This window comes from Phragmites australis, chromosome 2 (assembly GCF_958298935.1).
Source record: "Phragmites australis chromosome 2, lpPhrAust1.1, whole genome shotgun sequence".
NCBI classification, from domain to species: domain Eukaryota; kingdom Viridiplantae; phylum Streptophyta; class Magnoliopsida; order Poales; family Poaceae; genus Phragmites; species Phragmites australis.
Genome location: NC_084922.1, coordinates 37343531 through 37415229, shown reverse-complemented (window position 1 = coordinate 37415229; position 71699 = coordinate 37343531). Strand labels below are relative to the sequence as shown.

The window sequence follows — 71699 nt, the reverse complement described above, 5'->3', positions numbered from 1 at the left end:
GCTGTCCAACGCCATTGTGAGGAGGAAGATTGGGCTGGTATACGTGTTCTATGGGCCACACGGTACTGGCAAGACATCGTGCGCACGTGTCTTCGCCAAGGCGCTCAACTGCCACTCCCCTGAGCACCCGAGGCCCTGCGACTCGTGCACGTCGTGCATCGCACACAATCTTGGCAAGAGCAGGAGTCTTACGGAGATTGGTCCCGTTGGCAACATTGACATGGATCGCATTGCGGATGTCCTCGATAATGTGATGCTTTCACCGGCACTATCACACTACAGGGTATTTATATTTGATGACTGTGATACATTGCCAGCCAACACTTGGAGTATCATCTCAAAAGTTGTGGAACGGGCACCACGCCGTGTTGTGTTTATCCTCGTCAGTCCCAACCTTGAACTTCCAAACATCATCCTGTCGAGATGCCAGAAGTTCTTTTTCCCTAAGCTGAGGGAGTGCGACATCATCAACACTCTACAGTGGATTTGCACCAGCGGAAGTCTAGACGTCGATAGGGATGCACTGAAGCTAATTGCATCCCGTTCTTATGGATCTTTGAGGGATGCAGAGATGACTCTTGATCAGCTTAGTTTGCTGGGGCAGAGGATTTCTTTGTCTCTTGTCCAAGAACTGGTAAGATATCTTGCAAGCATCATAATTGTCATTATTTTACCAAATTAGTAGATAGCGTCTCTGTGTGGATATCTGCTTGGATTAATAGAAATTACTAGAGTATTTTATGGCCAGCATCTTGGTAGCTTTGTGATTCTGAAATGTGTCATGAAATTTAATCGATTATAGTAGTGTGCAAATGCAACTTTCCGATATAATCATGTTAGTGGCTATTGCCTCATTGATGCATTGTTTCTTCTTTGCTGAACTTAGGAAGTAATCAATTTAAGTCCTTGTCAGGGATCATAAATTTGTTGTTGCTCCATGCTCTTTATTTTAGTTCTACTCCACTGTAAGAATAAAACGTTAGTTGCTTGTTCATTTCTCAGGTTGGTCTGGTGTCTGATGATAAATTGGTTGATTTGCTTGATTTGGCGTTGTCTGCCGACACTGTAAACACAGTGAGGACACTAAGAGACATTACTGAAACCGGAGTTGAGCCTTTAGCGCTGATGTCTCAACTTGCCACGATAATTACTGACATTCTTGCTGGTTCCTATACATTTACACAAGAAAGACTACAACGAAAGTTCTTCAAGCGTCCTACTCGTAAGCAATTGTTTTTTAATCATTGGATAGTCCAACCATCATCTCTGTTCTCTTATGGTAAAGATTTTACATCCACGCAATTTACTGTTGTGCATACTAATTTCAGTATCAAAAGACGACATGGAAAAACTACGTCAAGCCTTGAAAACACTATCTGAAGCTGAAAAGCAGCTGAGGGTCTCTAATGACAAGTCAACCTGGCTTACAGCTGCTCTGCTTCAGCTTGCACCTGATAAACAATATGTGTTGCCAAGGTCATCGACAAGCACGAGTTTTAACCATGGTGCGGTAGTTGCTTCCTTTCCTGATAGGGATATAACAAGGCACTCAACTCCTAAGCATGATGCTAACATGGCAGGCACTTCATATGGTGTAAGGATACCTGTTGACCACACAGAAAATAGCCATGTGTTGTTAACCAGTGCTGTCAGAGCAGAGCCGTCTAAACATTGCAAAACGGAAAGTGAAATGATCTGGCAAGCTGTGCTTGAGAGTATTCAGTCAGACACATTGAGAGAAATGATGGGTAAGGACGGAAGGCTAAGCTCCATAAGCCTAGGCACAGGTTAGATTCACAGTCTGACACCCATTTCTTTTTTTTTTTTGTTATGGTTACATCATGCCATAAGTTCCCCAAAAAATATTACTCGAGAAAGAATTTTCCTTTTGTTGTAGCTGGTTAATATTTTTATTTGGTACTTAAAACAGAGGGGAAACACTCATTAGAAGCATTTTTTTTCAACAGTCAGATTATACAACAGATATCACTTGTTTTTATGTGTGGATACTAGTTGTTCAAGTAATTCGTGGCACTTCCACAGATCTTAGATGCAGCACCCATGGATGATTTGCATCTAGGCTCAGTAACTACAGCATTTCCTCACAACGAGGCATCAACTTTCTGTTATTTGTTGAGGGCGTCCTTTTGATCATAGGCACACATTAGGGTTTTGTTGAAGTCAAAGTGTATGGAAGAAAGTAGTGACGTAAGTAGGTAGCTAAGTTCGCCAGCTTCTATTTGTACTGCGTTGAACCTTTATTGTTCTCTCTCTGCACAAATATTCTAAGCTACACTGCCTTCAACAGTGGTGGTTTATTAGTATTACACTGTCAAACTCAAGCTGTAATCATTTATATGGTCTTTTTCTGGGATACTTGGGTGTATGGTTTTATGGGACTGTCTTTCTACCAGAACTTTTTCTAACATTGCCTCTTTTTTCCAACAGCACCGACAGTGCAACTAATATTTAGTTCACGTGTCAACAAGTCCAAAGCTGAAAATTACAGAGGACACATTCTGCAAGCATTTGAGTCTGTCCTTCATTCTGCTATAATACTTGAAATCCGATATGAATCAAAGAATGATGCAAGAGCAGGTCATGCTCCATCTATATTTCCATACCCTGAGAATGACTCTTCCAACACGAGATTAAGTAGGTCCTTCACTAAACATAGTCCCCTCTCTTCTGGAGGTGAGAATCTAATTAGGAGGCTTACAAAAGATAGTGTTGTGAAGGGAGCTAGCTCCAGTAAGACTAGATGGATGCAATCTGATCCCCATATATTAACAGCTGGTGAAATTATTGAAGTTGGGCCCACTCGCATGCATTGGCATGCTCGAACAAATAATGGTGTTCTTGACACAAACGAAAGAAGAAGGGATAATGTATGGGAAAAAGAAGCTTTGTCATCACCAAACCAAGAGAGCATGATTAATCGAAGAGGAATAAATGGGAATAGACAGCATCGACAGAACAGCATAGTAAAAGGAAAGGTATCTCTTGCTCATGTTATTGGGAGGGCAGAAGCTTGTTCTCAACGAGAAGGCTGGTCTAGACGAAAAGCTTTGTCGATTGCAGAAAAGCTAGAGCAAGAGAATTTGTAAGTAAAGTTGTCTTATGATCAATTCGTGCTTCTCAATCAGTCAAACCGTCTTATATAGGAAGTAATACTTGTGCATTTTCACTTGGGAAATAAATAGATGCCGCTGAATTATGTCTCTTTTACTCCATTGTGTTGTAGGAAAAAAAAGTCTGGCAATATTTAACTTAATAGTTTTATTGAAATCACAAGGGTAGTGAAGCATGTTAAGCAGTTAATACAGTGTACAACTGTAGTAACACATGTTCGAACTCATTTGCCTATTTGGGCTATGCATTTGTATTGCTTGGAAATGATGTGATATTAAATGTACACAGGAGGTTGGAGCCTAGATCAAGGAGTCTACTTTGTTGGAGAACTTCAAGGACTCGGAAGAAGGTAATCTTTCATGTTCATATTATGCCATAATCCTTCGGTCCTAACAAGTCAGTTTTACTGGATCCTGTATTCAAAATTTAAATGTTAGAAAAAATTTAAATGTTAGCTTATATCAGATTATTCCTCCTCACAACTTGGTTGAACATTAGTCTATAAAACCCATTCTAAAAACTCGGTTGCATATTAATCAGCAAACCTCATCATATGTTGTTTTGAAAGATATAGGAACATGCCATTTTAGTCTATATGTGTTTGCACTGGATGATCCGTGGAATCTGGTAGCTTAGTATCACCCTTTTGAATTGATCATGCACAGCTGGATTTGACTGTGCTCCTTAATTTGGTCATATCTCAAGTGAATTTGACTCTTAGGAATATAAACCTTTTCTTTCAAGAGGAATATAAATTAATGTAGTACCAACTGAGTGGGACATTGTGGAATTCTGGATTCTGGAGAGAAGAATTGATATCATCTTGCACTCATGCTAGTTTTTCAACAGACAAATTGAGTTCTTGCATTGTTTGTGGGCCTTTGCATCTGATTGGTATGGCTTTAGAGTTTAAAGGAATAGCACTGTAGACTCCTTGGTTAATGGTGTTCGCGAGATAACATAACCCCTTTTGTTTATAAAAAACGATCTGACGTCATGTATATTAGTAAGATTGAATGTATGAAAGTAGATTTGTCTACAAATGTACTTTTGATAATATTAGAGTTTTACTAGGTTTTATAGGATCGTAGTTATGTTATTGGGACTGTTTATGTTCAAACAAGCACACTATTATGACCGTTGGGAGTGTGATTTTGAGCAATTGGCAACAGAGCATGTAAATCCTTCTTACAGTAGAGTTCTATGCGCCTGCATGATGATTTTGCCCTCTCCTGCTCACCCATTTCATTTCTCCGCAGCTCTCTTCAATTAATGTCAGGAATCGAAGGTCACGAGCTGTATCAAGGCTTATCTTGTGTGGGAGATGCATTTCCACAAAATCTCCGAGATAGAAGACGTTGGTTCATAATAGGTTTTACAAGCTGTTAACTTAGCATTCATAATTTATTCAGTTTGTACCTTGTAGGCTGTAGCTGTGTCAGTTTGTAGGCCTTTTCTCTATTCTGTATATTGCTTGACATGTAAAAGAACGATGATAGAAAATGGCATAGCAAATTCTTTTCTGTCAAAGTTCTCTGGAATTTTTTGATGGCCAACCAAAATAAAAACATGTATTTATTTGGAAGCCTCTCTAATAAAGGTCTTGGTCTCCATGATCCGGAAATGAATCCTCTGACTTTGCTAACAGAGGAACATTACTGTGACTTTGGCCTTGCCGTGAGCTATTAGATTGAAAATGGGTTATCATAATCTGCAGTACCTGGCCTACAATCGCTGCACCTCATCTCACAAATCACTGTTTATGGTACTGTTCCTCCGTGACTTTGACTTTGTTTCAGCAAGTCTAGAGGATCCATTTCCCCACTATCCATATTGCCTATAGTCGCATGCTTCGGCTGCAGTCGTTGTGCAACTGCAGTGCCAATTACATGCCGAATAAATGGAAAAGGAGAAGAAACTCACACTGGGGATTTGACCCTGGCGGATCTGCAGTACCAGCATTGGCGTCTCGTAACCCCAATAACTAGGGCCTAGACGGTTGAGCAGACAGCCCATCTTGCGATTGAGTTCTACACAGACTCAGCTTGCAGGCCCACGGCTCCACGCCTGAACCCCGACCCCAGATTTCTCAAACATCACATGGTCAATACTCAATAGTGCCTCCTTTTTTTGGTGACACTGATACCACATGGAGGAACTCCGAATGGAGGAAACATCACTTGGAGGATCAAAACAAATACATCCGGCAACGGAATTCATATTCCTCTTGACGACATAACTTATACACCTGCATCTCTATTCAGAGATGTATATCAATATCAATATGCCATCGTCATAGAAGTAAAGCTACTTTAACACACATCCTAAAATAACAAACTCAACACCATTTGAAGTGTCCATACATGATTACACAAAACTGCACGTCCTCCATTGACCTTATGCTCATCAACATCTTGGATAAGGCCTCAGGCTCAACACAACACCACCAGAACTGTCCTAGAGGGAGACCTTACAGTATACTGTTATGCCTGCCAAAACTAACACCTTGAGATCATCCTCTGTTGAATGAATCAAACCAATAACCCAGGCATAAATTTTGTAATGGAAGCACATAACATGACAAACGAGGCTTGTACATACCCTATCATGCATCATGTCAGATTGCTCAGTTGAAAGTTCCCGATAGGTAAGCAACTGTGCATGAAATGCTCCGTGTCAGGCAACCAAAAAACGTTTAGGTGATAACAAATGCAGGTGTTATCAGTCAAGTTGATCAAAAGTTAAAAATGAATGCAAGCCCAGCCAAAAGAAGTTGTGCATCAACACCAACCTGATGAACTGGAGGTTTCATTTGCTCATAGTACTCGATAGATAAACGTTCCAAAAGATGGAGCAAGAGGACATGAAGGCAACACGAGCAGACAAAGGAATCACCCTGGTAAAAACTAGCAATAAGAACCAGCTACATTGCTCTAATGGAGTAAGTAGCGATCAAATAGTCATCTAGTCTATTCAACCATAGCCTTGACTTGTACTAGAAAAATCTGAGCTAAATATTAAAAATGAGAAGTTAAGTGTCCATACCCAAAGTTGACAATTGATACAGGAATCCAAAACTTAAATCCTGCGTTATCAGAACAATGTGAAACATCCAATATATCAGTTATTTCTGTTCAGGTACTTCAAAAACAATAGGAGTACATTCAGGCAGAAGGATTACCGTACAGAAGTGTAGGAAGGGCGTCATTCTGATATTTAGATGGCAGCTCTGTCAGTTTCCCTAACCATAAGTTGTTCCAAGCAAAAATTACAGCAATAACACAAGGACCAAGCACAATCTGGTTCAGTATGACCTGAAATGACAATAGTTAAAAGAAAAGGATATTTATGTACAAAATGCTTAAAAGCCCAACACATTAGGTTATAATGGACTATGGAGGATGCAAAGTGTACCTTAGCAGACAAATTTGCAAATGTCTGCTAGGGCATACACCGATCAAGGAATTGATACCATGCGTACGAACCTGGACCATAAAGAAGAAATCCATAGGAAGCCATACGTAGTGCACGAAGCCAGTCATGGTTCAGCAACATCTCTGGTATCAGTCCCTGAAATGAGGCACCTCAACAGATATCAGAATTCACAATGTGATGTGCCAGCGGTAATTTAAATGTCCAAGTACAGGATCACATTTGCACTGCACATGGTACATACTTGAGCATTACAATTCAATATGCATTTAAAGTAAGATACAATATTGAAGTAGAATTGCGTTGAGGTGGCATCTGTTCTGATCTCGGTTCTTAGATACAGTCATACAAAACTTAAATATATGAATTTAAGTTGCTTTCGTGCTTTCTATTCACAAGATTACGATTCACAAGCCCGTTCTTAGAAGCCAGATTCATGACATAAGTGAGATGCAAGATAAAGGGGGTGACCTTGCCGTCGGGTTGGGCACCGCGGCTTCGGCGGTCGACGATGCGGCGGCGGACCTGCGCGATGTGTCGCCGGTGAGGGTGAGAGAGGCGGCGGTCACCGCCTGCCTGAAGGGGAAGTCGATGGTCCATCCGCGGCTCTGGCCGATGGACTCCGACGACGAGAGCGGCTCCCGCGGCGGCGGCCGCGGGTGTCGGTATTGCGGTGGCCGCGGCGGCGGGCGTCGTGCTTGCGGCGGGAGTCGTGCTTGTGGCGGAGAGATGGGAGGTTCCACCACCACTCGCCGCCGCTCCCGATGGCCTTCATCTTGGCGGCGGTGGCGGCGGCGGCGGCGGGAGAGAGTGCGAAGCGCTCGAGGCGTGCGACAGAGTGCGGCTTTCTTTTCCCGCTTTGGTGGATACGGAGCTTGAGGGGATGCTCCAAAAATGTTGAGAGGCTCCGAATCCCCCCAGGGTGAGTGTCTCTGCAGATGGGCCCGGCTATCAATGTGGTTCCGATTTTTCTCAGTATTTTATTTCCGTACCGTTTTTCTGCTTGTTTCTAGGGGAAAGAGCAAAATATCGTATTTTTTTGGACCGCTCAAATTCATAACATAGTTTTCAAAAATCAATTGTGCGGTCCATCCCGGGCCCATCAAACGGCCTCTCGGCATCTCAGAAGCTACAGTTCTTCGGATAACAGAACAGTTCACAAACCACAACAGCGATACACGTGACAGTACATCTCAAAAAAGGAAAAAAAAAAATCCATCTATCCCTCTAAAGTTTGACTGCGGCTATATAACACCATGAGAAAAGCAAAAAGGTCTATTTAATCATCCCACCTTGCAAAACCAGATCAATCAACCCTATAAGATTGTTTTGAAGTTAGTTTTGTCACCATGGCAGTTGACACGATGGCATGTGGCGATAATAGTTTAAAAAAAGTTTTAAATAGTGAAAAATATTTTTTGTCACATATTTCTTATCCTTTCTATTTTTTCTTTACTCGTTAACATAAAATAAATCATACTATTTGAAAATAAATGAAAAAGTGGAGCCACGCCATCACCACATGGTGGCATTTATTTTAAAAAGGAATATAAAAAGGAAGTGGAAAATGAAATAAGAGAAGAAAATGGTAGGTAAAAAATAAACTTCCCACTGTTTTTTATCACCATACGGAGCCACATCATGTGCCACGATGGAGAAATCATATTGATTCGATTTACAAAGTTAGAATGTTTGATAGATCTTATATTTTCTTGTAGAATTATGTGACTACACCATCAAACTTTGGGGTCAATGGACACACGTGACAACACGTTAGGCCGGCCTAGGAAACGGCCTCCTCCATGTAGCCTGCACTAGATACGCTACTTGCTATTTCCACGAGCCAGGCGTGGCTGCTAAAAAAAGAAATTGGGTATTTATTTGGACCCAACAACTTTACAGATGAGAATCCTTTGACATCACACGTTATCGCTGATATGTGAGATCGGACTCACGCATAAATGACAAAGTCACCGTGACGTCTTTACTCGACCTACTCTCAGACACAACTGCAGCCTAGCGTCATCTCTTTTTTTTAACATGAAAAAGAGTAAGAGCTTCCATTTACTTGAAGCTAACCTATCGGTGGCCACAAGAGGGATAACATCTGCAGAGACAAACTCCGGCCGAAGTAGCATACCACAAGGCCCAAGTTAGGCACATACACTAGCAAGCTTATGACCTACAGAGTTACAAGAACGTGAAGCATGTAAACTCTGCATCTACAAAACTCGGGAGGATGGGAAACTTGATCTCACGAAATAGGACACCACATGGAGCATTGTCGAAATTGGAGCTGATTAGGGGCGTCTTCAGGTTGCTCGCATCAGTTTCAAGCTCAATACGGATCATGCCCGCATCAGAAGCAACAAAAGAGCATATAAGCAGGCCTCCGCTTCCGCGTGCCTCGTCAACGTGACTCAACCTTCAACCTTCATACTCCATAACCTACAGCTTCCCCTTGGTGACCTCATATGGGATTTCAAATTTTTTTATAATTTTTTTTCTTTCACAGGTGAAAATACCACATTTCGCAAAATTTTAGTATTTTTCGTCATATGTTCTGTGGGTCTCATATGTCGATAAATTTTTTTTTAGAATTAGATATCTCGTTCTCTTCCAAAATTCCCAAAACTCACAAAAATTCGTATGAATTTTAACAAAATTTTAATCTCTACATAGGACAATCCCCATCCACCAGTTCTCTCGTGTGCATGAAAAGCACCGTCCATGTTAATCTTCAAAAATCCTTCCCTTGGCCGTTGCCATTGCATAGCCGGTGCAAACGAGAGCGAGGCACGGTGCAGGCCTAGCGCATCTTAAAAAGAAAAATTGGTACCTACCGTTTTCCTACCTCACGGCACATGGGTAGAAATGCAGGATTTGCATGACGAATCCCAACGCAGATCCAATGGACATGTGCATGCATATGCCCCTGGGAGCATAATTTAGGGCTGATTTGTCTGTGCTTCTGTTTTTATTTTTTAAAAAGTTGTGTTTTTAGTTTTGTTGAAAAACTGTTTTTGAATTTTAGCTGTTAGCTTTTATAATATTATTTTGACTTATCAGCACACCACCTCTTAGAAAAACTATTTTTAGTTAGTTTCTCAGTTTTTAGTTATTTTTTTAGAAACAGACTACTAATTTCTTCAAAAATCATTTTTCAATAAACATATTTATTTAGACTTCTGTCTTTTAGACTTCTGACAAAAATAAAAGCTAAAAACAGGCTCAAACAAACAGTACCTTTCATTCCCACGAATACGAGCGAGATCGCGCAATGCATCATGCATGCATGGGCAATAGGTCGAACCACCGCAGCAATTTGAGGCCGCAAAGCTGCAATGCTGGGCAAATCTCCTTTGGCAGTGGCCGATCGATCGCCTTGCAGCTGTAGACAAGCGAACACTGCCAAGGAAGACTCGCCCAGTAATGCAGGCGTCCTAATCACACTTCTGATCCACCTATCCACCTCTTGTTAAGAGCTGAGACCGGAGTGCTGCTTGCTTCACTGGCTCACTGCAGGTCCTAGGCTTTGCCGTCTGTATTTATAGCTGCACAGCGTCATGGCCTACGGCAGAACGCGCAGGCGAGACGACGGAATGAAATTGGCATCATTCGATTGGACGATCCCTGGATGGAATAGCCAGGGATTACGATTTATCATACGGCCATTCTTTTTCAGTTTTTTTTTTTTGCGAGGAATTCTTTTTCAGTTTTGACCCTAGAATGGAACGCGTGAGACTGAGTTTTGTGGCTAAGTTGCAGTCTCTGTACTACTTCTTTTCCTACGATTTTGCCAAATACCTGTGCATATTCTTGAGCTTGTTGTAGCCTGTAGCATATGCTATATGCCACATAGATATGCTAAAAGGTCAAGTCTCCTGCTCTTAGCTCGCCGGTGACATAAATCTGAATTATGTGGATCATTCTTTTCTTTGTCTTCTTTCCTATGATCAAGGTAATTTTGTTACACCACAGCTAAGCCCATTAGCTGATGTTGGTGAAATATTACAGCCCATAGATATCACTAAGGAGATATTATAAAGAATTTATTTAGAGCCCTTAGGCTCTAGACTCCTTGTAGAAGTTAAAAGTTTCTGGAGGCTGTTGACCCTTTTGGCCACTAACTCTTGAGACAAGAGACATAGCTGGTATCCGGAGGGAATATCTGTAAAAGAAGAGCACTAGCTGCAATTGACCCGATATGAAGTGACCGGCAGTTAATGTCAGTGCAAGTGATGGCTGCCCTGACATCCTAATACAAGTGGAGGTCACTCTGACACCCAGAACAGTGTGGCACCGTAGTTTACGACCGGCCAAGCTTCACTCTTTGGGCTAGTTCACACTACTGTATTTATCATAGTAGATAATATTTTTAGGTAGGGATAAAAGTATTCTACCCATACCTAGGCTGTTTGATTCAACTGGTTTAGGTTTCTGTGATATAGCAATAACCTGTGTCACTATCTATGTAAGGGGCATACTTGTATATTTACACCCGATATGATACTATAAATATAGACTTGTGGCCATCAGACCTGGGGGACCAATCTTTTGGTAAAGAACACATGGGTTTTCCTTCCTCTCCATTTCTTCTTCAAGCTTGAGTCTCCTATCTAGAAGAGGCTCTCGTCGTACTTATTTGTGGAAGACTTTTTCTTTCACCAACAGCGCACTATCCTTGGAGATTCGAACAGAGAAGTACAAAGAGAGGTAGGATGCCACCCAAAAAGAAGACCACCAAGATCGTAGCACAGATGGTTGACTCCCCGGCCACGCCTGTGTGAGGGTCTACACGACCACCACAACCATGAAGCTATGTACATCCACCAGTTCCGCTACCGAATGGAGCGGTGACCCTCCGGCCACCGCCAACTTGATGGTGGCCCTGGCCCAGGTTGGTGCGGAGGCCTCAGCCGGTGCGGAGGCCTTCCAACAATTGCATAGCGAGGACCTCACAACATCCCAAGGGTTACAACTGAGGCCGCGACCGTGCTAGTCGCCCTTCAGTGATTCTGGGCGCTCAAGCCCAGGGGCACTCATGACTGGGTCCACCCTCGTGGCGTTTCTTGTGACGGACACCTTTGTCAAGTCGACGTTTTCTAAGAATCTGGCTACACTGCAGCCTCCTCTACCTCTCTTGATGGAAGGGGGCTCTGGAGAGAGCATAGGCTCTGGTACGCGTAGATCCTGCCAACACCTTCGACGCTGACCACAGGCTCCAGTACCACAAGAAGGGTACTAGTGCATCCTGCACGGAGCCGAACGTGGCCATAATATCGAGAATTGACGAAGCCTTATAGCCTTCCTGTAAGGATCTATTCAAATATTATTCTGATTAATCATTTACATAATCATGACTATAATGATTAATCATGATACCATCCCGGTAGTTCCGGCACGTGTTTTGTGCCTAAGATCGAAACACATGCCTTTTCAACATATAATATTACAACAAAGTTTAAGAAAGAGCGAGTAATTAATATTATATTACAAATTCTTAAGCATTCAACCATTTACAACAATTTATATCAAAAGAGATAAACTACATAGCGGAATAATTAAAACCTAACAACAACAAAAAAAAAAACCGGTGGAGCCATATGCCCTTAGGCTCCACCCAAAACCTCACCATACGAATAGACGACACTATTCTTGCCCGCCGCCAGCATCAACGGACATGAAGTAGCCAGAAGCTAACCTTTCTTTGCCTGCAACCTGAAAGAGCAGCGTGAGTACGAAGGTACTCGCAAGACTTAATCCATATATGGTACATATAATAACCCGACTCTGAGGATTATGCATTTAAGTATTTAGCGAGAATAGACCACAAGATTAAGTAATTTCATATGCGGTAGCAATCTTAAGACCTATGTGTGAGTACCTATACTTAACTAAACAACCCATTTCTTTTTCGGTAAACACCAACTGAAACATAAATGTAACTGGAAACATAATAAACACATATATAAAAATAGAACCATCTCAACATATCCACCACATCATCCCAAATTTGAAACTCTACGACCTATGCGGATTGACGGAAGCATGCTCATAAATGAGAGCACGACAATTCGAATTGATTTTACACCATACAGAAGAGTACTGAAGCCACACGAAATGAGACCACTGCCCACACAACCTGTCAGTTGTGAGTGATGATTTACGTATCAACTGTTCACTTACCCACCCCAAACTTTTGTTCCCATGTCGAGTAATACGGTGGCCACCTAGATCCCATGAGTACCATGACTTACCAGCACAATCTCAGGCACCCCTAACAGCATTCTCGCTCATATCTCGACGCATAGGTCAAATGAACGTGGTGACTTACGATACTTGGCTTATCTATCCTATATCCGGGTATGTGGTAAGTACGAAAAAGTGCTAAAACCAACGTCACTGATGGATAGTGCTAAATCGATGCAAGCGATCTACGGCATCCGGGCTCCTCTCCCGAACTACCCCTAACATCGCCCACATATCGTCTTTTGCTCACATCTCATACATCTCAATATCATCATTGTATTTGTGAATAATAAGTAATTCCTAAGCTCGTGAACGATGGTCGAACCACCGCTCGACTTCTACCGATGATATAAGTCTTGCTTAGCATAACATATTCATTTTAATTTAGACCATTAAGTGCTATTCCCTGAGGTTACAATGGATCAAAGGATAACAATATCAAGAAAGGGTAATCCAACAATTAGGATCTACTCCCAAAAACCTGACCTGACTAATTATCATACGTGGCATACATATAGCATACTTTATCAAATTAAAGCAACATATGATCCAAAGTAATGGGTACAACATGCTTGAATGCTTGAATTGTTGCTTTTCTTCAATTCAGGATCATATGTCAAACCCCTTCACAAAAACTCGTTACACTCTAGTTCGACGATCACTAAAGAAAAGAATGCATCGTAATAAACATATGATGAAATACCATAAAATATGCTTTATAATGCATGAAAATATTTTTTCTAGTTAGAAAAGGTCATAAGAAGACTAGCGAAATTAGTTTCACCAATTTTGGATTTGTAAAGAATTAATGGTAAATTTTAATGAAGCCTTAATCTAATTAATTATCTCAGAAATTTAATTAATTATTTCATGTATGTCATATTTTTAATAGTTAGAGGAGATTATTATTAAACCAACAAAATTGTTTTCATAATTTTTGGAGCTACATAGAAATTATTATGAATTTTACAAGTTTCAGCAAAGAAAATAAAAAAAAAGAAAAACGCATGATGAACAATACAATCTAGACGTTCCGGATTGAACTCAGAACCTCTGGGTTCCAGAACTTTTGGGTGAACCTTCAAGTAGGGGTCCTCAGGTATTTTTGGCTAGGATCACCCGGAACCTCCGGGTTGTGGCCCGGAACCTCCGGGTGAGATTAGAAATGCTGAGTTTCATCGAGGATCTCTCCGGCAATGATTCCGGTGGCTTTTGGGGTAGAGATTTTAGACCTAGAGCATCATCTTGACCTCCTCTACTACGTAGGATAACATGCATCACCCGAAAACGACCGAAACTTGGCTATCGCCTCCAATGGTGGCAGTGGCTATTGTTGAGCTCTTTTGAGTTCGATGCCGGTAGATCCGGCCATGGGAATGAAACGAGAGGGGGTTGAGGTGCTCACCACATCCTAGAAAGCTTGTGGCTCGGTTGTAGGAGTTAGGGAAGAGCCAGAGCTCGAGATGACGCTGGGGAGGTGGTGGCCAGCTTGAGGAAGAATAAGAGGTGGTCGAGGGGCTCGAGCTTGATGGGGATGATGACCTCTAGCGGGTTGTGGTGGAGGAGCTTGCCAGGAACCTCCTCCTTGGCCTCCCCTTGCTCCTCTTTGCTCCTCCTCCTTTCTTTGGCTTGGTTGGGGAGGGAGAGGGTGTGAGAGTGGGAGTGAGAGAGAGTTAGGGAGAGGGGCTGCTGCCCCTGCTGTTAGTATGGGAGAGTGAGCGAGAGAGAGCATAGGTGGGAGAGAGGGGGGAGGGGAGTGGTTGGCTAACTCCCGTGGGTCCTACGTGTTAGATAAACTAATTCGTATTAGCTGCGAATTCTATTCTTTCTCTCCCAAATTATTTTCTCTCAACCGATTGACTCTAAACGAAATGCACTAGCGTTCCAAAACAAAATTACACAAAAATAAACATAATGCTTAACAAGCATGATTATGCTTAATTACGTGATTACGGTTTCGGGATGTGACACTTTCGGACGGAGTTCCTCGAGAGGCAGGCGGAACGCCTGGGAGGGAAAAGAGCCCGACGATAGGTGGTCCAGGGGTCGTAAAATTGGAACAGGCCGCCGGGTAGGTCTCCAGACCTTATCAAGCCCTCCACGGCCTGCTCTACCTCCTCCTACTCTGCCACCTACAGTATACTACCCCAATGATAAGGGTTGAGTCGCACCAACAACCTAAGCCAGAACAGAGTCTAGCAGGCCCCCGGCGTAGGGGCCCCCACCTAAACCACTGGAGCAGTTTTGGGCCTCCAGAGTGCCTCCCACGTCAGGTACAATAGGCTCTGCCAGGAGGGCCCTAGGTGTCCAGAAGGTCTGCGAGCCCAAGACTCTTCAACGGATGACATATTCTGGAGAGACCAACCCTTTCCCTGCCTAGGAGCTAAGAGAGCTTTCAGGCCTCCGATCTTATTAGGGAGGCCTTATTTTGGCAAAGGTATGTCCATGAGCACCTAGCAATAGCTTACCTAGTTGGTTAAATTTTCAAGATAGAAGGGGCAGCGTACTATGAAAGTAGTTAGCCTAGCTGTCGAGGTCCTCTATAATAGATAACTATTTGGTAACAATAGTAGATAGTAAAACTTAAGCTATATCTCTATTAAATAGTAGATAGTTAAACTTAAGTTATATCTCTGTTCAAACAATAGACAGTAAAACTAAAGTCACACCTTTGCTCAAATAGCACACAACACTTGAAAACCTCCGCAAAACAGAGATGTCTTGAAAACCTCTGCAACATGAAAATGTCTTGAAAACCTCTGCAACACGGAGATGTCTTCAAATCCTCCGCAACATGGAGATATTTTGAAAACCTCCGCCACACGGAGATGTCTTGAAAACCTTTGTAAAACAGAGATGTCTTGAAAACCTCCGTACATAGAGATGTCTTAAAAAAAATCCCCTGGCATCTTGAAGGCGATAGCCTTTATGCCGGAGATGTAAGAAACCCTCCAGCATCTTTTAAAGCCTAGCCTATATGCCAGAGAGGTATGGTCCCACCGGCATCTTGAAGTCATAGCCTCTGTGCCGGAGCGGTGTGGACCCTCCAACATTGTTACATTATAGAGAGGCATGGAATGGGCAAAGCCTCAGTACTGTCGAGGTCCCAGACCCTTCGGAATTGCTACATGTTGGAGCGGTGTGGACCCACCAGCATTGCTACATACCAAAGAGGCGTGGAACAGGAAAAGTCTCAGTACCGTCGAGGTCCCAGACCCTCCGGCATTGCTACATGTCGGAGAGGCCCGGAATAAGCATAGCCTCAGTACCGTCGAGGTCCCAGACCCTCTGACATTGCTACATGCCGGAGACGTGGAACGGGCATAGCCTCAGTACCGTCGAGATCCAAATCAGCTTATTGATTAACCCAAAAATTATTACATTTCATACACACATTCATACATTCATGCACGCATGTATACACGCGTGGCATACACGACAATGGCACACACAAGGGACCGGGAATAATGTTCCATGCAATGCACACTGCACGAAAGGTGCGAGACACTCCTTTTGTTCGATCGCCGCTAGAAAGGGCCGAGGGAGTCACGGACTGCCTTCATTAGTCTAGCCGTTGGTGTCACCTCTGGCAACTGCCGCTGAGCTTCGAATGGCCCTGCCTCCGGAGCCTCGCTGCTGTTAAGGGCCGAGGGGGTCACAAACTGCCTCCCTCGGCCTAGCCATTGGCGTCACCATCAGCAACCGCCTCTGGAGCCTCACCGTGGTTGGCATCACCTCTGGCAACCGCTGCCAGGCTTCGGATGGCCCTGTCTTTGGAGCCTCACCACGATTAAGGGTTGAGAGGATCGCAAACTGCCTCCTTTGGCCTAGCCATCGGTGTCACCTTTGACACCGCCGCCGGGCTACGGATGACCCTGCCTTTGGAGCCTCATCGTGGTCGGTGTCACCTCTAGCAATTGTTGCTGGGCTACGGATGGCTCTGCCTCCGGAGCCTCTTTGCGGTCAGCGTCACCTCTAGCAATCGCCACGGGCTCCGGATGGCCCTGCTTCTGGAGACTCGTCGCGGATAAGGGCTGAGGGGGTCGAAACTGCCTCCCTTGGCCTAGCCATCGATGTCACCTCCGGCAACCGTCACTAGGCTCCAGATGGCCTTGCCTCCCTAGGTCGAGGGGGTCACAAATTACCTCCCTGGACTGCAACCAGCGCCTAGCTCTGAATGAATTGCTTGAGTCAGAAATCTGAAACAAATTTGGAAAGGAGTCTGTACCGGCATTGGATAGAAGAATATTCAAATCATACTGGAACTTAGTGGTAGCCAAGGCTGAGGGGGTCGCAAACTGCCTCCCTCAGCCTTAATTGTTAGCTTCACCTCCATCTACCGCTACTAGGCTCTGAGACTACCTCGCCTCCATCAAAGAACTCATCTCATGCCTCCACAATTGGCCGCACACTCTGCCGCTAGGAATGATAAGGTCCATATCCTCTGCCAAAGACATCAGGATCCAAACCCTCTGAACCTCGATAGCACCTACCGTGGTCATGTTTAGGCTTAAACCTATGCGAGGTTTCGTCGCTCTAGTTGCACCTAGCATCCTATAGTCATACCTGCCATCACACCCCTCCGCACCTCGGTATGTTATGTTAGGATATCCTAACTATGAGGCTGGGATGGAGCTAGTTCCTTCGGCATCCGCTCACCCCTCCGCACCTCAGGGCCAACATATGACAGGGTACTGTTGGGAAATTATCTCAGCCCACAGACATTACTAAGGAGTGCCATAAAGAACTCATCCGGAGCCCATAGGCTTCGGACTCCCTAAAGAAGCTAAAAGTTCCCATATGCCGTGGACCCCTCCGGCCACCTCCTCTCGAGATAGGAGAAATAGCTGGCCTCCAGAGGAAATATCTGCAAAAGGAGAACACCAACTGTAATTGGCCTGACACGAAGTGACCGACAGTTAATGCTAATGCAAGTGTTGGTTGCACTGACATCCCAATGCAAGTGTAGACTGCTCTGACACCTAGGACAGTGTGGCGCTGCAGTTTACGACCGGCTAAGCCCCACTCTTTAGGCTAGTTCACACCATTGTATTTGTCATGGTAGATAATATCTTTGAGTAGGGTTAAAAATATTCTACCTTGATCTAAACTGTGTGATTCAACCGATCTAGATCTCTGTGATATAGTGATAACTTGTATCATTATCTCTGTAAGAAGCATACTTGTATACGTATACCCGATATGACACTATAAATATAGACATGTGGCTATCAGGTCTAAGGGACCAATATTTTGATAAAGGACACATGGGTTTTCCTTTCTGTTCACTTCTTCTCTAAGCTTAGTCTTCTCTTTAGAAGAGATTCTCGTTATACTCCTTAGTGGAAGAATTTTTCTGATACTCTGAATATGTCGATCGACGATTGTACCTATGATTTTGTTCGTAGTAGTCATGAATCTTCCGGATTTTGTATTGAAAAACTGCACGTCTCCTTATTTTTTCTTACCTTTGTCCTATTAAGGTTGCTCAATGCCCAGCATAAAATCTTCAATTTTTTTTGGGAGCTGCATAAATCTTCAGTCTTACCGAATACTTCACTGAAGTGTTGGGCAGACACCTACCGCAGAATTTAGCATGGATGCGTGCATTGGTATAAAGTTGTTCGAATTTATAAAAGCCCAGTGTAATGTTGCGGTCAGGGCGAAAGGCGAAAGCTCGCCACTTGCGGACAGAGAAGATCCGACGGAATGTGCCCTCGCTAGCGGCAACTTCGCGGCCTGACACCGCCAGCTGCATGCCATGGGCTACGTGCGCATGCATGAAAAATGATTCTCCCTGTTCGCCTCTGCTTCGAAGCAGTTAGCACGAGTAACAGCGATGAGAGAAAGGGGAGCTCAGCTCGCTCGCTTTTGGAGGCTATAGAGGCCGGGGGACAACCAGGGACGGGACAATTCCGGAAGCACATTCCGCAGGAAATCCGGTGAGAGATCTCTGGATCGCCATCAGCAAGGAAGCTCCTCCGGAATAGTCCTCCCCTTCCGGGCATATGCCGCCTCGGATCCATTTCCCAAGGCCGGCTTCGCGCTGTATATGTAGGGACATGTCCGCCAAGCCGGAGCTGTGCTCGTCGGCGAGCATCATAGATAGAGACAACACTGCAACGCGGAGAGGCGCTCGCGCAGGCTGTGAATTACGGGGGCAGCTCACCTTTGGCACAAAGGCAAGCAGAAACCATGCACGTATGCGTGGCCGAGCTGGAACTGATGCTAACTCTAGTTCAGGCTTCTAGTTAGTGTGTAGCGGCACAGTGCATGTTGGGGGTTCAGCACGCGTGCCAAAGGAGAATTGCCCTGCGATTCGCCTGCGCAGAACCAGTTTTAGTTTGAGGCCCTTTCCTGTGCTGCCAGCCGCGCGCGCTATGTACCAGCGGGAAATTCTGAGTGGAGGGAAGCACGCTGCACGCGTACCTGATGGCAGACTACAATTTTCTGTTCCGTTGAACCTGCATGTCCTAGTTGTTACGGCAGATTTCTGCTTCTTCCGGTTCTGCACGTTTGCCACTGAAATCGAGCTAACGGTCGCGACCCCTAGCATTTTGTTTGTGCCAGGCAGATGCACTCGAGTCGAAGGCCTTCAAGTTCAGTATTCAAGGGCGCAGATGCTCGTCTTGGCCGACTGCCCGGAGCGAAACCGGCCGTTAAGAACGATACTCTCGCAGCCTGCATGTGCTGCTACCAGCTAGATTAGATCTGACCTCAGAAATGTCAGCAGCTTAGCTGTGTGCAGCGTTTACTCGGGATTTGTTAAATCCAATCCCTCGTGCCTGCGCGATAGATACATTATCTGCCACCATTTGCCCGAGACTCCTTTCTGAAGAAGCAACTGGCAGGAACCCGGCCGCTTGGTCAAAGCCATCATCTGATCAAGCGGCACGCTACCTACGGGCGCAGAAGTCGCCGACGTGTGTGCACATTGGCAGCGAGAGTCAACCGTTAAGTACCTGCAAGTTGCTGTCAGATGCTTGTTGCAGCACGGCAAGAGCGAGAAAAAAACCCTCAGGCAACGGTTCACACCATGAAGCTGTATGTGTCCGTCCAACACGGCAACGAAATGCATGGTAATTCTGTCAGATAGCGAACTCGCAATCCTTAAGAATTTCAGATTTTTACTTCTGAAATGAAATAGCTGAAACGAAGCTTTTTCCACGGTCACGAAGAGTTCAATGTTATCCATACGCATCACGACAATGACCTGGGCAATGTTTGATTGAAACCATGTTTTTTTCTCTCTCTCCATCTGTATGTCTTCTAAACCAAATCTTACAGAGAAAACAAATTGCTTCAACCAAACCATTAACAAAAAGATGCGTCCTTCTCAATCCCCAAACCCTCACAAATCAACTCTATGCAATTGCAATGCCTCAAATTTTTCTATGCGCTAATAACGTATGAGTGTAGCAACAAATAAAAGAAGAAGAAATTAAAACTAGTAGTCACAAAGGGGAAGAGAGCAAGACACCAAAAGTAGATAGATCAAGAGGAGCTCTACATGAGTTTTTCTGCTCTTATTGGAGACCGGACCCACATGTCAGCTGGCCGCGTCGGTCATCATGATATTGCAGTGCCCTCCGCCGGCTGCTCGACCTTCACCCCGCCTGCCATCGCCACCCCGTCGCCGCCGTGCCGCCGGAACACCACGGCACACTCAGGCAGCTCACCGAGCCCCGCGAACATCGCGTCCTCCTCGCTCCCTTCACCGGCAAATAACGCGCCGACGTCGTCGCCGAACTCGTCGGGGAGGGGCGCGGGCGCGCCGACCGCGGCGCCGAAGAACAACGAGCCGTACATCATCTCGTCCGCCGCGTCGACGTCGGAGGGCGACGTCGACGAGGTGACGGACACGCCGTCGTAGAGCCACCGGAAGTCGTCGTGTACCTCGATGGCCGCCGCGCCGCCCTCGGTGGCAAGCGCGCCGGCGCAGGTCGCGGCGACGTCGTGCGCGCCGATGGACACGGACTCCGCCGGCTCCGGATGAGCGGGCTGGACCTTGTTTGGGGCCTGGCGGTTCTGCGCTCTCAGCACCGCGCCAGAGTGGTTGTGCTCGAAGGAGTAGGTGACGATCACCTTGTCCGGGTCGGCCCGGCTCCGCTCCACCTGCTTCCTTGCCGGACACCCTTTGGAGCTGCTGCACCTGTAGTACGCCCTGCTCCCAAGCCCAGATCAGCAAACGTGCTGCATGCACGTACGGGATCATGTAGCAGCCATCAAGCCATGGATGCGTGATTAATTGCTTAATTACCTCGGGAAAGGGGAGCCCTTGATGGGCTTCTGGCCGTACTTCCGCCACGCCCACTTGTCGGTGTGCGTGTGGCCCTCACCGACGCCCTTGGGCCGCGGGCCGCTCACGTCGGCCAGCGGCACGGTCACCGACCGCTTCTGCGCCGACCGCCGCCTTCCGCTTGCAGCAGGCGAAGTAGACGGCGCCGCCGCTGGTGACACCAGCGACCCCGCGCAATCACCCGAAGCACCACCACCAGCCCCAACCTTGCCCTCGCCTCCGGACACCGTCGGCAACGCCCCCGCCCCGTCGCTCCACTCGCCGTCCATGGTGTGATCGGTCGGAAATGGATCAGGCGGCAGGAGCAGTTCTTGGCTCGACGCCACCAGCTAGCAAGCTGCCACAAAACATGTACGAACGCATCCACGGGATATAAAGAAACGGTGGCGAGGTGTGGCAGTGAACTAAACTAACACGAGGTTGTCGTCGTAGTGACGCTGTAGCGCGTTCAGTTTTGCGGTGTGATAGGCGGGGAGGTCGTGGGGTTGTGGGCGCGCACGCTGGATTGGCTTCGAGACGTGGGCATCGGACTTAAACAATAAAGAGAGACAGGCTTGACAATACGAGCGTGCGACGGCGACGTCTCCCCAAGTCCCCATTATTATCTCATGTCCGTATGGAACGCCTCTCATCTGTCAGCAGTTGCTTCCTCTGATCGGGAAGTCGATGAGTAGTAGCACTCTACTATATTAACATGCGCATAATGTATTGGAGTGGTTGGCGCGGAATAGCTAGCAGCATAGGTGCGCGGTTGCGGAGGAAGAAATAGGCTTCAGTTCGCTGTCAGTCTCAGGTTTTGAGAAACAAGTTAGATGTGTTTTTTTTAATGAGTTATTGATAATATTCGAATTGAGTTTAACTTGTTGAGTATGTATTTGTTGATGCTTGTTTTTTTTCATGAGTTTAACTTGTTGAGTATGTATTTGTTGATGCTTGTTTTTTTCATGACTAATTTGAGTTTGAGGAAAAATAGAATTGATGTGTTTATTTCTGAGTTAGGAAAAATGAACTCAACAGAATATCCGGTGTGTTGGGAACTTAGCTTGACTGGATGATTAGGTGTTATGCTGACAAGAACATCATAGTATTTTTGTCTTTGAAAAGAAATCTGGACGATGCACTGGATAGTCCGGTATGGGCTACAAGAGTTCATCGGAATATTTTCTGCAGAGAAGGAACCTTTCGGAGTGAAATGAAGTTCAACCCACCGGATGATCCGGTGGTTCCATCAGTGAGCGCCAAAGTACTGTTCAGTGCGCGAGAAAGTTTGAAATTTGAGTTTGGCGCCAAAACTGAAGTAGCCACCGAATAGTCCAGTGTTAGTATTTGTGAACACCGGAGGGTACACTGAACTAATTCTCGTAGAGAGATTGCCAGTCGTTGATCAGGTGGAATTGAACTCACCGGATGTAACACCGGAAGCTTGCACTAGACCTTTTCTTGCAGAAAGTATTTTTTTAGACGCAAAATGAATCTGAGCTCATTGGATGATCCGGTGTTCAGGAACAAAACACACCAAAGCATCCAGTGTTCTCGAGTTCTGTACAATGTGCTTTGAAATGAGGATTTGTGTTCCGAGCTAACCTAGAGGTAGCTTGGAGTGGAAGAAACATGTTTGCTTGTTTCATGGTGTGCAGGAAATAGAAGCTATTTGGTGGTCGACGACGAGATGATCAGGGTCAAGCGGGAGGCTTAGTGCTGGACGATCAAGGAGGTCGAGCGAAGTCAAGGGTGATCCTAGTGGTACATGTAGAGGTCAAACAAAATATAGATGGAGAAGTATGAAAACGGTGTGTTGACAAAGTCAAGCGAAGGGGATGCTGGTGCAAGTGACAAGGTGGCCTAAGGGATCGGGAGCGGGAGAGACTTGCCAGCGGTTAAGATCGCAAGATGGAGTAAACGTGTCGATATCAGAGCGCTTGCTTGAGGCAAGGCAAGTGGCGGCTAGGCACGCTTTGAGAAGCATACTAGGGTTTCGTGGTTTGGCCATAAAATTGTGGGAGGATTGGAGGGTCACGTGATATTATCGTGAAGCTTGCGTCGAGGTGAAGCTAAGTCGTGAAGAAGTTGTGACTGTTCGATGGAAGGAGCGAAATCTGAACTAAAATGCTCGAGTGCTAGGTTAGAGTGCACTACCGGTGAATGGTATTTTGAGAACATAGAAACTTAAAAGCCAAGGAAACTCTCGAGGGCTATAAATAGAAGAGTAGAGCTGTGGAAAAATCTTGAGCCAGCCATTTGAGAGCCTTGTGATAGGTTTTAGAGGAGAGGAGATGATAGGCTAAGTCTTTATAATAGGCTAGAGTTTTGCGAGAAAAATAACTTTATAATCTACTAAAAATAGAGCCGACCTCCGTGCTTAATGAAGATTATTACTTTTTGTATGAGCTTGTGTTCATCTCTTTCTAGTCTCCTTCTTTTGGTTTCCTTGCATTCAGTGCAAGTTTTTTTTTTGTTGATTTTCGTTTCTATCTTTAAGCTGCAATTTTTCAACCTTGGAAAGTTATTCTTCTTGTTGCTAGAGGCATAAATATTTATATTCTCATGTATTTAAGAAGGTCTTGAATCCTCTTGTCTCTATAACATCAACTTGGAGAGTTGCTTCTTTCGGTGACTGTCATTTGCTTGGTTCTTCGTTCAAGTTTTAAGCTTTTATGTACAAAAACACATAGAATTGTCTTAAATAGAGTCTATGGCTCATATTCCATCCGTGAAGTCATATTGCTTGAAACTTTCTCTCTCACTTTATCTCTCTAAAGTTTATGCTTCTGTTTGTACATTTTTAGGAGCATTGGGAGAACAATGAGTAGGCCATCTATTTCATAAGAAATTTGTAAATTGCTTATTCATCCCCCTCTAGTCGTCTATCTCAGTACTACAATTGGTATCAGAGCTAGTTTGATCACTAATTGACTTTAACCAGTTTTATGATCCATATGCGACATGGAGAGAAACAGGAAGATTTCATTATTCGATGGATGAGATTTTTCGTACTGGAAGGTGTATATGGAGGCTTATCTTCTAAGACAAGTGTAGCGAAAATAACCATATTAGACCATATTCTTGTCAATGAGATCAATGGCTAGGTTTGACGCTAATTGATGATGATCAAGTGGTGATCAAGTGGTGAGAAGAATACTTCAAGCTCTTCTTCCGAAGTACAAGTTGATAGTCTCCATCATCTAAGACAACAACGACATTAAGAAGATGACTCCAAGCTAAGTGCTTGGCAAGAATACTGCCCATGAGATAATCATGAACATAGGGGTTGAAGTCTCTTTCTCATTCGACGCCAATAACCTTGCTCTCACAAGCAAGAAAGTACTATACCCACACATGAATGCAAAGATGAGGAGGCAAGAGCAAGAGTCAAGCTCAAGCGAAAATGATGGAGATGAAGAGAGCAATAAAGATGATGAGCAAAGCAAATCAAGTGATGAAGAAATAGACCCTGAAGTCGCCAAGCTCATCTCTCAAGTGGAGAAGAATATCAAGAAGATCAATGTCAAGATTGATCATCAAATCTCCATAAAAGATTTGGTCAAAACTATCGATCGCATCAAGAAGGAGAAAAGGACTAAGAGGAAGAGGAAGACAAGGGGAAGAGCCAAAGCGTTTGCAAGCATGGGAAGATGAGCGAGTGAAGCTAAAGATTCCTCATCACGCAAGTTGTCATCGCCACCCACTCCTCTAAGAGAAGCTCTTCCTCAATGTCATCATCATGCAAGTTATCATCGCGCAAGTCATCATAACAATGTCTTATGGCCAAAGGTATGGATAGTGATGTAAGTGATGATAAAACCGATGAGGATTCTCCTTCCTATGATGAACTCATTTATTTGATCAATGAGCAACAAATGACCCTTAAGAAATAATCAACAGAGCTTAAGAAATTCAATACACTTAATGATATTCATGCTACCTTTGTTTCTAATTATGATCAATTATTAAGGAAATTCAATTTGCTAACAAGGAGCATGATGAGCTTAATGCTAAATTTGAGTACATTGAATCTCGAACTAAGGTTCTTTTGGAGTAATCTACCTCTCTATTTAATTTCAATCCTAATGTAGATGCTTGCACTTCTTGTGATGATTTAATTGATTTATCTAGATCACACCTTTGCAATGAGATATTTGTTGAGAATGTTCTTGTAGAACTATCTAATAACCTCATTGCGCAAGACAATGATGAGCTCAAGCAAGAAGTGGAAAAGCTCAAGAAGAACTTGATAAGATTAAAGGGCAATAACCATGTCCAACCTACTCAAGATAACCATGCTACCATAGTGAAGAAGCTTGCGGAGGGGTCAATCGTGATATGCTTCAAATGTTATTAAGAAGGTCATAAGTCTTTTCAATGCAAGCAAGTCAAGAAGGAGACCAAGAAGAAGAAAGCAATGAACCTCTCCAATAAGACCTCCAACTTCTACACCAGGGTTAACTACAAGATCGAGACCAAGAGCAACCATTATAAGCTCAAGAAAAAAGAAAATGGCAAGATAGTTGCACATATGATTGGGAGAAAGAATTTGGGGTGGAACCAATCCATTTGGGTGTCCAATAAAATCATCACCAACATGAAGGGGGCCCAATCGGTTTGGGTTCCAAAGAAGACTTGAAGCCCTAGACGGCTACAAGGATTTAGAGACTTGGCTCACAAATTAAAGTGAAGGTTTAAACAAAGAAGCCAAGTGTATAAGATTAAACGTATTGATAAAGATCATGATCATCACATACCCAAATTCCCATCCAAAGATAATGAGGTAATGGTAGCTAGACTTTTATTCATGTTTTTTGAACCATTGCCTTATCTATGATTACATGCGCTTATTTCAATTTATTATAATGCAAGTGTAGGTTTTTATATGGTATATTGCTTGTGTTTCTCTCTTTCTTATGAGCAATCTATATGGTTTATTAGTTGTAGTTTTTTTTCATAGCATTAGTTTCACAAATGGTATCTTTTATGTATAATAAACCAATCTATAGGGTACCCTTCCTATTGTTATTAATAACAAGTGCATATATCTCTCAAGTATTCAACACTTGTATGTACACATTTTGGGAGAGTGTATCCTATGAGTTGTGATTTTGAGACTAACATGTGTTGCTACATGTATCTTTTGTAATCTCATTGAGAAATCAACACGTCTCCGAAGGTATGCAATGCTTAAAAATTTTAATTGGTATCATTGTAAATTCATTTGTTTATTTAAGCTACATCTATGCATGATATGACTTAAATTTTCTACCTCTACTTATTGTCTAGATGCACATATATTGCTATATTCCTACAAATGGTATTCACAAGTGAGTTTCATTATATGTATGCACACGTAAATGGGGGTTTAGATTATATCATGTGAGTTTTATGAATTATGATCCTTGTTTGTCCTTTTTCAATTAATATCAATGCCTCATATCCTTACAATTGGTATATATTTTTAATTGGTATTATTTCATATGGATCATGATTTATAAAGCTCTCTCCTATGTGATCTAATGCTCTTTCTTGATTTCAACATATGTTTGTAGCCCCTTATGACATTGTTGATAAATGGGTAGAAGTTTGATGATCAAAGCAAGAAGAAAGATACAAGATATCTAGGAATACCAAAGTTGACAAAGTGGGAGAAGAAGATACAAGAGGCAACATAAGGCACCTAGGTTGACAAAGGGGAGAAGTTCTTGCATGAATCGATCAAGGGAGATAGTGAAAATGAAGAAAGGGGGAGCCACAACATAAGGGACTAAATGGTAAGAACATGCATTCAAGTAATGTGGTAAGGCTTTGTGCTATTTACGATTGGTATTATTTATTATTTGTCACTTGCTTTGATTGTGTTTTCATAAATTACCAAAAAAGAGGAGATTGTAGCGAAAATGATTCTATTAGACTATGATTGTGATTTTAGTAATTAATGACAACATAATCATTGGGACTAACATGTTTGTCAAGAATATATATTAGTAGGTGTCATAGATGCAATACATCAAGAAGTCACCGCAGCCGTGTCAAAGATTGATTGAATTAGAGAAGTCTTAGGAGAACTGACCTCACAGAAAAGTCTGGTATAGAAGACTTTACACTCACTGGAGAATTGTGCATAGAGGCTGATAGCCTCACCGGATAGTCCGATGATCTGCACAGGGTAACACTTGAGCATTTCTTGCAGAGAAGAATACAAGAGCAAAAGACTAAAGATCAACCTACCAGAAGGTCCGATGCTTGGTTTGTGCGCACCGGAGTATAGCACCGGAGAATTTCTTGCTGAGGTGACTGCAAATGTCGAAGAATGAAGAACAATCCACCGGAAGGTCCGGTGCTCTGAAGATCGATGCATCAGAGCATTTCTTGCAGAGAAGAAGTGACGCAATCTGGCTCAAGATAACTCACCAGAAGGTCCGGTGATGGATTTGAAGGCACACCGGTGTGTTCGGTGTTCACAGAGACTTTAAGTGGAAGTCCAACTGTTAGTTTTTGAGGTTGTTCTCACCGGATCATCCGGTATTAACAGTTTTTTGGACCATTAGGAAAATGGCTAGTTGACGGGTTTGAGGCTATAAATACCTCTCCACTTAGTCATTTAATGTTGTGGCATACTGCTGGAGTCTAGAGAAAGCTCATACACACTTGAGAATATATTGAAGCCATCAAAGTTCTTACAGTGATTATCTAATGCAATTAAGTACAAGATTAGAGAGTATTTAGTGCTTATAGGCCTAGAGTGAGTTGTAGCTAGGTGCTGCAGCTTGAAGAAGGGATCAATGAGTGATCCTAGCTTGTATCAAGTATTACGTCGGTGCCTTGGAGTCTTAGTGATTCGCCGGCATCTTGGGCCTCTATGGCTCAAGCTTGTTGACTCTCCGACTTGGTGTGGAGCGACGACAAGACACGTGTACGGGGACGTGGAGACCCTTGCCTTGGTTGCTCAAGCTCCGAAGTGATCACGACGGTAAGTGACCGGAAGAGAGGCTCATCGTGCTTTAGACCTTGTCTTAGTGACTTGATAGCTCAAGAGCCGTAACCGGAAGAGACTTAGCGACCAGGAGCATATCCTTTATAGAGTTCCAACGTGGACTAGGGGTGACATTCATGTCATCAATACAACAGGATAAAAATTTCTTGTACCGAGTTTGTCTCTCTACCTTATTTACGTTTCTGCATTTACGTACTTGCAATTTATCTTGCTAAAGTAGGTTACAATCCTCTTGAGCGATAGAGTAGACACACTAGATAAACCTAGAGCATATTTAAATAGAAATTGAGATAGGTTTATCTTGTGAAGTTTCTTGAAGCTAATTTGATTTAAGTTTTTAAGTGTCCTAATTTACCCCCCCCCCCCTCTTAGGACGTCACCGTTCCTCACACCACAGAAGTGCAATATGGAAAGTAGTTGATTCCAACTACGAGATCCATGTTGTTGACACATCTCAAGTTCAAATTGAATAGTATGAAGCCAATAACAAGGCCAGAAATATTTTGTTCTCTAGCCTGAGTCAGAATGAGTTTGATAGGGTCCAACACCTCCGTTCTACTTGGGAGATCTGGACTACTCCGAATGTCTTCCATTAAGACACTAATCAGATTAAGGCCAAACGTCAAAGCGCATACAACCAAGAATACCAAATGTGTGTGCAAGGGTCTGGTGAATCTCTGGATGCTATGTTTGCTCATTTTGATGGAATTATGAGCGACCTTAGATCCACTAGTGTTTTACCCTACTCTGACTATGAGAGGGCGATCAAGCTTCTCTATGTTCTTGATCATAGCATATAGGAAGTGAAGATCTCGAGCATTGAAGAGTCACCAAATTACAACACGTTAACTTGTGATGAACTCTTTCAGCAAGCTCAAATCCTTTGTGATAGCCAAGATGGCTAGGATTGGTCTCGAAAACCTCCTGTATTAGAATATGGCATTGGTTTCGGGACTTAGTGGTGGCAACTAGTCTGGAGGTGGTGTTTCTTGTGCTAACACTTTATCTGGTGGATTTGCTTTGTCATCCCTTGTTTCTATCACATAGGAGCAGGTGGAGGTACTTGATGATGAGGACCATCCCTTCATGTGAAGAAGTTCACCCGCTTCTTCACCAACCACCGAGATCAGAGGAGGAGTGGCTCTCGAGCCTGTTTTGAGTGTGGTGACACCACCCACTTCAAGGTAGACTGTCTTAAGCTCAAGAAGAGGAGGACAACGATCACGATAGCAACAAGCACAAGAAAAAGAATAAGAAGCCCTTTTTCAAGAAGAACCACGACAAGATGGCCAAGAGGAGAGCTTGGAGGCGGAGGAACCGCAAGTGAAGAATATGAAAAAGGCTAAAGACTTCACCCGCCTCTACTTCATGGCGAATGACAACGACAATAACAGTGATTTTGAGCTTATCCTTCTAAGGTATTGCCTTCTTACGACTAGCTTTCCATCTAAGTTGATACTTTGAATGATGCTCTTGTTTGCCAGGATAGGTTACTTAAAAATATTGTGCGTGAGTTAAAGGATCTTAGGTCTACGTATGAGTCTGTGTCTTCTAAACTTGCATTGCTTAGGTCTAGGCCAGATGTTGAGGAGTGTGAGATTTGTTTGATTGTCATGGCTGAACTTGCTGAACTTCGTAGTGTGCATGCGCAAGTCGCCAGTCGGCTTGAGAATGCCGAAAAGAAGCTCCTTGAGGAGCAATCTATGTCTACTCTCTTGGGCGTTTGCAAAAATTACCCTTTACTTGCAAAGGATAATGAACTGAAAGACAAACATCTTAAGTAGTTAGAACCTAGGTTGGAGAGTGTTGGTTGTTCGAAGGATGTGTAGTCAAACTGTTCAACCTGCATTATCTTTCAGGATAAGCTCAACTAGGTTAGGTTAGAGGGCAAGTTCAAAAGCTTCTGATTGAAAATGAGCACATCCTCTCTCTAATGGAGAAGTACTCATAGGGAAAAGGAAAAATGAATTTGATCTTGTCCAAGACCAAGATATGTGCTCACAAGGCGGGTTTGGCTCTTGGGTTTGGTTTTGAGAGGGTGACATACAATAGGAAAAGTAAGACTGTGTTCACCATACCTACTATCCTAGATGCTGATAAGTCCAAAATTAATGCCACACCACCACGTTCAACAAAAAACTCATACCACAACCCAAGAAAGCTCTACAATCTAAGGTGAGAGCCCCTATGAGAGAACCTAGAGTGACTGGTAGCCAAATTCGCAAGAGACTTTACCATTGCACCTACTGTTAGGAGGGTCATTTGGTTGGTTTTTTGCTTTTGCTATAGGAGAGATGAGTGGGAGTGGAGTACCTGGACCATGTATCGCCCCTATATTGGTGTACACAAGCTTTTTCCTCGCTCCTACTCATGAATCTCTAGCGCTTTTTAATCTCTTTCTAGAGACGTTTCCCGGCGCGGATCATAACATGGCTTATATGGTTTTGATTCACATGTTGCAAGCCTTGTGTCCTAGCATGTAGATAGACCATGTTTTTCCCGTCATGGCACTTGCCCTTAGCGCACTTGTATTGATTTACTTGCACTTGCTTTAGGGCAGATGACCCAATACTGGATCCCCATGATGTATATCACTAACCACAGTACTGAGCCATCCACCTATCTTTCTTCTTATATGTAGGTGGCAGGTGGAGGTCTCAAGATCAAGTGTCTCATTGACTCTGGTTGTTCATGCCACATGACTGGAGACTCATCATGGTTCTCCAGCCACATCCCCGACGAAGCATCATGAGTACATTACATTCGAGAATGATCGGAAAGGTAAAAGTGAAGGCCAAATGAACGGTAAAGGTAAATGAGAGTTTCACTCTCAAAGATGTGGCTTTGGTTGAGCATCTAGGATATAACTTAATTTTTGTATCTCAGTTGCTTGATGATGACTTGGAAGTGCGCTTCAAGCGTAATACTTCTTGAGTTCTTGATTCTTCTAGCGCTTTGATTTGCAAGATTTTTAGAGTTGAGAGAGTTTTTAGAGCCAATTTTTCTGAGTCTTCTAGTTCTTCTCGGTGTTTACTTGCTTAACCTTCTTCTGAGCTTTGGATGTGGTATAGGAGACTAGGGCATATGAGCTTTGATTTGCTTATTCATTTGAGTGCCCTAGGCTTGATCCGATGATTGCCTAAGCTCAAGTTTGAGAAAAATCTTATTTGTGCTCCTTGTCGGCATGGTAAGATGGTTGTTGCTCCTCACCCACCAGTCAATCTAGTGATGACTGAATGATCGGGAGAACTTCTCCACATGGACACTGTTGGTCCTTCCCAAGATCGTTCGATGGAAAACGGTATGTGCTTATCATTGTTGATGATTATTCTCGCTACTCTTGGGTTTTCTTTCTTGTGAGCAAGGATGAATTGTTCTTACACTTTCGGAGCTTGGCTTTGAAATTGTTCAAGGAACTCTCTGGTATATTGAAAATAATTTGCAGTGATAATGACACCGAGTTTAAGAACTATCTTTTTGATGATTTCTGTCTTGAACATGGCATCGAGCATCAATTTTTTGCCTCACGCGTTCCTCAGCAAAATGGCAAAGTTGAGAGAAAGAACATGACTTTGGTGGAAATGGCTAGGATGATGCTTAATGAGCATAGGACTCATAGAAAGTTTTGTACTGAGGCCATTAGCACAATGTGCTACATCTCCAATAGGATTTTCTTGCACTTGATCTTGAATTTGACTTCTTACGAGTTGCGCTTTGGGAGGAAACCGAATGTTTCACATTTGAGAGTTTTCGGCTGTTGGTGCTTCATCCTAAAGCGTTGCAATCTTTACAAGTTCGAGTCGCGCTCTTCTGATAGTATTTTCTTGGGATGTTCTCTTCATAGTCATGCTTACATGGTTTGCAATATTGACTCTAACACCATCATGAAATCCTTTGATGTGACTTTTGATGAGTCAACTCCCTGTGCTAGTTCTGTCTTTGAGTGTGCAAGTGATCATGAGATGAATGAGATCATCTTTGTGGATGGTGATCTTCCAGCTCTCGGTGAGGACGAGGATGATCCATTACTTCCCTCGATTATACCTGCTTTGGAGTTGGCTGCTGCTTCTTCTACTCCAGCAGAGGATCCTACAGCTTCTACATCCACTTCAACTACTTTCGAGCCTGCACCAGCTATGTTTGAGGGGGAGATTCACTCACGACGTGAGGCTCCTCAACACATTTAACGTCTACACCCTCCACACATGATGATCGGGGATCTCGATGAGAAGGTAATGAGGTCAAAGTCTGAATCTCATGCTCATTTTACTGATTCTGTATTTGTTGCTTCTTTCTAACCCCATGATGTTAGACATACTCTATCTGATTCAAATTGGGTTAATGCAATGCATGAAGAGTTAGACAATTTTGAGAGAAACCAAGTTTTAGTCCTTGTAGAACCACCTCCTAATGTACACACCATAGACACGAAATGGGTCTGTAGTGAGAAACAAAGCTAGACTTGTAGCCCAAGATTTCACTCAAATTAAGAGGATAGACTTTAGGGAGACCTTTGCACCCATAGCTTGGCTAGAAGCTATTAGGATTCTTCTTGCATTTGCAGCATCCAAGAGTTTCAAATTGTTTTAAATGGATGTCAAGAGTGTGTTCCTAAATAGTTTCATTCAGGAAGAGGTCTATGTCAAGCAACCCCTAGGCTTTGAGCACCCCAAATACCTACATAGAGTATACAAGCTTCAGAAAGTTTTGTGTGAGCTCAAGCAGGCTCCTAGGGCTTGATACGATAGGCTTAGATCCTTCTTGCTAGAGCATGGGTGTGTGATAGGGTCGGTCGATAAAACTTTGTTCACTCTCATGCATGACAAAGATTTTCAATTTGTTTAGATTTACGTGGATGATATCGTTTTTTGTGGCTCTTCTCATGTACTTGTGGTAAAGTTTGCATAAACTATGAGCAGGGAGTTCGAGATGTCGATGATAGATGAGCTCAACTTTTTCCTTAGACTTCAAATCAAGCAATGAAAGTAAGGTATATTCGTCCATCAAATAAAGTACACCAAGAAATTGTTGAAGAAGTTTGATATGAGCGACATGAAGCCCTTGGCTACACCAATGGGTACCTCGACCATGCTTGATCCAAATGAAGATTGCGATGCGGTGGACCAGTGGGAGTTCAGGAGTATGATTGGCTCTCGCTTGTACCTGACAGCTACAAGACCGGACATCCACTTCGTCGTCTACTTGTGCACTTGCTTCCAGGCTTCACTACGGACATCTCACCACCAAGCAGTGAAACGCATTCTGAGGTATCTCAAGCTCAAGTTTGGACTTTGGTTTTTTGTTTCCTCTTCGCTTTCTCTTCAAAAAATTTCAAATGCGGATTTTACTGGTTGTAGAATTGATAGGAATAGTATCTCTGGTACTTGTCATTTCTTGGGTACTTCTCTTATGTGTTGGTCTTATCGCAAGTAGTCTAGAGTTGCTACCGAAGCTGAATATGTAATTGTCGCTAGCTGTTGCTCACAAATTTTGTGGATGATTGCTACCTTGAGGGACTTTGGGTTAGATTTCAAAAGCGTGGCACTTTTGTATGACAACATCAGTGCCATAAGCCTAGCCAATAACCTAGTCCTACATTCCAGAACCAAACACATAGATGTAAGATTCAACTTCTTGAGAGATCACAATGAGAAGGGGGACATTGACTTAAAATACATTGATACCCAACACCAGCTAGCTGACTAGATGCTACTAGATTTGCCTTTTTGTGGGGAGATCTTGGTGTGTGCCATTGAAGCATCTAGGTCCCTAATTCATATTTTGGTAATTAATGATAATATATCTTTTATGGACTAACATGTTTGAATGAGTTATGAAAATGTTAGTCACAAAGATGTTGCGGAGCTAGAAGATGCATGAGTGGAAAACATGAAGAACGGCTAGCTCAAGGAAAAGGTATAATTGTAGGGCATTTTCTTTTACTGGTCAACGGAGATTAGAGAAGAGAAATTGACCAAATTGATTAGATAACTGTCGTACTATAAAGAGGGGTTGATGTGCGTCTACTTGAGGTATCTATAGTGCCAAATTTGCTCAAACTTGCATTTCATATAGAGTGGAAAATTTAGTTTGAGAGAACCCATAAAAAACTCATCTTTGGGGTGTTTCTATGTACTGGCGGTCTGACCGCCAGAGAGGCCGGTTTAGCCGCTGTATAAAAGCCTCATCGATGCTGAGCAGAACCCAGTCGCGGTCTGACCGCCAAAGAGGCCGGTTTGACCGCTGTATAAAATCTCATCGATGCTGAGTAGAACCCAGTCCTGGTCTGACCGAAGGGTGTGCCGGTCTGACTGCAAATCATACAGAGAATTTTGGTTCCTCTGGTCTGGTTGGCGGTCTAATCGCTGGCTTGGCCGGTCTGACCACCCGGGGAACAGAGAGTTTTGGCACTCTGTTCCCTGCTCGTGGTCTGATCGTGACTGGCCGCGGTCTGACCACCGGCATGTGTAAGGGTCATCATGACACTTTCTGTTTCTGTTGTAAAAGCGGCGGTCCAATCGCCATGTGACCTATGGTCAGACCGCCAGAGTCGCAAAGCTGTCTTATCAACAGCAACGGCCACTTTTTGGAGTGTGGGCTATAAATAGAGGCTTGGCTGGTTCAAGGAAGTAAGCAAGCATTTCATTACAACTCATTTGAGCTCTTGCCTTCCTTCTCTCACTCTCTTGGCTTAGTGATTGCATTCTTGAGAGTGTGAGAGCATCTAGTGCATAACTTTGAAATGTTTGAGCATTAAGGAACTAGTGATCTTTCAAGCAAGCATCATTGATTTGTTACTCTTGGAGGTTGCCGCCTCCTAGATGGCTTGGAGGTTGTTGCGCTGTTGAGCCCTTCAAGGAGATTGTGAAGGAGCCACGACGGTGATTGTGAGGGGCTTGAGCACGCCTTGCCAGAGCAGCGAAGTACTACGCTAGTGGAATCCATGTATTGAGTAGTTCTTGTTCTATTCCAACTTAAGATCAAGTTGCTCGGTGTGAGCCATTTCTCTTGTGAGAATTGGATACTTGATAGAGAAGCAGTTAGAAGCTTGAACTCACCTCAACATGAATTAGGGGTGATCCAAAAATTATCGATACCACGGGATAAATTTCTTGTGTCATACCTTAAGCAATTTACTTTGAGCAAATTTATTTTATGCAATTTATCTTTCTAGAATATAAATTGTTGCTTGTCACCTTAGGATTGCAAACCTTGACTTAGCTTTTAGTTGCTTTCATATTGCTCTAGCGATATTTAGTTTAATTCCACAAGCTTTCTTGATCTCTTAGCAATTAGTTTTTAAAACCGCCTATTCACCCCCCCCTCTAGTCGGTATCCTAGATCCTACAACCACCCCTATGGCATTGTGTGACAGGGAGTTGTTCTTGTACATACTCTATCTTACTTTTATTGCATTTGCATTTACATCACATTTTGTAAGATATTCATAGTAGTTAAGTTTCACTTATATGTTCATTGCACTTTCTTGTACTAGTTGTGAATTTATGCTAGGTGTAGTATATATATGACAAATTATGCAAGCTTAAACTCTTTTTAGACACTGTATGAAATTTGTTGAGCTAGCTTGTATTTTCTAAGAATGAACTTGAAATATGAGCGTAATCGTGTGTCACCCTTGAGTGTTTGCTTTAGCTTGATCAGTACTTAAATTAGTGCTAATTTTGTGAAAAGCTTGTGCTAGACCGCTTTGTTCAGTTCAACCGATTGGGGCTCTTTGACCTTTGTCTATGTAGATGTTTAGCACATGATTAACCCTTGAGAGAACATGTGCTTTTTTGTGTCGCAAAGGCACAACAAGTCTTAGCTTTATGAAAAATTACATCTCTTAATCCTATGTTAAGTTAATCAAATGAATGATCAAATTTTAAGCTAAAATTGAATCCAATACAGTGGCTTAATGCTTCATGTGATTTGTTAAAGAAGAGAACCCCTGGTTGCTAAAGTTCACTTGAGGATATGAAAATGACCCAATGATAAATTTAACTTGTGTTTTTGTAATGTGCTAAAAATGTTCTTTTTCATCTTATCAAACTAAGACTTAGATTGATATGTGGATGTTTGCATAGCCCGTTGGGTTGAACTTGGTTGCCTAGTTTGAACTTGATATAGCACTAATTTCCCTAATCTTTACACTGATTATGAAACTGTGGATACTTTTATGGTGACATCTTTTTTGATAATTGAAAAACTTGATCAAAAGCTATTCTCCCGGTGCTTGTGACATGGAATCACTCTGAGACTTTGTGCGCCTTTGAGTTATATTGTTTACTCCTCATAGTGCTTTAACATCTCTAGTCCTTGCAAGTACTTTGTGGTCTATATGTGAACCTTGGTAGGTTTGTGTCGCATTTGTATATCTTTTCCATTACTAAAGAGGGAGTAAAACGGGTGAAGTTGCATAAGAAAGGGGAGATTTTGCATTTATGTGTACCCTTTCTGCATTCATGATGAATCCATTGCCAACAAGGGGGAAAATATAGAAGATACATGATAGCTTGGGGGAGAAAATTCATGCATTTTTGTCAAGAGGGAGTTTCTTTTCGACTTATGTTTTTTCCAAATCCTTTTTATACTAGGTGATCATGTTCTTGCTTCTCTTTGGCTTTTGGATCACTTAGATATGCTTATGGGTTCTCGTTCTTCAACTCTTTTTTTAATCTTCATGTGTGTTCTCAATGGACTCGTCAAGGGGTTGATTGAGAAACCAAGTTGAGATGTGCCTTGATTTGATTGTGATGAGTCATTGACAATGTTCGAGTTGAGTTCAACTTGTTTAGCATGTGCTTGTTGATGATTGTTCTTGTTAATGACTAACTCAAGTTGGAGGAAAAATGGAATTAGTGTTTTTGTTTCTGAGTCTAGGAAAAAATGAACTCACCGGAATATCCAGTGTATGGGAAGTTAGCTTGACCAGATGGTCCGATGTTGTGCTGACAAGAACGTCGGAGTATTTTTGTCTATGAGAAGAAATTTGGACGATGCACTGGATAGTCCAGTGTGGGTTACAAGAGTTCACCGGAGTATTCCTGCAGAGAAGGAACCTTTCGGAGGAAAATAAAGTTCAACCCGCCGAATGATCCGATGATTCCATCAGTGAGCGCTGAAGTATTGTTCAGTGCATGGCAAAGTTTAAAATTTGAGTTTGGCGCCAAAACTGAAGTAGCTACCGGATAATCTGGTGTTATTGTAGAGAGATTGCCAGTCGCTGATTAGGTGGAATTGAACTTACTGGACGTTCCAGTGATTGAAGGGTTAACACCAGAAGTTTGCACCGGACCTTTTCTTGCAGAAAGTATTTTTCTGGGTACAAAATGAATCTGAGCTCACCGAATGATCCGGTGTTCAGGAACAAAACACACCGAAACATCTAGTGTTCTCAAGTTCTACGGAATGTTCTTTGAATTGAGGATTTTTGTTCTGAGCTAACCTAGTGGTAGTTTGGAGTGGAAAAAATATGTTTGCTTGTTTCATGGTGTACAGAGAATGAAAGCAACCTGGCGGCGACGGCGAGATGATTGGGGCCAAGCGTGAGGCTTGGTGCTGGATGATCAAGGAGACCAGGCGAAGTCAAGAGTGATCCTAGTGGTATACGTGGAGGTTAATCAAAGTATGAATGGAGAAGTATGAAGACAGCGTGTTGATAAAGTCAAGTGAAGGGGATGTCGGTGCAAGTGACAAGGTGGCCTAAGGTACGGGAGCGGGAGGGACTTGCCGGCTGTCAAGATCGTAAGATAGAGTACACATGTCGACATCAGAGTGCTTGCTTGAGGCAAAGCAAGTGGTAACTAGTCATGCTTTGAGAAGAATGCTAGAGTTTCATGGTTTGGTCACAGAACCGTAGGAGGACTAGAGGGTCATATGGCATTATCGTGAAGCTTGCGTCGAGGTGAAGCTAATTCATGAAGAAGCCATGGCCATTCAATGTAAGGAATAAAATTTAGACCAAAATGTCTCAGTGGTAGGTAAGAGTGCACTACCGGTGAAGAGTATTTTGGAAATAAGAAAACTTAAGGACTAAGAAAGCTCCCAATGGCTATAAATAGAGAGGTACAACTGTGGCAGAGTCTTGAGCCAGCCATTTGAAAGTTTTGTGATAGATTTTAGAGGAGAGGAGAGAATACGCTAAGTTTTTGTAATAGGTTAGAGCTTTTATGAGAAAATTAACTTTGTAATTTGCTAAAAATAGGACTGACCTCTGTGCTTAATGAAGATTATTTTCTTGCATAAGTTTGTGTTTATCTTCTTCTAGTCTCCTTCTTTTGGTTTTCATGCTTTCGGTGCAAGTTTTCGATTTTCTTGTTGATTTTCGTTTTTGCCTTTAAGCTGCAATTTTTTAACTTCAGGATGTTGTTTTTCTTGTTGGTAGAGGTATAAATGTTCATACTCTCATATATTTAAGAAGGTATTACATCCTCTTGTCTTTAGACCATCGATTTGGTGAGAGTTGTTTTTTTGATGGCTATCATTTGCTTTGTTTTTCATTTAACTTTAAAGTTTTTATGCACAAAGATATATAAAATAGTCTTGAATAGACTCTATGGATCATATTCCATCTGTAAAGTTATGTTGCATGAAACTTTCTCTTAGGCTTTGTTTTTTTAAAATTTATGTTTCTGTTTGTACGTTTTTATGAAACGTTAGGTGAATAAAAAGTAGGCTATTTATTTTGAAAGAAATTTGTGAGAACCCTTCTAGTTGTCCACCTGTTGCAACAGTGCCGGTAACTGAGACATGTGTGGTAGCTAAATATTTCAGAGCCGAGACTGTGCGGAGCTCACGGCGTTTCGGAGGACAAATGGCCTGAGATTTTTCTTTTGTCTGTCCGTAAGATATATAGAGGCATTGGAGATTTTCAGCAGGTGCGTACTGCCCCGCAGCGTCACGCTAAAAGACAGGAGCAAGATCGTGGTAATTCAGGGTCGGACTAGTCATTTTCCATTGCTTGGAGGAGAAACAATGTTGATACTTCTTCTGCATTTTCAAATTGTGGGGGTCAAATCCCTGGTTGTTGAAGTTAAACTGGGCCAATTCCAGGACGTCATGTCTGATATATTCCTAAGCAGTTTCATGTTCGAAAGTTTCCAGGACGTCATGTCAGATATATTCCTAAGCAGTTTCATGTTTGACAGTTTCCATGTGTTGAGAGCACTACCAACAAAGATAGCTAGAGACAGATTGCGCATTTGATCGTATTCTGACGCAATTATTCTTTGGTTAATCTGTTCGGTTATCACATCATAGTCCCTCTCATTTGCTAAGTTCTTTATTCCTCGGGTGTTCTCATCGATCCTGACCTGTTCAACCGCGGCTTCAATCATGAGGTGGCAGTGGCTTACTGGCATCACACTGCATCTCACGCATCACCTCTGCTCCCATATAAAACTCCATCCAGTTTGACAAGACCCTAACAACCGAATAGGTTATTAGGCGGAAAGATGGGAACGCGGAAACAGCTGTGGTTGTTTGCAATAGAAAAGGGGACTGCAAATGATTCTGGTGTATGCCAAGCTGATCAGCTGAATGCACCCTGTTAGGTTCTAATCTTAGGTAATGGATATGAAGGCTTAGCTCTAGGACTAGAACACTTAAAATATGCGGAACCATGAACATATCCGATGAGGGTGAAACCACTAGGATTGGTGATGCTTTGGGTAGATTGGTGATGTAGACGTACACGATGATGTAGCTTATCGGTTGGTGAAGATGATACCGTACTTGTGGTCGTCGGTGTTAGAGAAGACGTTGATGCAGTGGACGCCAACATGGTGTACCAGCTCGGTGAAGTCACAACAACGGCCTTCGATTTGTTTTCAGCACCCTGATGATCGTGGGTGTTTTAGATGTGTTGGAGAGAGATAGGGCCACGTGAGATCAATTCTTTACAGGCGTCGGCTCCTCCCCTTATATATACGGGGCTGCACAAGTCAAGGCCACAACCAATCATTGGTCGCACATCCGATCAAGGCGCGTAGAGGGGGCAGACTCCCTCCGTTTTTCTCTGTCTTTCTATTTCCACTCATTAGGTGCCGAGATCAATCCAACATTCTCCTCCTTGATCGTAAGGCTAAAACATCATAAACTCATTCTAAATGAAATTAGCATACCAAGGTAAAGTGTTACAATAGCCAATAAAAATACCTGTAGCATACTATTCCATCTCGAAATGAATATTCGTTATTCTTAATGGGAGTTGGTTTGTTTTATAGCTCTCTTATCTAGAATCATAGGCTTTCCAATAACCTCATACCGGCAACATGATCATGAAAAATGTGAGGTGATAAACCTTTAGTGAGCGAATCCGCAAGCATTGACTTAGTACTTATATGCTTGATATTGATTGTTTGATCTTGTATTCTATATTTCACAATATGATACTTAATATCGATGTGTTTTGCAGCACCACTCCACTTGTTATCACTCGTATAAAAAACTGCGAGTTGATTATCATAGTATAATGTAAGTGGCTTTGAAATATTGTCAACCACTCTAAATCCCGAAATAAAGTTATTTAGCCATACAGTTTGTCCGGGAGTCTCATAACATGCTACAAACTCAGCTTTCATTGTTGACGATGTCGTAAGTATCTGTTTCGAGCTTTTCCACGAGATAGCTCCTACAGTGAGAGTGAAGTAATAACCTGATGTGGATTTCTTAGTATCCACACACACTGCAAAGTCTGCATTCGAATAACCAAAAACTTTGAGGTTATCGAATTTTCTAAATATGAGCATGTAATTCTTAGTTCCTTGCAAATAGCGAAAGATTTTCTTAATGGCTTTCCAATGGTACGATCCTAGATTTGACTGATATCTGCCAAACATCCCAGTAACAAAAGCTAAATCAGGGCCTGTACATACTTGATATCTAATGCTTTCAACAGCTGAAGCATAAGGAACCGACTTCATCTGATCAGATTCATATTGGTTCCTCGGACATTGAAATGTCCCAATTTTATAACCCTTAACAAGAAGAGCAGGCGTGGAAGAGCACTTATGCATATTGTATTTCTTAGAACTCTATCAATATATGCCTTTTGAGACAAATCTAATACTCTTTGGACCGATCTCGGTGAATCTCAATGCCAAGAACATAAGAAGCTTCACCGAGATCCTTCGTGTCAAAATTAGAGTATAAAAATCTCTTGGTCTCAAACAGCATATCCTTATCGCTGCTGGCCAATAAGATATCATCCACATAAAGAACTAAGATAGTGAATTTTTACCCTTTAAAATTTGCATAAATACAGTTATTAACTTTATTTTCTTTAAAGCCATACTTTCTAATAACTTTATCAAACTTGAGATACCACTGCTTAGATGCTTACTTTAGACCATAAATTGATTTCTTAAGTCGACATCCCAAATGTTCCTTATCTTCCATGACAAAACCTTCCGGTGGAGCCCATGTAAACATTTTCTTCTAAGTCACCATTAAGGAATGCCATCTTTACATCATTTGATGCAACTATAAATTATAATACGCTACAAATGCTCTAATTATTCTGAAAGAAACTTTACTTGATACAGGAAAAAAAGTATCATTATAGTCGAAGCCTTCTCTTTGTGAGAGGCCCTTAGCTACGAGCCTCGCTTTGAACCTTTCAATATTTCCCTTAGAGTCATGCTTGTTTTTGTAGACCCATTTATAGCCTACTATTTTGGCTCTATTAGGAATTTCTACTATGTCTCATACATCATTATCGCTCATAGACTTTAATTTGATCTTTCATGGTATTAAGCCACTCAGATGACTGCTCACTCATCATTGCCTATTTATATGAGTTGGTATCTTCTGTCTTCCCTATGTCATTAACATCCTCATTCATGTAGACAATATAATCATTCGAGATGGAAGGCTCATGTCACGCTGTGACCTCCTAATCGGTTCGTTAGTCACTGTAGGACCAGGACTAGGTATTGTAGGGGATTGCTAAGGCTCATCATTAGGTGCATCATGAGGAATTTCGGAGACCTCAATAGGGGGTGCACTAACGTTAGTTTCTACAAAAGGTGTAACCACCTAGTGCACAAGGATGTAGGGCTCTTAGATCAGCGGTGTAGGAACGTAAACATGCTTTTCCTTTAGATCAACTTCCTTGGGCTTCAGATCCCTAATCTCAAGAAATACATCGTGTCTTATTTCAATGAACTTAGTGATCCTATCTGGATAGTAAAAGTGATACCCCTTTGACTTATTGGGATACCCGATAAAATGACAACTAACTGTCTTAAGATCTAACTTCCCAATATGTGGATTAAAAAATTTAACTTCAGCTGCATAGGCCCACACTCGTAAATACTTCAAAGAGGGGTTTCTCCCTATCCATAGTTCATAAGGTGTTTTTGGAACTGGTTTACTGGGAACCTGATTAAGAATGTGTGCAGCTATCTTAAGTACCTCCATCCAATTGGTAAACTACAATAGCTGAGCATACTTCGCACCATGTTCATAAGAGTGCAATTTTATCTCTTAGCTACCTCATTCTGCTGAGGTTTACCAAGTGTAGAATACTGGGCTACTATGTCATTTTCTTGAAGGAATCTGGCAAAGGGACCAAGGATTTACCCATAAAGGATATGTCTCCCATAATACTCTCCCCCATGATCCGATCTCATTACTTTAATCTTTAGGTTGTGCTGATTTTCTAACTCATTCTTAAAAATCTTGAATTCATCAAGTGACTAAAATATATCCTTAATGGGGTAGATGTAGCTGTAATGGGAGAAATCATCAGTGAAGGTAATGAATGAATCAAAGCCATCCACCGATGTCACAGAAAAGGACCGCAAATGTCCGTGTGAATTAGTTCTAATAATCATGTACTCCGAGTGGCCCCCTTCTTTATTTGCTTAACATATTTTCCTTTAATACAATCTATGCAGTGGTTAGAATCGGAGAAGTCTAAGGGTTGAAGAATCTCTTCCTTAATGAGATGCTCCATCCCCCCCCCCCTTGAAATGTGGTCTAAACGACAATGCCATAGTTTTAAAGAAGTCTCATTAATTGTACTTCTCTCTCTTATGGCTTACATCACATACATTTATAGACACAGAGGATTCATTAAGAGAAAGCATGTAAAGTTTGTCTTGTCAGAGGACAAGACCAATAACATCTGAATTAAACTTAAGAATGCACTTATTGTCTCCAAAATTATAATGAAAACCATCATCATCTAACATCGAAACAGAAATGAGATTTCTTCTCATAGTAGGAACATAAACTACGTTATGCAGTCTAAGAGTGAAGCCACTATCAAGAACTAATGGAAGGGATCTTACAGCTTCAACTTTAGCTTCCTTCCCATTGGCCACTCTAAGACTTCGCTCCCCCTTTCCTAATGTTCTGACGGTAAGGAATTCCTGTAAGGAGTTGGTAACATGCACAATGGCACCTGAGTCAATTCACTAGAAATTAAGGGAAAATCAACATAAAGAGATTTATCAATTAATGTTATTAAATTATTACCCTTCTTTGCACGCCACTTCAGGAAACCAACATAGTCCTTTTGGTAGTGGTCCTTCTTGTGGCAGAAGTGGCATCCGTCATGCTTAGGTTCTTGAGAGGCAGGAGCAGGTGCCTTGGACGTCCTCTGTGCTGTCTTGTCGTGCTTAGTGACAAATTACAACTTCTTCTTAGAGTTGAAATCTCCTTGATATTTTCTTTTGTTCCTAAGGCTACTAACTTGATTAGCAAAATCTTTCTTTTTAGCCCTCAATCTCTCTTCCTCTTAAACACACATCACGATTAGGTTACTCATGGTCTATTTCTCCTTCTGAGTATTGCAGTTAATCTTAAAGCGAGAAAATTCAAGAGTAAGATATATCATAATGAAATGGACAAGAAAACCATAAGAGATTTTCATTACCATGCTCTTGAGTTTGGCAGCCATGTCTGTCATCATCATCATATGTTCTCTTATGCCGCTGGACCCATAATTGTACTTAGTGTTGAGGAGCTTCTGAATCAATATACAGGTATAAACATTGGAGGTGACTTTGAATTGCTCCTCCACAGATACCAAGTACGTCTTAGCCTTTTCTAAGATTGGGATTGCTCTCCTTATAGCTTCCGATATCGAGTTCCTCATTATCATAAGAGACATGCGGTTGGACCGCTCCCACTTCTCAAAAAGTGCATTATAAGTTTTCTTTGGTTCATCATAATTCTCCACACCAATGGCGCGAGCAGTAAGAGCATCAACCCTGAGTGTATAGTCAAAGTCCAAAACTCCATGGACAACAGTCACCTTAGCTTTCCAAGCGGGAAAGTTATTCCCTATAAATTGCTCTATGTCGTCAATTGTGACGGCAACAGAGGAAGAGTTAAGAGCTAGAGAGAAAAGTTGGGCCAGATTAGAAATTTATCATGAATAAATTTTCCCAAAATAACTGTATGTTGGTATGATTAAAATCATACAAAAATGAAATTTAAAACTCTAATCCGCATCACCGTTGGGCAGAAAATGGAAAAGAATTTGAATTAACACATAAAATGGTGCACAATTATAGTCAACTTTGGTCATAAAGTAATTATGAACCTACATAAATCGATCGTAAAATTCTCCTCAATTTTTTCCCGTTGGTTCCAATTCTTCTAGAGAATTAATCATAATTTTATGCATTAAATATCATTTATTTGGGCTATAAACATCATTAATTCCATTGCATAAAAGACAACATTAGAAATTCCCTAAAAAACGTTAGAAAGAAAAGAGCCCAAAACAGCCCATAAATCAGGCCGGCCAATTAGCGCCCGAGTGCGGCGGCCCACTACTCCTCATGCACGCTCGACCCGTTAGAGCGGCTCAGCAAGCCCCGCTAGCCCTCCTTCACACGCGTCGGCCAAACGACCCGATGATTCTTAGTCTCCCATCCAGATCGAACTATATGCCACCATTATCACCGAGACAAAATGCAAAGCCCACCCATAACCCTAGCCCTAGCTCAGTCTCCCTCTCCTCTTCCAATTTCACTACACCGCAAGAGAAGAGAACATGAGAAACAAGAGTAGCGGTGGTGAAGCTGGGCTACTGGCCGACGGCGAGGGACGAGATAAGTGGCCACTAAAGAGGAGGGATGCATCAAGGCTGCGGAACTGCACCACCTCGGGCCTGCTCGTCGGTGCACGCGCACGATGGAAATCACACGCGTCCCCATCGAGCTACTTTGCGGTGGTGCCCGTGAAGGCAATGGCGTGCACGCGGCAAGAGGAGGCAACACGCTAGTAAGGATCATGGCACACGCTAGTCTAAGGTGTCTGTGCGTGACCAAGACGAAAAGGATGAGCTCGCAGCAGCTCCGACAATGACAACATCGAACACATGTGCAAGAACATGTGAGTATCCCTTTCTTCTTCTAGTCCTTGTGCTTGGTTCGGGATTTAAGGGTTAGGGTTCTAGTATTAGGGGGTTAGGGCATTCAGAAATTTGGCGGGGGGGGGGGGGGTTTACTTAGGGTTTCATATTTGCCTAATTCTCCTCCAATTAGTACACAAAATACACATACATGCACAAAAATCATCTAATCCGAGCTGAATACTCATAAAACATGAATATGTGTGCTCTAATAACATTAAACCAATTCTAATTAGGGCTAATTCATCATTAACCGAGACAAAATCACCATAAATATGAACAATTAGCACTAGACTAAGAGTGATTGAGCCTTAAATTGATCTAATGGGGTTCAATCCATGCTAGGGCAGCTCTGATATCGATTGTTAGGTTATAATCCTTAGGTAATGGACATGAAGGTCTAGCTCTAGGACTTGAACCCTCAAAATATGTGGAAGCATGGGCATACCCGATGAGGGTGAAGCTATTAGGATTGGTGATGCTTCGGGTAGATTGGTGATGTAGGCGTACACGACAACATAGGTGATTAGTCGGTGAAGATGATGACGTACTTGTGGTTGTCAGTGTCGGGGAAGGCGTTGATGCAGTGGACGATGGCGTGGTGTAGCAGGTCGGTGAAGTCACGGTGGCGGCCTTTGATCCATTTTCAATGCCCTGATCATCGTGGGTGGTTTAGATGTGTTGGAGAGAGATAGGGCCATGTGAGATCGATTCTTTACGGGAGCCGGGTCCTCCCCCTTATATATATGGCACCGTATGGGTTGGGGCCACAACCAATCGTTGGTTGTGCCTCCGAGCAAGGCGCGTAGAGGGGGCAGACTCCCTCCATTTTTCTCGGTCTTTCTATTTCCACTCGTTAGGTGCCGGGATCAATCAAACAACATCATGCATGTATGTACGAATAGTTTACGCAATGAAGCCTCACAATCTGTGGCTTTATGCCCGATCGATCCATACGCTCTCAACTGCTCAAAATTGATCATAAGTATGCGATACATCCCGGGACAATGGTCTTCTGGGTCAACCTGGTTTGAATTCTGAACAGCTACTTTGCAATTACCTTGTTCTAACTAGGTTGCATTTGAGTAGAACATGCAAATCTTGAGTTAGCACATACAATTGAAGCCTTAGCTGAGTCATTGAAAGTACAAGGCTAAGGCGCAACAAGTTTTCCCTTATTTTTTGAACTAAGGGTGCAACAAGTTGATGGAAAAGAAAGATCTATCGACTCATTTCACATCCGTAGTCTATCACTGGGAGTCTGCAGTGACTAGAGGGGGGAAATTCTATATTTTTTATTTATAGAACTATACAGACGATTACATATTGGTAAACTAGACTCATGTTGCCCAATAGCTTGGCAATTTTTAGAACTTGCCCAGACAACATGCAATTTTTCCTATTGCTCGATAGCAGGTGACAAGATGAGGTGTCATGAGAGCAGCCTAGATTGACACACACTGATGGCCACAGGTTGGTGACAAGGTAATGTCACACAACATTGTGGCGACAAGGTCCTGTCGCCCTTCAATAGGGCGACAAGGTCCTATCACCCAGCATTGGGGAGACAAGGTCCTATCGCCCAACAATAGGATGACAAGGTCCTATTACCCAACATTGGGACAACAAGGTCATGTCACCCATCAATAGGGCGACAAGGTCCTGTCACCCAGCATTGGAGCGACAAGGTCTTGTTGCCCAACAATAGAGTGACAAGGTCCTATCACTAAGCACTGGGAGGACAAGTCATGCAATTATTATTATTTTTAAAAAAGTGAAATATATTTTTCAATTGTTGTACAAAATTGGAGGAACTTGTTTACACTTCATGAATATGAGATAAAAATAGTTCAAATCATGATATAAAACAAAACAACATGAAATAAAGGTGTTGCATGGCATTAACATTGATATGTTGGTGAAATACATCACTTTTAGGGTACAAGATGTCCATGGTTAATACAAAGATTGCTCGATACATGATTTAGGATAGTAAAATGCTAGAGATAGAGCGTAGAATCTACTGCATCGAGCAAGGATATTTTCCCCTTCTCGTACTCTTTGCTTCGTGCTCCTACTTTTCTTGGTGGAGTAGGACAGCCTCACACCTATGAAGTAGCTCCCCACGCCTCTGAAGTTCATCCTCCTTACTCTTGAGTTCCTCCTCCCAGCAGCAACGTTCCTCCTCCCACCTTAGAATGTCCTCCACCTGTCGCTTGCGTCCCTATTCTAGCCGCTGATGTTCCTGAAAGGACAAAGATGTCGTCTAGAGTGGGGTGAATAGGCATTTTTATAAAACTTGATCCCCTTTTACCGTTAGTATAAACTTGTAGTGGAAAATAAACTAACGGATTTCTCACAAGTGAAAATCCTAAATACACTAGGCTCAACTAGTGCACAATCACCTTAAATAAGTATGAAAATTACAATACAAGGGTGACAAAGATTATTCAAAACTAAAAAAAAGATATGCAAGAAAACTCTAGTTGAAAATCCTGAAAACATTGTTCACCATAGGTACCAGGTTTAATCCGAAACTTCCAGATTCAGATCTGATTATATAGAATTCGGAACTTCCGGGTTCAGCAGAGAATGAACTCAAAACTGAAATTAAAGGATGCCTAAGGAGTTCTAGCTCAAACCAAATGAAGTCGTGTGTTCCAAATAATGATTCCAAGTAGATCCACGGAAAAACCTACAACCAATTTCACACGAGCAAGTAGATCGAGCAATATGCATAAATGTTGAGTAAGAACTCAAGAACAAGGATACAAGAGCAAACACAAGATTTGTTTTTTGAAGTTCAGACACCTCATCTAGAGGTTCCTATGTCTCCATTAAGGGGCTCGGTCACACTTGAGCCGGGTCTCTCTCAACCCCCTTTTTTCGCCAAACTTGGTCACACTTGAGCTTGGGTTTTCACTCTTGATTTCTTTCCTTCCGAAGGAGAAATCGAAGCCTTCACAAACTTCACACGGCACACCACAACCTTGGGTGCTCACCAGCGATGCCTAGCAGCCTAGGGATTGAATCCCCAAGAGTAACAAATACTTCTTGAACTTCTTGCTGATGAACTTGAGTACTCAAGATGGGATTTAGCTCACTTGCATTCAAACTTCCAATCTCTCAACCAAACTCACTTTTCTTCTCAAATCTCACACTAAAATGGAGTGGAGAAACCTCAAATGACTTTGGCTTTGGAGTATTTTGTGGGAGCATACGCAAAATCCAAAGGAGGGGGTATTTATACCCAACCCCAAAAAAATAGCCGTTATGCCCAAAAGTCAGTTCACCTATGGAACAACCTACTAACAGTTCTCACCACCATTGTTAGTCCATATGTATTATCATTAATTACCAAAACTATACATAAGGGCTAGCTACACTTTCAATCTCCCCTATTTTAGTAATTGATGACAATCTCACTAGATGATTACATTTGACAAAATTTAAAGTTTTAAGTATACATTTAATCCGAAGACGAATATATACAAAGAATAAGTTTTAGAAACATTAAACATCACAAAGATATTTCAGATTATCAAAACTAGTTTTACTAGCATCAAACACCACAAAGGTTTTGATGTTAGTAAAAACTAACATATGTATATAGTAAACTCCCCACACAATTTATGCATGTGTGAATGAATCTTGAATATCATCGCATATATTGTCTATCTCAAATTTTGGACGGAGTTTCCTTTATACATATGAAGTAGGCATGGCAAAGCATATATCAAAGTGAATATGCTCATGCAAATCAAAACCTTTTTTTAAAAAAAAAAGTTGCATAGTCTTGCTTTTGAAACTCCCCCAAATGACCATCCTAACATAAGGGATTACAAATTCTCCCCCAATTGATATTAATACCAAAATAGAATCATCAAAACGAATTATCTCCCAATTGACATCAAATTAGTAAGAATTATGGAGGACTCTCCAAAAGAGAAATTATCTACAAAACACATTAGCCCTATCTCACAAGAGTGAATAATCGAAAACTAGTGCATGGCCATGTATAGTGTAAACTCATGATATGTGCATTTCTCATAATTTGAGTTAAACCAAATGCACTTATCTGATTATGAACTATGTGAGAAAAACAAGCTATACAACAGGTCAAAAGGGTCTAAAGAGATGCTAAATAAGATTTCAAAAAGAATACCAATATATCAAATGAAATTTCAAATAATACCAATTAAAATTCCAAAGGATATCAATTGAATACCTACAAGAGAGACCAATTGAAAACCCAAAGCATTTCATATGAAAGAGATGCCAATTCCAATTGAATTAGAAGTCATTTGAAAAAAAAAATCAATTGAAGGCAAATCAAGCATAAGATCGAAATTAACATCCAAAACACAAGTGTAATGGATTAGGCTCAAGGTTGAACATAGCAAAATTGTTGACATTATAATGAATTTCTCATTTATCATAAAATGTCAATATTATATAAGCATATATGTCCAAAAGAGCGATTTAAAGTGGACTATAAATCTCAAGCAAAAGAATTACCAATTTCATCAATATTGTATATAAGAGCAACTCAAGCATTTGATATGAATTCTTTTACATATTTGGAATTGGATGAATCATAAATATGATTATATAGTTCCTACAAAAATATGCTATTTCAAATTGCTCATATTTGCAATAGAGAGGTTTTTAAACATCTGCATAAAAAACAAATTTTTGAAAGTTATTTTCATGTTATGACATTGAATGCATGAATTAAGAATAAGTTACCAATGAGAATTCATTGGATTGATGTAGTACATCATTGTTCATCCTTGTTTGGCACTACTTTGATTTGATCCTTCTTTATAATTCCAATGAAGTTGATGGAGAGGGTTTTCTTTTGAGTACCAATTGAAAGATGAAGACCTTATTCATGAATTCCAATTGAAATGATTTTCTATTAGGATGGACCTTCATTATGACTAATCCAATCATCCAATGCATCTCTATTGTACCTAAAACTCATTTAAGTACAATTTGGTCTCCAAACTCATTGGGTCTAAAAAGTTTAGTGAAACCCCACCATATAGAGTAAACTTTTCAAAGGATGGTTCATATGAAATAGATATCAATTCAAAATATATATCAATTGAAAGATTGAAAGCATATATCCCAATTGAAAGTTAAGTGAAAAACTCTATGCACCTTTTATCCAATCAAAGCACTTGAGAGAGGCTTACTCCATATGTTGGATCAAAGAAAGAAAATATGCTATAGATTTGAACATTTAGGTCAAACAAACATGATCGTCATTTTCAAGATCCAAAAAGATATAATTTGGACAGAAATGACATATAAGCAATAAGGGCTCCCACTCTTCAAATTGCTGAAGAAGACCGGTCATTTTGACTGGACGCCGAAGGCCGAGCAGGCCTTCCAGAACTTGAAGAAGTATCTCACCTCACCGCTCATACTGGTGGCCCCCTCCGAGGGCGAGCCTTTATTGCTCTACGTCTCGGTCACTCCTCAGGTCGTGAGCATTGTACTGGTGGTGGAGCGTGACGAGTGCTCGGGGCAAGGTGCTGGGTCCGAGCTCCCGACCGCCCCCGAGCAGCATACAGGTCTCGGGGCTCCTCCCGACCAGGGGGTCGAGCCCGAGACCACAGCTCCTCCCGACCAGGGAGTCGAGCCCGAAACTTCGGCTCCTCCCCACCAGGGAGTCGAGCTCGAGACTTCGGCTCCTCCCGACCAGGGGGTTGAGCCCGAGACCTCGGCCGACCCCGACCACGGCGCCGAGCTCGGGGGCCGTGACAAGCCCTCGGGCGAGGCCGCAGTCTGGGCCCACCGTATACAGCGACCGGTGTACTTCGTCAGTGAAGTCCTCCGAGACGCCAAGACAACATACCCCCAAGCCCAGAAGATGCTTTATGCAGTACTCATCGCTTCCAGGAAGCTGCGCCACTACTTCCAGGCGCACAAGGTCTCAGTGGTAACCACATACCCACTGGGGCCGATCCTCCGGAACCAAGAAGGCACTGGGCGTATTGTCAAGTGGGCAGTCGAGCTCGCAGAATTCGATCTGCACTTCGTCAGCCGCCAAGCGATCAAAAGCCAAGCTCTGTCTGACTTTGTGGCAGAGTGGACACCGGTCACCGAAATCGACAATGAGGAGTTATCCGCGTACCCCGGGCAAGACGGGCCCGGATACTGGGTCATGCACTTTGACAGCTCCCTCACGCTGAAAGGCGCGGGGGCTGGAGTGGTGCTCACCTCCCCAACGGGTGAAGTACTCTAGTATGTCGTGCAGCTGCACTTCCGAGCAACCAACAATATGGTGGAATACGAGGGCCTCATCGCTGGCCTCCGAGCAGTGGTGGGTCTCGGGATCCGGCGGCTGCTTGTCAAGGGTGACTCCCAACTGGTGGTCAACCAAGTATCTAAGGAATACCAGTGCGCAGACCCACAGATGGCGGTGTACGTGGTGGAAGTCAGGAGGCTGGAGCGGCACTTCGACGGCCTGGAGCTGCAGCACATACCTCGCCGCGACAACGCTCCGGCCGATGACCTCTCCCACCTGGCCTCTGCCCGGGCACTCGTCCCAGCCGAAGCCTTTGAAGAAAGGCTCACACGGTCATCCGTCCTGCCTGCCGACAAGGATGAAGGGGGACCCTCGAGCCTAGTTGAGGGAACCCAGGCAGCACCCTCAGTGGGAGGTCCTTTCAAGGTGCTGCCGCCCGGTGAGTGTGTTGCGCTTGCCGGTAGTTCTCAAGATGCCTCGTGGATCGACGAGATCCAAGGGTACTTGAAAGAAAACATCATTCCCGGGGATGATGCCTCTGCGGAGAGGATTGCACGGCAGTCCAAACGCTATGCCATAGTAGATAGGGATCTCTACTGGCGCGGCACGAACGGTGTCCTCCTGAAATGCATCACCCGGACAGAAGGCAGTGAGCTCCTCACTGAGATCCATGAGGGCGAGTGCGGTGGCCGTGCATCGTTTCGCACGCTGGTCGGGAAGGCCTTTCGGCAAGGCTTCTACTAGCCTACAGCCCTCCAGGACGCTTCCGAGTTGGTTCGGCGCTGCAAGGCGTGCCAATTCCACGTAAAACAGATTCACCAGCCAGCTCATGCTCTCCATACCATCCCCCTGTCTTGGCCCTTCGCGGTTTGGGGGCTGGACATCTTGGGTCTATTCCCCCGAGCAATCGGGGGCTATGAGTACCTCTACGTCGCCATCGACAAGTTCACCAAGTGGCCGAAGGCGGTCCCAGTTGTCAAGGTTACCAAGAACACGGCGATCCAATTCATCCGCGGTATCACAAGTCACTTCGGCATCCCGAACAGGATCATCACCGATAATGGCACCCAGTTCACAAGTGCCCTGTTCGGGGAATACTGCGAGGACCTCGGGATCAAGCTTTGCTTCGCCTCTGTCGCTCATCCTCGAAGCAATGGGCAAGCCGAGAGTGCAAATGCCGAGATACTGAAGGGGCTCAAAACCCAGACCTACGACGTGCTGGCAAAGCACGAGAAAGGGTGGATCGATGAGCTGCCTACTGTGTTATGGGCCAACCAGACCACGCCAAGTCGGGCCAACGACGAGACGCCATTCTTCCTCGTCTACGGCGCCAAGGCGGTCCTCCCCTTCAAGCTCACACTCGGCTCCCCTCGGGTGAATGCATACTCAGAAGGCGAACAGGAACAGCGAAGACGCGACGACGTCGATCACTTGGAGGAGCGTCGGTGACGAGCCGCCGTCTGAGCCGCCAGATATCAGCAGAGCCTGCGGTGATATCATCAGCGCCACATCCGGGCCCGGTCACTCGAGGTTGGGGATCTAGTTCTTCGACGCGCCCAGACGCGCGAAGGAAAGAATAAACTCTCCCCTATGTGGGAAGGCCCCTTCATCGTGACCGGTGCCCCGCGATAAGGCTCGTTTCGGCTGGCCACAGATGATGGACAGCCTCTCCCAAACACGTGGAACATCGAGCATCTGCACAAGTTTTATCCCTAGGTCAACATGTTTGTGCTCGGGCCAACCAGGACAGGGGTCTTCCCCCTGCCCAAGTTGGCCGTGGGCTGCCACCAACCGTGTAAGTTAGCACTGGCTATTTATTTTTCGTCACTTCTGTACAAATCATCAATATACACTCTTATTCCGAGTTTTTTCCTATGGAAACCATATGTTTAATCTGCTTGGTGAGATGCTCGATTTGTGCGAGAAAAACACGCTCTCTCATTTTTCCCGTTGATAAAAACGGATCCCGGTCGGTATGCGCGCAGGCAGTGACTACTGACTTAAGTCTGTTGTGGTAGGCTGTGGTGCCCGGCTGCATGGCAGTACCCCGAGCACTACCGAGCTTCTAGGGTTCTCGGATAATCCTACTGCTCGAACATGAGTAGTCGGGACCGCCTAGACCCCAGGGGCGGGCTATCGGTGCTCGGCTTGGTCAGTCCTACCCCGGGCACCACCGAACCATTGGACCTCTTGGTCACACCTCTGTCTATACACTTCGCCGGTCCGGGCATTCGAGAGGTCTCGGGTCAAAAACGAGAGCAGTCTATAACGAGTACCGCACTAACAGAGCGCACCAAGCAAAGAACCTTTGCATGTTTTCCAAGCTTACAGATCAACGCTGAGAACCAAGCAGCCCGACTACAAGGGCCTCAGTGCCCAGGGCGCTGCTCGAGCCTCTGGGGTCCTCGGGTAATCCTACCGCTCGAACATGAGTGGTCGGGACCGCCTAGGCCCTGGTTCCATTACCAGGTTTCCAGTGCTCGGGTGCTAAAAAAACGTCATGGGGGCTTAGGCGCTCTGCATGAGGAAACTCATGTTCTCGGGCGCCCCGAGCTCGGGACATCTACCCTTTCCTGGACCAGTCAGCCGGAAGGCTGACAGCTACCCGGTGAGTTACTAAAGTTATATGAATTTCCTTTCATATATACGCAATAAACTATTGTTCCCGAGTTACCCTCGGGACCCTCACATGCTAATCTATTCGGCGAGATGGTCTCCTCACACGCAAAACCCCGCCCACATGCTCGCTTTTCTGAAACGACAAAAAAATAGACAGTAGTCGGTGTATCGTACAGGCGGTGATGGCTGACCTAGGTCCTTTATGGTGGCCGTGGTGCCCGGCCGGCTTGGCAGTACCCCGAGCACTACCGAGCATCTGGGGTTCTCGGGTAATCCTACCGCTCGAACATGAGTGGTCAGGACCGCCTAGACCTCAGGGGCGGGCTGTTGGTGCTCAGCCTGGTCAGTCCTACCCCGAACACCACCAAACAGTGGGGACTCTTGGTCGCGTTTGTGCCCGCACGCATCTCCAGTCTATTTGTTTGAGAGATCGCAGGGCAAAAAGCATTCACTGGTCGTGGCGTGTACCGTGCAAGGTGGATTTGTCTCCCGAGCAAAGAAGTTTGTGTCTATGTCTCTTGACTCAGCAGCTGCGCACTCGCGAGGGCACGGGGGCTGGATCCTCGGGTGTTCCCACTACTCCAACGATGAGTGGTCAGGGCAATCTAACTTCTCGGGGGAAGGCTGCCAGGCTCGGCCCGGCCAGTGCCTCTCGGGACATCAAGCAAAAGCAAGCAACACCAAGAACAAGTACAGAGCGAAGTTCGATCCCAAGAGTGGTTTCTATTATATTAAAAGGAACCGTTCATAAGGGGATCACTCCCAGATTTACAACAATCCAAAAAATAAAAACCCTAACCATCTACAGGCTCAGAAGGAGAGCACGCGTTGCTGCTTCTGTCGCTGCTCAGGCCTAGCTCCCGCACAAAACATTCTGCCACCTCGGTGGCGACGTCGCGGACGGCTGCCTGGGCGGCAGCTTCCTCTGCCTCAACCACACCTTGCCGAGCTGGCTCTAGCGGGAAGGCGGGGTCTCGGCTGTGGTAGCAGGCGAGAATATGCTCGCCCCTCCCAGATCGCCAGCTCCTGGACAGCGGCAGGAAGGGCCTCGAGACGCAGGGCGATCTCTGCGAACCCGAGGGCGATGTGGCCTATCGTCTCCTTGTCCAGCGACTGGTCACCCACGAACACACGCCCAAGCCCGGATGCCTCCACGGAGTCCCGTGCCTGCTGAAGGACATCCCGCATCATCAGCTTCACGTAGGTCCACTCTAAGAGGACGGTCTCGAGCTCGTCCTCGGCGTTCTTCAGTCGGGCCTCAAGATTGGTGCTGTCGGTGGCACTAATAGGGATGCCCCTCATGGTTGGGATCTCTCAGCGTTGGGCGGCCACCTCGGTCTGGGCTCACTCCAGCTGCTCGGCCCGGGCCTTGACAGCCTGCTCTCGGGTAGCCAGGTCGGCCTCCCACTTGGTGACCAGCTCCTCCCAGGTGGTGAGTGCTGACGATGCCAAGTCGGCATCCACCTCACGCCGCGCGATCTGCTTCTCCTGGGCGTCAAGCGCCAACGATGTTATGTCGACGTCTGTCTCACGCAGCGCGACCTGCTCCTCCCGGCAGAGGACGTCAGTGAGGCCGCGCTCGAGCTCGTCGTTCTGGCGGCACAGGTCTGCCTGGGCAGACCGCACGGCCTCCTCCCTCTTGTTTGTCGCCTCCTCCCGAGAAGCCACCTACCGCTCACGCTGGGTAAGTTGGTCCTTGCGAGCGTGTAGTTCTGCAGCGAGCCTCCTCGACGCCTGGTCGCGCTCCACTGCGAGCCGCTCTAAGCGGCTGGCCTTCTCCTGTGCGGCGACGGCCTCGTCGCGGGCCTCCTCCAATGCCTCCCGCTCCTCGACCACCTCCCACATGGACTTCTCATAGGCCGAGCGAGCCGAGGCAATGCGGGTCTCCAGCAGCTTTCGGGCCTCCTCTAGCCGGCCCCTCTCATCGACTAGGGCGGCGTGCTCTTTTTTGAGCTCGGCCCACTCTGCCGCAACGGCCGCTTCGAGCCGCCCGATGACCTCCTAGGCACTTCCCAGCACCTCGGGGAGGGGTTCTGGGGCCCGGCCAGAAGATGGCCGGGGGCTGGGTCCCCTGTGAGCCCTCTCTGCAGAGGCGCTCGGGGACCCCGACGGCGGCCGCGCCGGCACCGCTCTTGTCGCAACCACCTCCCCTGTGGTCGTTCGCTCCTTCTTCGGAGGGTTCGGGGTAGGGTCGACCGGGGCTCTCTGCTCGGGACCGGCTGGGGCTCTTGGCTTAGGGCTGGCCGGAGCCCTCGGCTCGACGTCCGCCGATGCGCTCAGCCCAGGGACAGGGGCTGGCCTCGGCTGCTCCGGGGGCTCCTGGCCTCCTACAGAGTCCTTGGACGGCCTGAAACGAAAACGGGTTAGCAACTAGCCAAAATCTTGGCAAAATGTGCTCGAGACAGAAAGGGAGATTACGTGGTTTTGGGCCCGCGGTACCGCCATCGGGACTGCGGGATCTGAAAATCTGAACTCTGCGGCTTCGGCTCAGGCCCGGGCTCTCGCCTCCTCCTTTTCGGGGGAGGGCTCTGGCCCTCGGGCCGTCGTGGGCCGATCCCAGCGGCCGCCCCAGAGCCTGCTTCCGAAGGCTGGCTGGTCCGGCCGCCAACCGCTGCACCGCCAGCCGGGCTCTGGCCCCCGGGTTTCCGCGCCCTAGATCCAGCCTCTGCCCCGGAGTTCGCTTTCGAAGACTGGCCACCTCGGCTGCCCGCCGTCGAGCCGCCTCCCGTTGGCCGTTGTCGCGGAGGTGACGACGACGAGAATGAGGACGACTGAGGGATGTACGCCTCGGGTCGCCGACCTGCTGTCTTTGGTGATGGCGCCCCGCCCTCCATCGTCGTCCGCCCCGGGGATGTGCAGAGTCCCAGGGTCTCGGTGCCCCGGATAGTCCACCAGCCCCTGGGCGTCGAAGGCCAGCATTGACGCCTGCAAAGCCGCCCGGCCTGGGTCTGCGCAAAGCGCCAGCTCCTCGCATGGCAGGACCACCCGGGCAAGGTCGTCGACGCCGGTCACCACCTTCAGTAGGGTCGCCAGGGCCCCCTCGTCGAGGTCCCCCTCCTCGCCTATACAGGTCCTCGTCAAGTCACTGGGGCTGGTGTACATCCAGGCGAAGCGGGCGAGTTCTCGCAGAGGGGACAGACGGCAACGTAGGTAATCGGTGACCACAATGAGCGAGGTAAGCCCCGCCTGATGCAAGTCTTCGATGCGGTTCAGCACTGAGGAGCTCGTCCTCCGCAGGGGTCGCTTCCCAGATCGGCATGTGGGGCTCCGCCGGCATTTGGGGCAGCGAGAGGCGGTCATGGGGACTGACGTCGATGTAAACCTAGTCCTGGTGCCAGTCGTCCCATTTGTCGCGCAACATCTGTGGGATGTAGACATCGCCGAGTCCCTCCTGCAGGCGGAAGTTGCAGCAGCCGACAACCTCCACCTCGTCAGATCCCTTATTCTTCACGGCCGCTCGAAGGATGAAGAAGTGCCGGAAGAGCGCGACCGACGGCGGCATCACGAACATATCGCAGAAGTGGGCGAAGATCACCAGGATGACCACCGAGTTCGGACTCAGGTGGGCCAGCTGGACGCCGAACGTGTCCAGCACTTGCAGAAGGAACGTGGAGAATGGCGGCACCAGCCCAGCGGCGATGAAAGAGACGAAGATCACAATCCGCCCGGGCCTGTGCGTGAAGGGCGGAAAGTTGGCCGGCGTCACCACCGACGCCTCGCACTGACCAGCGGGGACCATCAACTTGCGAACCTTCTCTGCCCCCTCCTCATTCATGAGGCGAGACTTCAACAGGATGCTATTGGCGCTTGACGTGTCCCGATGGCCGCTTCCTGCCCTCGGCATTTTTGGGGGGTAGGGAGTGTGCTGGGAAAGGCTAGAATCAAGGTGCACCGCGGGCTGAAGAGAGAGCTCCCGGTGTGCAAGGAAGACGAAGGCAGAGGATGGCAACCGCAAGAATGGCGTGGGGGGTAACGGTTCGTTGCCCCTCTCCTTTTTATATCGTGGGGAATTCAAATGGCACATTCCTCGGTGCAGTTTGTGAGGCGCATCTCCCTCGATCAGCGTGGTTGCCAGGCGCACCACCCTCGATCCGCGCGGTTACCACGCGCGCCTCCTGCCTCGTTATCACTCCCCTCGGAAGTCGAAAGGGCACGCGTCCTTTCGGTTTCCCACCTTGACCGTACCAAGAGCCTGAGCCAAAAAGACTGCAAAGACCACAAGAGTTGGCACCTGACGACAAGCCACGTGGCACCGATACTGTGATAGGCCTCGAAGAAATAGGGCCCCATCCGCAGTCTCTGGGCCATCGCCTGTCGATGGGCCCGGGGGCTGCTGTCGGTGACATGGGAACCAGGGGTCCCCGAGTTCCAAGGCCAGGACAATAGAATGCCACGTGGTGCCTTCCCTCGGGGACCATCTCCCCGAGGCCCGAGAAGACCCAGTTTCGGGACGGGTGTTCAGGGCCATGAACAGTGGTCCCCGAGTACCCATAGTTTCCTGAGGACCCGAGAAGACACAGTTCTGGGAGGGGTGCTCGGGGCCATGAACAGTTGTCCCCGAGTACCCATAGTTTCCCGAGGACCCGAGAAGACACAGTTTCGGGAGGGTGCTTGGGGCCATAAATAGTGGTCCCCGAGTACCCATAGTTCCCCGAAGACCCGAGAAGAGTCAGTTCCGGGAGGGATGCTCAGGGGCATGAGTACCCAGAGTTCCCTGAGGACCGAGAAGAGACATATCCGGAAGAGGACATTTGGGGCTATGAATAGTAGTCCCCGAGCATCCAGAGTTCCCCGAGGACCTGAGAAGCCCCTTGCCGGTGGACCCCATAAGGGCTCAGCGGTGAGTGTCAATTGGTGAGAGGCCCGATGCTGCATTTAAGAGGGGGCGTGGCCTGTCACTTCCAACCACTCCCCCACGCCTGTCGTACTGAGTACATCAGTCCCTGCCACCGCCTGGCAGGAAGGTGTGGGGACATTTAATGCAACGGGTCCCATCGCACATCACCCTGCGGGACCCATAAGGGAAACAGCTTGGAGATATCATCGCTGGGCTCGAGGCATTTCGCCTGCCGCCCTGCTGTGTTAGACCTGCTCTGACCTAGCGGGCATGCGGGGTTGTTCGGCAGCTGCCCGGTGGGCCCCCTGCACCTACTAAAGTTGGCGTAATGAGCGACAGGACCGGCGAGGGCGCATTTTTAACCCCCTGTAACGTTGAACAGCAACCCCATGATGGTTGCTTTCCATTTATGGCTCATGAAAACTCGTGCCCTCCTTTCTGGGCACGCCAAGCCCCCCCCCCCAATAGGATAAAAGGGGGGTGCACTCTGGAGAAGGACAAGCTAAAGTAGAAGCCTAACAAGCCAGAACAAGCCGAGGCATACGGCAACAGGTCTTAGAAGTCTAAGAAGCTGAGCAGAGGTTCACGAAGCTCGAAGCAAGACCGAAGCTCTAGACTTAGACAAAAAACCTTGTAACCCAAGAGATCACCAGAGAGAGGTATTCCAAGAGCATTAATAGCATACACACAGGAGTAGGGTATTACGCTCCTTGCGGCTCAAACCTGTCTAAAAATCTCTTGAGCATTTACTTCTACTAGCAGACGATCATCCGTCCGCCTACATCTCACATACTCGCATTAAATCCACGTACGAGGTAGATTCAGAATCATCCCCCCGGCCGAATCTCAAAGGGGGTTCCTCAGGATTCCTGCTTGCGGTGTTCACCCACCGACAGATGTCATAATCCAGACTTTGTGACCACGCATGCACAACGAATGTTCATGCCAGTGTGACCTCTGAGGGGGTTGTTCATCCAGAAATCCATGTGAATCGGGTATTACAGAAATAAAATGAATTTGAGGGTTTTGGACGTGCCCTCTCCATGGTTGGGTTTTCCCCTATTTATAAGCTGAAGTGGGGATGGTTCATGGACTGGGTGTAGGGAGGAAATATAAGGTGCATGGATATTGATTCCTCTATGTGAAGATAAAATATCAACTGCAAAGGCTACAGTGTGCCAGAGGTCTGAAAGTTTTTGAAGGAGGTCAGCAACATTGATGCCTCTAGCCATATATCCTAACCCTAAGCAACCTAATAATAATTGCAATCTTTGGGATTGTAAGGTGTCAAGGATGGAAATGAGGCTCTACTGAGTTAAGTAGGGATATTTTCCCTTCCTCCAAGCATTTGGTCCAGCTTCCATCACGTGATGTACCCTCTCACACTTCCTCTCCCTATCTACTGGAAATAGACACTTCACGTCATACATAATCCTGTTGTACTTCATAATAGTGAGTGACCTCCTCTCAGATATTGCTTGGTACTTTACAACATCCATAACAATATCTTTGTTTGTGTACAAGTCTCCTTGTGTCACCTCATTATGGTGGTACTCCCACAGCTCACTATAACCTTCATTGACAACCAAATTTGAGAATTTTATATTGTTCCAATCTATAGGGGCATGAACATTATTCTGTTCATTAGAAGAGTCCTCGTCACGAACTTCCTGGTGCTCATGGTACTCCCTCTCCATCAATTCTACTATGCCTTTAATTGCTCCCCTTCATCCGCCACGCCCAATGATTTCATCTTTGTCAAGTTCTACCCAACGATCCCTTCATCTCCCCCTGGTATCACCCTTTCTTCACTCACATTGACTCTTCTAGGGCCAGCTTCATTTTCCACAATATCCACCTCAACTATCTCCATATTATATGCCGAAACAAGCAGCGGAAGAGGCCACCCTTGTTGAATCGCTAAATACAAATATTGCCTCCAAGTCAATGTTGCATTAAGTGACATCAACTCCCAAAAAAAACTTCCAGTTCATGGATCACTACACCCCATAGCTTCAACTCTTGATGTTGGGCATCAAGTTGGAATGTCCGCATCAACCAGTTGTTACACACCCCCATATATCCTTTAATTTGCTCTAGTTATCTTTTTGAAGACTAACTGAAACCTAGACAAATCTACCCATTTTGTAACCTCAACAATCTCCCCTTCACCATAGGAAATTTGAAAAACTAACTTATCCGGCATACCTACCCAAAAAATGACATTGCATGTAACATTATTTTTATATTAAAACAATAGCAGTGTCTAACTTATGAATCTACCAATTTACATCTAATTTATAGATCAAAACTACGACTATAGATCTACCATAATCTAGCACTAATTCTATTTTAAAAATGTACTGAACACTATGCTACTCATCAAATCCTAGGTCATGTGGCTAACCTATCAAGATATCAATTTACATATCACTACTATGATTACATAACTGCTCTAGTTTATAACTAATTTGAATTTACATCTACACTAGTCACTATGTTACACGTCTAATCCTAGGTTAGATGACTAACCCACCAGGTTTAACACAAAATTGATGCAATTTTTATAAAGTTACCGTAAAGTCATTGAAGCATGATAATGCGTCACCCCCTCCTCCTCTCCTTTTATCTCCTCTATCTTTCTTGTTTTTCAAAATAAGATGAGCCTCCAGCCAAATTTTCCACGTTATATAGGTTGTTGGGCTATAGGCTCCCCCTTGTTGCCCTACTAGCGAGAGATTAAAAGTCATATGTTGTATGGGCAATAGGGTCCACAGGTGCGTGATAGGCCGTTGTCGCCCAACGGATAGGATGTTCTTCTAAATCTTACCTAACCTTTAGGCAACAAGCCTCGCTAGCATCTTGTTGGTCAAAGTAGTACCATGGTGGTGTGCCACACCACTACTTATGGCCCAACAAGTGGGCAAACTTAAATTTCGTCCGAGCAACGAGCGATAAAATCTTATTACCCTTCTATTTGACGATTTATTCTACAATCGCCCACTATCCGAACGATTTTTAAAAGTCGCCCAACTGAGGGGTGACAGACGTCTAGTTCTGCAGTTTTTTTTAAACAACTAATTACTTTTGTAAAAAAAAATATTATTAAATAAAAAAATCATAGGTCATCACCGGAATATCCCTTAGGCGGCTAGGCCTTGAGACATGCAGCCCAAGGCCCATGGAGCTAATGCTGCTGCTACTACTTTCACTCCGCGTTCAAAATTAAAGGTGCCTCAGTCCAGTCCAGTTCGCTCTGAGGCTGATAGAGGCCCCACTTGACAGCTCTCGTGGGTCCGTTCACGGGCCCACCAATACCCCGACGAAGCAATCTGATCTGGACCCAATCTGGCTTCCCTGAAAAGTCGTGCAAAAGATGGACTTTTGGGCGACGTCCAGCCGCGCAGCATGCGCCGTGGCACTGAGCCGGCGGAGCCGTTGTGGCACCAGAAAGAAATAAAAGCACCAAGCGTGCAAACCTGAATTCCTCCCATCGCTTTCAGTCCTACAGTCCTACTAGCTTCCGTAGCTTGTAGGTTGTAGCGGCAGCAACTGCCGACCGTGCCAAATCCACAAGATCGTGCTAGCTCTCCTTCTAGCCTGAAAAAGGAAGGCGAGAGGTGTTCGCAAGCATACACTCCCTGTGGTTCTACTCCAGCGTCTTCATCATCCATCCGTCTTCCAAGCACAAGAGAGTCTCCAGAAGAGATGCACACTAGAAAGCAGCTTGTTCCGGCAGAAATCCACAAGGTGGGCAGTGGCAGCTCTGATCAGGCTCCCTGATGCGTCAAGGAGGCAGCGCAGCGGTGATGGCAACCGAGAGGAGAGCGGCTGCGAGGTGGGGTCTCGATGAGCGCCTGGACATGTGGCAGAAGCAGCAGAGGCGGCGAACGCGTGTCTTTGCTGCGCCCGTCCTGTGCTCGCCGTCGCCGATGCTGCCCACCGGCGACGGCACGGCCATGAGCCCATGAAGGTGCATCTCAGGTCGTGGGCTCATGCTGTCGCCTGCTCCGTCAGATAAGTATTACTGATTCAGAATCTTGCGAAACGCGACGTTGTATGCCACTATCATTTTTTTTATACATCTCTGAATAAAGGTACCTCTTCGTAATTGTACATGCAAATCGTGATTCTCTGCTACTCCTCTTTCCTTTTCGCTCACTTGATAGTTGAGATAAATAAACTCTCAGTATAATAAGTGGTGTCTGTGCTTCATAAATCATAATTGCAGAGTACCAAGGTGCCTGCTTTTTGTACACTTGTTTGCGTCTGGAATCTGTATGCTATGGGTAACCAACATGAACTACTCTAGCAAGGATTTAACAGATATAGCATGTGGAATCGAGGGCCAGAGAGCGAAGGCATGCTATACAGGCTACAGCTCTCTGCAAATGATTAGACTATACATGTAGTAGATGGGGGTTAAGTAGCACTAAAATACAGCATAAATTCTCTCATTGCTGTGTTCTCACTCCTTGGAGACTGCCTCCGGAAGTTTGAATGTGGGAGGCCTGTCTGCGCCTTTCCTCGAGTACTCTCGCCACCTCCTTGCTGCAGCAGCTGCTCGCTTTGCTCTCTCCTTTGCCTCCTCTTCTGCTTAGTGTTAGCAGGAGCATTAAGAAGACATATAGGTGAATAATGGGAAATACAAATGGTATGGGAAATTTCCAGTGACACAATATGCTAGTTTTTACCGTTCTTCTCGTATCTTGTGGGTGCTCCCCAGATATCACTCCATGAGCTGCCCTTACTGGAATCCTCTTGGCTCACCCGCCTTCTGACCTTTTCCTGCAAGATGTAGACAAGTTCAGAAGAAGATGCAGGCAGTTCATATTGAAAAAATCGAAAGTCTATGGTCCTGAATTATTTTTACAAAGAAATTTCATGTGTATCTAAAAGTTATGTATCAAACTGTACCAGGACTTTGGCTTGTCTTTTCTCCCAGCGTGAACTTGCCTGACAAGTCAGAAAAGATAATAATATGTTAACAAGATCTGAGAAAGCTGTGGCTTATTTTAAACTTTGAAAGTATACTTTAGTAATATCAACTTCAGGAGGTGAATGCATTTGCAACAAAAAAAATGACCATGTTTCGGGTCAACCATATTCTACTGTTAAACGTTGCAGAAAAGAGGCTGAACCATTGTAACAGAAGAAAGTTAAAATATGAAAACAAAGTTTATCTGAAGAGAGATGTTACCATCCGGAACACATCAACTGAACCTCCCATCCCAGCAAGCATCAATCCAACCTGATCAAATGGAAAAAATTTCAATCCCTGGTCAGCGTGGCACCTATGTAACCTAGTGCTAGAGCACGATGTTGTGGTAGTTGAGGTAATGGCTTGTAGGCTCAAGCTTTCATTCTCCTTTAAGAAAAGTGTTCCTTTTTCGTTATCTGATATCACTTGTATTAAAGATACTTGTTTAAATGAGTACTAAAAGAATATGAATGGTGATTGCGAACAAATGAAAATTTATTGTATATATTAAAGCAAGTTGATTTGAACAGAGCAGGCTGGTTTCATTTTTAACTAGCAGACATCAGAATTACAAACATGACAACGCTATCGAAATTCTTAGAAAAAATTCTTACATTGACTCTCTCTACTCTGCGCATTTCATCCTCAAGGAGTGAAAGTTGTGCAGCTGAAGTCCAATGAATGCAGTCAACTGGACTGAACATAAATGGAAGTTTGTAAGAAAAATACTGGTAGTGAGAATACAGACTTCAGACAAAAACAAATATTTGCCCCACTTTGCCCAAAATTTTCAGTAGGGAACTAGGGATGCTTTGATAATTGACAAATTAACGAACACACAGCAAAAGGGACTTTGAGAATCTCACCAACTCTCAATAGCTTCTTGAATCATTTCTGTGTTGCCTGATTGGTCGTAAACTCTTGCTCGTCCAAAATCTTCCTCAATTTGGAAGACCTTAGAACACACATTAGCACAGTTCTTGCATCCTGCAGAGATGTGGGTCGAACATAATTGATGGATTGAATCCAAACGAAAAATTCTGTTCAGGGCAAAGTAATCAATACCTATGCAGCTAAACTCATCGACAAACACGTGATCCCGGGGTGCACTGCCATCCAAGAAAGGGTTGGTTGCTGTCGCGACATACCCGTGGATCTCATCATACACCGCTCGTTGTATGGGATCAGTAAGGACCTGCTTTCACTTGCTGATATTAACTTCACAGATAACATTGCAATACAGCTTGATATAGAATGTTCAGAAAATGGCAGGATTTTATATCTTAAGATTGTACCGTGTAAACTTCGTTGATGAACATGCAGAAATTTGTTACATCAGGGTCATTCCCACTGAGATCAGGATGGCATGATTTCATGCAATTGTAGTACGCTTTCTTGATCTGCTGAGGTGTAGCATCTGGCATCTGAAAACATGCAAGAATTAACCTCTAAATGCTCGATAGTACTGCCAATGATGCAAGAAACACCCCAGTTTATTTATACTTCTTTTGCTTGACTATTTCAAAATTGTTGCCGCAAAGATAGAGAACAATTCTACAGCAATCTAGTTTCAAAGTAAGCAGAAAAGTGGCGATTAATTTTCACCTTCTATCAAACTAGGCAATTCGAAATAGTGGGCTTAATGCAAATATCAAATCAACAGTCCTAATTATCAATTCACACATAAATTGCAAAAAAAAATGCTCTACAGATGAAGCACCTACAACGCCAAGGACGGCGTAATAATCTTCGGCGACGCCCCCCTCCGGGTTGCGGGACTCCGCCGCCACCGCAGCCACCCTCAAGCCCCTTCTGCCCCAAGCCCTCCGTCTCCGGTGCCGGTCACTCCTCCCGGCACCGGCCAATCCTGCGATGGCCCATCGCAGGGCACTGCCGGAGCAGGGGACTGGCGTTGAGGCGGCCGAGTGGATCTTGGCGACGGAGTCCGCGAGCAGCGGCGGGGACAGGAGAGTAGCCATCGGACGAGGCGGCGGCGTGTGTTTGATCGGGCTCCGCCCAGGAAGGAGGAGGAGAAGGCGGAGTGAATCCGGTGGGGTTTGCCTGCTCTGTTTTCCCGTGCGTTTTCTTGGCGCCCGGTGTTTGTTTTGGTTTTTCTCCGCCACTCCTCTGCCGCGATTTTTGTCTGCCGTTTCGCAATATCCACCTTGCTGATGATCATATTTTGTGCGTGCGCCTTGAACTTTCTTCAAAGGGTCAATCGTAGTTTTGCCATGAACCGTTATCGTTCATATTTTGACAGGTAGATCCGTGGGTTTGGATATCCACAGTTCCACATCACGAGTACTGTGTTTGATGGGTGTGAATATAGGTTTGTATTTTTCCTACGGGTATAACAGGTTTGGTATCCACAAAATATCAAGTTACTATGGGTTTTATAATCTATTCAAAATATTCACATGTCTACATGATAAATAGTATTGGCTCAATACTCCTCAGCCAAGCCTAGCCTCATAAACAATGCTAACCTAACTTTGTTCCCATCTCTTCTTCCCCACAATCGCACTCTCGTATGGCCATTTCCCGCACAAGCACAGCCGCAGTCCCAGGCTCCCACTAGCTAGTCGCCGCCCGCGGTGCGCGGTCCCTAACCGGATCTATCTGTGTGCAACCTGCGGTCCATCGTTCCTAGTTGGATCTACCTGTGGGCATCCTGCTGTCTGCCGTCCCCAGTCGAATCTACCTGTGCGCAGCCCGTGGTCTGTCGTCCCCAACTGGATCTGCCTGTATGTAGCTCGTAGGCTGCAGCTTGCACTCCCGTGGTGCACCGATGGGTTCACGGAGGAGGGACGAGGACGACCAGGTGCTCCGTGGCTTCGCGCGTACTACATACGGCCCGCTACTGGCCTGCCGCTCAGCTACCCCATCGCGGCACCACGCACTTGGGTTCGCGAACGAGGGACGACGGCGACCAGGTGCTCCACGGCTCCACGCGTACTACATCCGGCCGCTGCCGGCCTACCGTTCGACTACCCCACTACGCGGTGACCATGCACTGCGCAAAGGCACCGCTGCCACTCGACACTATGGCTCATGGGCCAGAACAATGCAGATCCATCCTGTATTCCGGTGACTTGGATTGATTTTTTTTCCTTACCGCTAATCGGTAAGTAACTTGTTCAGGTTGCAGGTCTCTATATAGTGTGAGTTGTGTGGACCAGATCTTGTAAATGCTTGTGAGATCCAAGATCATCTGATTTTGTGAAGGGCATGTGTGAGGATCGGTGACGTCCTAAGAAGGGGGTGAATTAGGACACTTAAAACTATTTTAGCTCCAAAAATAACACAAGATGAACATATACCAAGTTATATCTAAATGTGATATAAGTTTATCTAATATGTCTATTCTACCGATCAAAGCGCTTACAACCTATCTAAGAAGATAAATTGAAAGTAAGTAAATGCGAAAATATAAATAAGGTAGAGAGAGCAAACTCGGCATAAGGATTTTTTTTTCCCGTGGTATTGATGGCATGTATGCCACCCCTAGTCCACGTTAGAGCTGCACAAAGGATATGCTACAGGTCGGCACCCGGTCACGACTTTGAGCCACCAAGTCACAAAAGACAAGGCATATACCCGGATGAGCCACCAAGCCACAAAAGACAAGGCATCTACCTAGATAAGCCACCAAAGCAAGGTCTCACAACTAGCCTCTCTTCCGGTTCCTCACCGCTGTGATCACTTCGGAGCTTGAGCCACCAAGGCAAGGGTCTCCGTGTCCCCGCTCAATCACCTTGCCGCCGCTCCACACCAAGTCGGAAGGTCAACAAGCTTGCTAGCGAGTCACCAAGACTTCAAGGTGTCGATGTACCAAAAGGTATACTGTTGGATCACTCCTTGATCTACTCTCTAGGCAGCACTCACCTAGCAACTCACTCTCTAAGCCTATAAGCACTAATCACTCACAAATCTTGTATTTAATCGCCTTGGATAATCACTTTAAGCACTTTAGTAGCTTGGATGTCTTCTCATGTGTATATGAACTTCTCTGGACTCTAGCTCACTCAAATGACTGAGTAGAGGGGTATTTATAGCCTCAAACTCGCGCACTTGTCATTAACCCAACAGCTCTAAAAAGCTATTAACACCAGATGATCCGGTGAGAACAGTAGTACTAACACCGGATCATCCGGTGAGTACACTCTCACAAACTAGCCGTTGAAACTCTATTCAAGCCTCTGTGAACACCGGATACTCCGGTGTATACTCTACCTTCATCACTGGATTTTCCGGTGAGTATACCTTAGCCATCCGAACTAACATCTTCTCTGTGTAAATTGTTCCGGTGTATTCTCCGATGCACATCACTTCATCACCGGACCATCCGGTGCGTTATCCTCAGCCAGCCGAGCCAATGCAACCCTCTCTGAAAAATATGCTCCGGTGTACAAATCTTCAGAGCACATCCGATGCGTTATCCTCAGCCAGCCGAGCCAATACAACCCTCTCTAAAAAATATGCTCCGGTGTACAAATCTTCAGAGCACCGGACCTTCCGGTGAGGTCATTGCATTATTCCCTTTGTCAACAATGCTCGGGTGCATTCCTTCGGTGTGTTCAAATTAATCACCGGACTATCCGGTGGGGTCTTCTGCTTCTTTTTCATCTTTGCATTGTTCATTGTTCGGTGTATTATCCGGTGTTGCCTTGCTTCTTCACCGGACTATCTAGTGCGACTTTTATGCCTCTACCCCCCTTGACAGAGATGTTTCGGTGAGCGCAAATACCCTGAGCATCGAACCATCCAGTGTAGTCATTTCTCCTAGGACTTTTTTCAATTCAACTAAACTTTGTCTTGACTTCGGTAGCTTCTTCATGTATTGCATCCATGTGACTTACTAACTATATTCTCTAAAAACATTTAGTCCCAATGACTATATTGCCATTAATCACTAAAATCATAATTATGACCTAATAGGACCATTTTCACTATAGCATGCAAATCGTTGTTCTGCCCATGCTGAAAGCCATGGCTTCTAGACGTGAGAAATGGTTGTTGGAATGTAAGCCTTGGTATAGGAAAACATTTGCTATTTCCTATCTCTGGGTAATGTTTTTTTGACGCGCGTTAGTCTTTGTGCACTACTGCTTGTACAACATCAGATGAGGTTGCAGGGTGATATACATGGTGTCTGTTGGATCTGTTGAACATATTTCTTTAACATTTTCTTCATTAATTTGGTGTGAAGGCACATGTACAAAATTTTGCCCATCAGACTTCACAGACGTGGGTCGGGGTGAACAATTCGGGTGGTTGGTTAGGTACAGATCTGTTTCGTCTATACCCGACCTGATCCATTACCATCATTAGTTATTGTGAATCTGCTATTAAAAAACACAATTGTTGTGAATCGATCGATAAAAAAAACATAATTGTATAGATACCATTAAAACTGCTACTTGCCTAGGCCACATGCCGCACCCTAGCAGAGTGCTCTTCGAGGCATAGAAACCATCGGCTGCAACATCATACATCTCGAGGATCCCTGTCTCCTACTCTGTGACCGATTTGAGGGGATTTGTATTGAATCAGGGAGAGGAGAGTGGATGATTAGGGGATCTAGGGTCTGATGTTAAGGAGGAGGTCGAGAGAGACAGAGAGGTTGGTTCGGTTTATGACTGTTGTGAATAAACACATCTAGTAAACATATATCCTTAGACTATTTAACCATGATCAATTATACTATCAACTAATAAGAGTTGTGTCTATTGAGAAATGATGTCTCCCCAATATATTTATCATTTTATCATATCCATTCAGCATGTATAAATACATAAACAACTTATAAATCAATAACAAGAGTTATCATTCTTTCTACTTTGTCTCCCTACAATTAATTGTAATAATGACGAAGAATAAGAGAGAATAGGATCAATGCAGAATGAGGTCGAGACACTAGAGATAGAGATAGAGATGTACAGGCAATTAGCTCTTTTCCACGTCCTTTTTATTTTAAAAAAGTATTTTTGAGAAAAATTGATTATATGTCCCAAAGTTCATTAAATTTTGATAATATGTTCTAAGTTGATCAACTTTTGATAATATGTCCTAAGTTGGTTGTCTAGTTTGATAATATATTTGTAAGATTTTTTTACAAATTAGAAACAAATAACCCTCTAGAAATACAAGTTTACCCTTTATCTTTTTTAAAACTTGTATGTACATAGAGAACATTTGGGCCGTTCGCCGTCACATGAGCCTTCCGTCGGCTCGATGAGGACCATTGTGCTAGCTAGCCGGGGGCCGGGGGCCGGGGGCCGGGGCATATTCATAGAGAGATATTTTGGAACAAAATCGGAGAGAGAGAGAGATTCAGTTGTCAGTTATGGAACCACATTAGGCTAAATTTATATTTGCATCTAAGTTGGTCCTAAACATACACATGCTTCAGGTCTAAAAAAACATACACATGCTCCTTTAAAAAAAACATACACATGCTCCTCTCTAAAAAAACATACACACGCTTCATATTGAGGAGTGAGGACAAGGGGGGAGAAAAGAAAATGCATCTCACAAACTGCTCTGCCCGCCGCGCCTGCTGCGCCCTTCGGACGCCACGCATGCTCGCCCGCCGACAGCCGCGCGTGCTACGCCGGACAGCAGCCACGCGTTACCTCGGGACGCAGTACAGGTACAACATGGTATTTTCATTTTTGTATAAGGGCAAAAAAATCATTTGATGTACAGGGTTTAGTTGCAATACCTAATATAAAAAATTATTACAAACTAGTCCTCTTATCAATTTAGAATAGATTGATTAATTTTCAGACATATAATCAATTTTTCCGTTTCAGGGCACCTTTGCAGTTTGGGTTTTTTAATGGCAAGTTCGCAATTAGGGCTCGCTCTAGTGGCATAATGCAATTCGCCCTTCTGCAAAACGTATCCAACAACGACATGTGCACTTAACGCAAAACGTATCCAACAGCGACATGTGCATTTAACGTATAGACATTGAACAATCTTAATATCTTAGAAGATATGATGAGATCTATCTTAGCTGTGGAAACAGGAAATATCTGAAGTCGAAATGAACCTATGTACGGCATCCGATGATGTTCAGTGTCTTTGTACCTGAGGGGGCCAAGTATAACATTTTACGAGTTGAACTAATATCTTTGATCGTTTTCATCTTTTTCGTAGAACTAGTTGTAAGAAGCTAGTACTTGCTTGAACTAGAAGCTACAAGTGTTTGTTCGACTTGTAAATGATCTCAAATAGTGTTAGAAAAAGGAGTAATCATTGTTTGCATATCATCGTATATATATCCCCAATCGTGTCTTTTATGAATCTCGATTACACTACAATTGGTGCATATGGCATGCATGTAAGGAGGGAGCTAAGTGTAGTGGTTCTTTGGGCTCTCTCTCAAGCCGGCGATTAGTGCTAGCACGGGAGGTTCCTCTGTAGCCTTCTGTATTGAAAAAAAAGAAAAAAAATGGCATGCATGTAAATATATTGAATGGTTTTTCGTTGCGTGAAGCTATAAATAGCTACTGTATTTTAGATTG

At 44.7% G+C, this 71699-nt stretch overlaps 3 protein-coding genes and 1 pseudogene across 4 annotated transcripts in view; 1 reads left to right on the top strand and 3 right to left on the bottom strand.

Moving 5' to 3' along the window:
* LOC133908655 (protein STICHEL-like 4) overlaps nucleotides 1-4655 on the top strand; it is a 6327-nt gene extending 1672 nt beyond the window's left edge. Inside the window, exons 1-7 of one of the 2 annotated variants that reach the window (XM_062350772.1) lie at nucleotides 1-634; nucleotides 1003-1222; nucleotides 1329-1787; nucleotides 2449-2694; nucleotides 2794-3103; nucleotides 3421-3481; nucleotides 4392-4655. The exon at nucleotides 1-634 is cut by the window's left edge and continues 1672 nt beyond it. In XM_062350772.1, the coding sequence (XP_062206756.1) occupies nucleotides 1-634; nucleotides 1003-1222; nucleotides 1329-1787; nucleotides 2449-2694; nucleotides 2794-3103; nucleotides 3421-3481; nucleotides 4392-4484 (2023 nt within the window). In that variant the 3' untranslated portion in view covers nucleotides 4485-4655. Of the gene's footprint in view, nucleotides 635-1002; nucleotides 1223-1328; nucleotides 1788-2448; nucleotides 3104-3420; nucleotides 3482-4391 lie in introns of both variants that reach the window. The other variant, XM_062350771.1, reaches the window with a different exon arrangement.
* Nucleotides 4656-5297: 642 nt separating this feature from the next.
* LOC133908654 (protein sym-1-like) lies at nucleotides 5298-7439 on the bottom strand (annotated as a pseudogene).
* Nucleotides 7440-20039: 12600 nt separating this feature from the next.
* Nucleotides 20040-21626, bottom strand: LOC133908652 (probable WRKY transcription factor 65). Its single transcript, XM_062350770.1, has 2 exons — nucleotides 21077-21626; nucleotides 20040-20980 (listed from the first exon to the last, which is right to left on the bottom strand). The coding sequence occupies exons 1-2, from the start codon at nucleotides 21382-21384 to the stop codon at nucleotides 20386-20388; spliced, it is 903 nt and encodes a 300-aa protein (XP_062206754.1). The 5' UTR covers nucleotides 21385-21626; the 3' UTR covers nucleotides 20040-20385.
* A 41744-nt stretch (nucleotides 21627-63370) lies between these two features.
* Nucleotides 63371-66279, bottom strand: LOC133908651 (chaperone protein dnaJ C76, chloroplastic-like). The gene is made up of 9 exons (XM_062350769.1): nucleotides 65892-66279; nucleotides 65463-65591; nucleotides 65233-65362; nucleotides 65034-65154; nucleotides 64782-64863; nucleotides 64387-64437; nucleotides 64104-64142; nucleotides 63881-63974; nucleotides 63371-63779 (listed from the first exon to the last, which is right to left on the bottom strand). The coding sequence occupies exons 1-9, from the start codon at nucleotides 66144-66146 to the stop codon at nucleotides 63655-63657; spliced, it is 1026 nt and encodes a 341-aa protein (XP_062206753.1). The 5' UTR covers nucleotides 66147-66279; the 3' UTR covers nucleotides 63371-63654.
* Between the last annotated feature and the right edge of the window lie 5420 nt (nucleotides 66280-71699).

What these genes read in the sequence shown, in the direction of transcription:
- LOC133908652 (XM_062350770.1), bottom strand. Translation starts at nt 21,384, where the DNA reads ATGGACGGCGAGTGGAGCGACGGGGCGGGGGCGTTGCCGACGGTGTCC. An exon ending in AAGGGCTCCCCTTTCCCGAG is followed by an intron (nt 20,981 to 21,076) that starts GTAATTAAGCAA and finishes GCTTGGGAGCAG; the next exon opens with GGCGTACTACAGGTGCAGCA.
- LOC133908651 (XM_062350769.1), bottom strand. Translation starts at nt 66,146, where the DNA reads ATGGCTACTCTCCTGTCCCCGCCGCTGCTCGCGGACTCCGTCGCCAAG. An exon ending in CAGTTGATGTGTTCCGGATG is followed by an intron (nt 64,143 to 64,386) that starts GTAACATCTCTC and finishes CTGACTTGTCAG; the next exon opens with GCAAGTTCACGCTGGGAGAA. An exon ending in AAAGACAAGCCAAAGTCCTG is followed by an intron (nt 63,975 to 64,103) that starts GTACAGTTTGAT and finishes TACATCTTGCAG; the next exon opens with GAAAAGGTCAGAAGGCGGGT.